The following is a 72,089-nucleotide window of genomic DNA, read 5'->3' as shown; positions in this document are numbered from 1 at the left end:
TAATAAATGATGAAAATGAAGTTTGAAAAGGACTTAGAAAAGGAAAAGGACTTTAACAAAGTATGTTGTTAATCATGTTTTAACTCATTTAAGTTATTAACTTAGTTTGGTTTTTGATGTTTGTACATTGTGATCAATTTTTCCCATTATTTTTTTAAAAATAATTGTGTAGCATTGTTATTTATTAGTGAGATTTTAGCTCATGTCGATTAAAACAACAATCATGGTTTATTTTATTTTATTATTAATGTTTTCTATATATATATATTGTATTGTAACAATAATAAATTTTGATTAGAATTGATTAAGAGTTAAAAGAATAAAATGTAAATAGTTCATTTTTAAATATTAGTAAATTTAGTAATATTGGTAAAATTAAAGTGTGTGTTCTTATCCAATTTAATATGATAATGAGTTTTTACAGAGAAAAAAATGATTAATAATTATTATGAACAATATTTTCAGTGTTAAAATCATAAAAAAATAAAAATATATACATCTTAAATTTTTTTTGGCAATAATCTTATATTTCTCACAAAACACTCCAATGATTATTATCTATTCTAAAAATATTATTTTTTAAAATTTATATTGTGTTAGGATATTATTTTATTATACATTTGATTCAATTTATATATAAGTATTGTAAATGAACTTGTGGAGTTATGAAATAATCATCATATTTTTGGCTCTCATAAGATTCATTTTATATTTTCTTTTTAATTTACTTTGATTATTGGTTATAAATTAGGATTCAATCCATCATTACACATGATTTGTCTCATTATTTTAATTAAACACTGATTGATAAATATTTTTTAAGGAAACTTATTTAAAGATTTCTTGCAATGTGAAAAATAAAGAAATTATGTGTGGCTTACATCAAAATGCAAATGTCACACTTGATTGCGTTTCAAAGGGGTTAGAAAATTTGGCTATTAGCAAAATTAATAATAGAATATGGCATCAAAGAGGTCAAAAGTTTAACTCTTTTTTAATACATGGTTGAAGTCAAGTAATAAAATAGTATGTGTTGCCAGATTGATCCACATTAGCACACATAAAAAAATCTATCCCGACAATTTTTATTATATAAATAATACGTGAGTATACATAACTCTAGTTATAACAATTTGAATAAATAAACCATTAGATATACAATCTCACTTTCGAAAATTTATAATTAATTTTCACACAACCAATCTATACAATTTTTGCCTATCAAATAAATTTTTATAAAAAAATAAATTTCATTTTAAAATTTAATTTAGATCAATATATGAGTAATATTGATAAAGACATAGACCGCAATAGTTTATTTAAATTTAAATCTAAATTAATTTTATTTAAAATTAATCAAAATAAGATTTAAATTAACGTTCCTTAGTTCTCTTCTCACCCACCACAACCAATAAAAGGATAAGAATCTCTTGCAACCATCAAATGGATTGAATGGTGAAAATGAAGTTTGAAAACGGACTAAGAAAAGGAAAGGAACTCAACAAGGTATGTTGTTAATCATGTTTTGACTCATTTAAGTTCAACTTTTTTGTTTGGTTTTTAATGTTTGTACATTGTGATCAATATTTCTCATTTTTTAGTAAAAAAAAAAAAAATCTTATTATTATTATTTTTTTAAAACTAATTGTGAAGCATTGTTATTTATTGTTGAGATTTTAGTTCATGTTGATTAAAACAACCACCCTGGTTTATCTTTATTTTTATTTTATTATTAATGTTTTCATACATTGTAGTGTAATAATAATAATAAATTTTAATTAAAATTGATTAAAAATTGTTAAGTCGGCATTATGTGACAAACCAAGAGGTGACATGGTAAAGAAAGATTACGTGGCAATGATGACTTGGCAAAAAAGGAGAAATGATTAGGATGATGATGTGGCTAAATCTTGGTGACATGTCATGTGAAGATATGAGGGCTAGAAGATAATGATGAGAGACCATGTTTAGAAGAAATTCCTCTCAGATAGAAGAGTAAGTATTATTTTAGGAATGTTTATCTATCCTTGGTAAGATCAGGGATGATAAATTATATCCTTGCTAAAACTCTTTTTATGAAAGATCTACCTTAAAGAGAGTAAGAGGAATGTTATATTGTTAGCAAGAATAAAGATCATTATGAAGATTGCATGAAACTTAGTTTGATGTGAAGCTATTTGAAGACACAAACTAAGAAAAGGCAAGGACAAACCAATGTGATTATCAAGACCATATTTAGCAACACAATTTGAAGGAAAATCTAAGAGCTAATTATGGGCGGAGCTATTCAAAGAGACAAATCACATATGAAAAATTGATTGAAGATGACTTGAGATTTGATTGAAGATTTGAAGATCCGCATGGATAATTAGAGATCATGCTTGAAGATATTGAAGGCTAAACTTGGATGAGATGAGATCAAGTTTAGTAACAATATTTCCATGAGTCAAACGAAGATCATTTGGGATGACCAAACTTGGACCAAGTTTGGAAAGAAGATCGAGAGATCTTCGATGGTCATCTTTGGTGAGATGGTTGCTTGTGTCTTAGTAGGCACGTCACTCGGGAGAGGGGACCTGCTGAAGTAACGTGAGGAAGGAAGCAGCTGCAGGCAAGAGGAGCTCGGATCAAGTCAATTGCTATAAGGCGGACTGAAGGAACCGAGAAGGGTGAAGGTCGTAGATTCGGGTGCATATGGCTAGAACTCAGTCATGTTCAGTAAGGTAGGCAAGCAACATCCAACTTTGGAAGGTGTCCAAGTTAGGAAGCCACAGAGAATTCTAAAAGAGGAAGGATCTAATGGACGTAGGTGCATCTATATAAGATATCCTGCTTGAAGATTTAGGATGAGCCACAAGGGAGAGGCCTTTTAGTGAGGGTTGAGGAGAGTGGGTATCGGATAATCTTAAGAGGGTATTTTTTGTCTTGAGAGAGTAAAGGAGAGTTGTACTTTTTATTCTATCACCTCTTTTAGTGGATTGTTTCTCCGGGTTTAGCCCCCCAGAAATAGATAAAGTTGTGCTGAACTGGGTTATTAACTAATGTGTCTTCTTTCTCTTGCTTGATTGTGTGTGTTCCTTATTCTAATGTGTGTGTTCTTTATTCTAGTGAGTTTTTGAGTGACTCTCGAATCACACTACCCACTGGAATTTTCAAAAGTTAAAAGAATTGAATGTAAATAGTTTATTTCTAAATATTGGTAAATATTAGTAAATTTTGATAAAATTAAAGTACGTGTTCCTATCCAATTTATTATAAAAATGAGTTTTCACATGGGAAAAACATAATCAATAATTATTATGATCAATAATTTTCGCTTTTAAAATAATATAAAAAAATATACATAAATCTTAGATTTCTCACAAACGACTCCAATGATTATTATCTATTCTAAAATATTATTTTTAAAATTTATATTGTGTCAGGATATCATTTTATTATACGTTTGATTCCATTTATATATAATTATCATAATTGGACTTGTGGAGTTATGAAATAATTAATCATCATATTTTTTTCTCATAAGATGCGTTTTATATGTACATATATTTAATTTACTTTATTTATTGGTTTTAAATTAGGGTTCAAATCCATCATTACTCAGGATATCTTTTTATTAATAAAGAAAGTTTGTGTGGTTTTCATCTGTAGCAAAGTCACACTTGATTTTACGTTTCAAGAAAATTTGGAAATTTTAACTGTTAATGAAATTAATAATAGGATATGACATGGAAAACAAGGTTGAAAGTTTAACTCCTTTAAATAATTGATCAAATAAAATAATAAAATAGTGTATATTAGAGTGGTAATTAATAGTAGAGTATGACATTAAAAAGTTTAGATTTCGACTCTTCCCAATATATTGTTGGAATAAAATAATAAAATACTCCTTCCATTTCTTTTTATCTGTCATAAACCCATATTTTTTTATCTGATATTTTTAAACATCAAAAAGCATTTATTATTTTTTTTTCCAACATTACCCTAACACTCAATTTCAATTCTCTTCTTCAAATTTAATATGAAAGAAATGTAAAGATATAAATTGGGGTAATTTTGAAAAGATAACTAATTTTTTATTAAATTATTTCGAAATAACCAATTTTTTTGATATGTGAGATTCGGTTATTCACGACAGATAAAAAAATGTAGGGAGTAATATGTATAAAAGTGGTTTGTCCATTTTTAAATAGAGTGTAAAAGTGATTTATTCACATTATTAAAAAATTATATAAATAATTTTTATTATATAAATAATATATGTAAATAAGTACAAATATTCTTAGTTATAACAATTTAAATAAATAAAACATTAAATATCCCATCTCACTTTTAAAAATTATAATTATTTTTTACAAAGTAACAAGCTCCGCAACATAAGAAAAGTCAAAATAACAAGTAAGTACAGTGGTGTACCAATTACGATGGCTTAATGATTTTTAGAGATTTATCATATTGGATATGCCAATATACGGGACATTAGGGTCTAGCCACATGTGCCTAAGATGATATATCAATAACCTCAACTCCACAGTGATATATTCCTCCTGTTTTGTGACTCTGGAGATGTGGAAAATATGCCTCTACTCACAGAGGACCTTGTAAAGAGTGAATTAATAGTATTGATACAATATTTCTAAGGTATATTTATATCTAAGGTATATTTATAATATGCTTATACATAATTACACAATATTATGGATTTGACCTTGCACCATTCACCACTCATGGTGACTTTCATTCTAAGTTATCTATAATTAATTTTGAAACAATCAATCTATACAGTTTTTTCCTATCATATAAATTTTTAATTAAAAAAAAAACTTCATTTTAAATTTTAAAGTAGATGAATATATGAGTAATATTGATAAAGACATGGATACAATAGTTGTATAAATCTAAATCTAAATCTAAATTAATTTTATTTTAAAATTTATCAAAATAAGATTTAAATTAACGTTTGCTTAGTCCTCTTCTCACTAACGAACAGAAGGATAAGAATCTCTTGCAATCATCAAATGGAATTTAAGCGTATTCTCAACCCATTTTGTCTCTATATGTTAAGCTTTTAGCCTTTTACTTGTAAGTATTATTATTATTATTATTATTATTATTATTATTATTTAATAAATTAATTTTTCTTTTTTTAATTATGATGTTTGGAGACTTTGGAGTCAATGCAATTGGCGATTACATAGCTGTCATTCCATCTTTTTAAAAAAGCCCCATAAACTTGCAAAATTAAACTAGTTTTATTTGATTGGAGAAGGTAATGTTTTTTAGAGAAATATAGAAGAAGTTTCTTCGGTTGAATAATTATTCCATGGTGAAAAAAAACTATTAATTTCTCAAATTAATTTTTTAAAATTATATATTTTTTATTTATGAATCCCCCATTAATAGCTCGTATCACTAAAGTTTAAATTAGCATTAGTTTAAGTTTGTAAAGTACAAAAATATATTCACTTTAATCTTTTTACTGTATAACTTTAGAATCCGAAATTAATAATAACTAAAATTTTAGAAATTATCAGAGTTTTTAATTTAATATCGGAATCAAGAAGAAGAGTTTTGCTCACTACAAACAACAAAAAAATATTTTTTAATTTATAAAATATTATTTCCTTTTGACTCAAATAATCACCTTTGAAATAGAGGTCACCTTTATCTCCTTTTTGCTTGTGCGATTTTTTTACAAAGTGCATATTATATATATATATATATAGGAAAAACTTCCCACTTCTAAATTTCAATTATGATCTTTCAACTAAAGCCACACATAACAATTCTAGGCAATTTCTCATTAGTATCCAAGATTTTTTCTTCATGTAATAAATTATTATATATAGAAACTCATGAAAGAGTGGATAAGCCACCAAGACATTCATTGATTGACTTGTGACCACAATCTAAAATTTTTAGCGTGTTTTGATGTACTATTAATTTCCAAAACTGTGAGCAAATTAAATATATATATATATATATATAAACACCTTTTGTTTGTGAACAATGAATTTGGGGAGCTGGCTAAGCACATCAAAGTTGACCATGCAAGTCAATGAATGGTATCAATGAAATGGATAAATGAGACAGCCTAGACTTAGCTCTTTGAGGTATTGTGAGGAGGTTTCCTTCCTTGACTCTTCAATCACCCTTCCTAATCATACTGTTGACCTAAGGCCTTCCCTAAAAGAAAGTTTATTATGTTTATTTTGCATCTTTTCCAATCGGAAAAGGTTTGTATATATTTGACAATATCGTCTGTAAATGCCCAATTGGTATGAAAAACTTTTAATGTTAGTTGATTCTCTAGTCTGATTAATTGACTCCCAATAATACTTTAGAGATTCCCCCAATTTAACTAGGTTACAATGATTGATACTTTATCTATAACATAATTAATATTTTTATTTATTTGTAGAGTTATTTATTCTGCTGTAGATATTCTGCGACACATCTAATATAGGAACAAATTGCCAATTTTAGAGCTTTAGAGTCATATATTGATATTAAAATTTTTATGTGAATATATTATATTTTGTTTTTGATTTTTTATTATGATGTTATTTTATACAGTAAAAATTATTTGCATACTTTATAAATAAAGAATTATTGATTACTAATAAATTATCATAAAAGGCGCATTTGTGTATAAATAACATTTTTATTAACTTGGATTATTCTATGATTAATAATCAATTTACAAGTTAGGTGAATATCTTTTCATACAAAATGGATATTTATTATTTAGTGATATATAGCTATAATTTTTTTTTCTTTTGTTAGTATATCTCATGGTGTTAATTTTTTTAATTTTATAATATATATATATATTAAATAAAAAATTTAAAATATTTTTTTAATATAGTAGACAAACCATTCACTTCCATCATTGCCAAGAGAAAAGTAATGTGAAAGTGCTAAAACCAACTATTGTTGAGCAAGTCAAGTTGGCAAAGCTTCAAACTAAGTTGGTCAAAGAGACTAAGACTCAACCACGTTTCATGCTAAAAAAACAATGTCTTAATAAGATGAAATTCTTCTCCTTTTAGCTACTTGTCTACCTCAACTTAGATACAATGTTTTTTAATTAAACCTTTTCTTCATGTATGTAACCCTCTGAATGGATTGCTCACAATAGAATTATGATAAGTTCAATTTTTTTAGAACTAGAATCAAGGGAGCCCAAATGTTGGACTTTAATTTTAAATATGCCAAACATTGACTTGCCGTGAGTTCTTCATAGATAAAGTATTTTTCATATATAAATATAATAGTTTTGGTACATACTCATACATGTAATGCTTGTTTAAATTTGTTTTTAATGACTAAAAGATTTGCAAGTGTTCCCACAATTTGCTAGTAGTGTTTTACGGTGACACTCTTTTAGACTCGGTATAACTATTTATATATATATATATATATATCAAATAATAAGATTTTTTTTTTTCAAATTTTATATTCAAAATTTTAAAATTTAATATAAGATTTTTATTTGGGCCACTTGTGCTAAACTAATTTAGGATAAGGTGCTTGGTCTTCTATCTACTTATAAAACTTTTTTAGTATTTTGTTCGATACTTGTTTAGAGTTGATAATTCATAGAAAAATCAATAGCTCAAATGCTAAAAAGATATTTAAATAAAGAATGTAGGTATATTGGTGAGTACATCATGAAACTATGTACTGATAAAATATTTTTTTTAATGAGTTAAAATAAAAAAAAAATTGTTTATAAATATATTATTTCTTTTGAATTGACAAGTTTCTCCTTGGATTGCAAACCAAAAACATAAAGAAATAAATAGAGTTTGAATATTTATAAATGATGGAGACTTCATGCTTATGGCCAATTGGCCACTATTTATTGTTCTCAACAAGGTAGTCTTCTCTTAATTTCATAATAATATTCAACCAACCCTACTATGTTATTTATTAAAAAAGATGATCATATTAAACCTTAAAGATTATTAGATTGAATATCAAGTGATTATAAGTGACGTTGTCCTAAATACATAGAAGTGACGACGATCATCCCATGTTGAGGTCCAATTAAAAATAATCAAACAAAAAAGAATTAATTAAAACATTAAAAACAATATTTTTATTTAATAATAATACCAAAAGTGATGGGAAACATCTTTATTCAATTTTAAGTACTCATTTTTATTTTACAATTAAAATAAAAAAGATATATATTAGAATAAGGGGAAATTTTTATCACATACTATTATTAAATTTGATATGATCAGTAACCACAATAATAATTAAACGATGAGATATTTGTCTCTCATACAGGAAGTTAAAGAGAAATATGTGTTTATATAGAAAGTTGATAGAAATGTGTGTGAGATAGCATGTCCAAGTTATATAAAAAAAAATTATCAGTGCTAATTAAAAAAAATATTTTTTTAAAAATTATATAATATCAAGAATATTATTTTTTTATATAATAGACTCTAAATTTTTATAAATATAAATAAATAATTAAAAATTATATATTATTTTTGTACTGTACATATATTGTATATGCAGTTTTATTTGATACTATTTATATTCATAAAAAAACACTTGTCATCTATTATATAAAAACAAATCATAATTCACATTGTTCATCATAGGGAACCTATCACGTGGAGTCTGTGTGTTAGGGTTAAGCTATACAAATATTTATGTTACTTATAAAATCCAAACAATATGAGGGAGAATTGGAAGTTTACAATGCTAATTAAGGCACACCATTTCCTAAATAAAAAATTTGAAAATTATGAAATAATCCAAATTAGTTAAATTTATTTTTTAATTATGGAATCATGGCCAACATGTCTAACCAACTCATCAACCAATGGATTGCCACCTCAACATGGTCCACCAAAGAAAGAAAGTTTTTTAAGTTTAGCATTACGTCCAACTTCTATTAACTTAAGGACAAAGAGAAGACCAAGTCAGATCCGGACCCAAATCCAGACTCAGTCCATCTAACGCGTCTTGGCCAATAAAAATTAAAAAGTCCACCTATCCAAAATACCCAAACTATCCCCCAAAACAACCCTAATCAACAGAATAGTCTTGTTTGTCCTAGCACATTAAAACCGAGTGATTATTCAAACGATGTCTACTGAATTAATGCTCCCTCCGATGTTTTTTTACTCGTCTAATTTTAGAGCTTTTCTTTGATTTTTTTACTTGTCATTTAATAAATTTATAAAATATTAAATATTATTTTTTTAGGTTTATCTTTTATATTTAATGTACTACTAGAATTTTTAATAAATTATATAAATTATATATAAAAATAATTTTCAAAAATTAATATAATTTTTTTATAAATTTTAGATTTTCAACTAATTTTAACTCTTTTTTTTAATTCATGTGAATTAGTTTAATTAAACAAATAAAAAGAACTGTACGGAGTATTTCGTACACCTTCCCATTATCAAAATCTGTGTGGATACAAACTCATGGGGATTTAATTTTTTTTATGTGAAATTCAAAGTCTCGCTCTTTTCTTTTTTTTAAAAAAAAATTTAGGATTAATATCTAACCACCTAAATCGGTGACTTTGGTAAACTGAGTGATTATTAGACATCCAAAAGAATTAAGGGAGTTGGTATATTATCACTTTATCAGATGTGTAATGCGCCATATTAGTTAGAAATGCATTATGTTCTTATAGTACACTTTATCAGATGTGTTTATATTGACATGTGATGTTTAATTAAAAAATAAATAAATAAAAACACTTGCTCATCTTGGAATTTGCTTCAAACAAGAATCCATACTACATCATTACAATTTTTTTTTAATTACTATTGCATTTATATAAAATTATTTTTAATTGTATATATAATTATTTATGTGCCATTATAAAATTAAATAATTTCTAACATTTTAATAAAATTATAGTTATTTATATAATTCTATGATAATATTAAAAATCACTTACTCATCAAGACAAATATATATACAAATTTCTCTCAATTTTTTTTATTACCCACATATTTTTTTTTAAAAGTCACAGAATGGATGTATTTTTTTTTATAAATAAAAATTTTACATTAAAATTAATTAACATAAAAAATTGTAATATACTTTTAAAAAAAATTAATTTAATGATATTGACCCATGATAAAAAAGGTCTTTTATGAAAATTTTTATTATTTCATGTTCAAAATATACCGAAAATAGTGATGTAAAAAATAAAAAAAAAATCTAACTATAAAAAGCACGTTTTCAATCCAATCTTTGTATCGGTAAATATGAGTGTCAATAAACTAGACAGTTAGTGCGCGTATTTCTAACACATGCCTAGTCCACTATACAACCTAAATTTTTCTCCTGCTCAGACCATGTCATAGTCAAATATCTCTCAATTAATCCAACCTCATAGTTAACAACAATAAAACTCAAAACCAGAACCAACAACCCAGCAAAATACTCTTTATTATTATTATTATTATTATTTTTTTAAAAAAAAAGGAAAAAATAAAAATAAAAATAAAAATAAAAATCCCACGGCTATAAATCACCCGGGAAAGGACCTCCAAGCCCCTCAAACCCATCATCATCATCATCATCTCCTCTTCCTCCTCCTCCTTAAAAACTTCCCTCAATCCATCATCTCCTAATCATGCTGGAATCATCTGCCTACTACAACAACTCCAAAAAATCCGATAACATCTGCAATCGGGTACTCTTCCAAATCCAATTCCAAAACCCCTAATTAAACTTCTCATTTCAATTCATATATTTATATTTTTCTCTAAATCATTACTTCTTCTTCTCTTTCAGGCATCAAGAACCATTGTTCGTCTCCGATGCAACGCCAAGACTCTGCTCATCCTCTTCCTCATCCTCCCCGTCCTCCTCTTCGCCGTCTTCCTCCATGGCCACAAGGTCACCGCCTTCCTCCGCCCTCTCTGGAAATCTCCACCCAAACCCTTCAACCGAATCCCTCACTACCACCACCCCAACGTCTCCATGGCCAAGCTCTGCGGCCTCCATGGCTGGCGCGTCCGAGACACTCCTCGCCGCGTTTTCGACGCCGTCCTCTTCAACAACGAGCTTGACATCCTCTCCATCCGCTGGAACGAGCTCCATCCCTATGTTTCCGAGTTCGTCCTTCTCGAATCCAACTCCACCTTCACCGGCATTGTCAAACCCTTGTTCTTCGCCCAGAACCGCGCGCGGTTTGCCTTTGCCGAGAGTCGCCTCACCTACGGCACTGTCCCTGGCCGCTTCATCAAAGGGGAGAACCCCTTTGTTGAGGAGTCTTACCAAAGAGTTGCTTTGGATCAGCTCATCCGTCTCGCCGGCATCTCCGATGATGATCTTCTTATCATGTCTGACACCGATGAGATTCCTAGCGCTCATACTATTAATCTTCTCCGGTGGTGTGATGACATTCCGGAGAAACTCCATCTTCAGCTCCGGAATTATTTGTACTCTTTTGAGTTCCATCTTGATGATCGGAGCTGGAGGGGTTCTGTTCATCGGTATAGAGCTGGGAAGACTAGGTATGCGCATTATCGTCAAGGTGATGATCTTTTGGCTGATGCTGGTTGGCATTGTAGCTTTTGCTTTAGATATATCAATGATTTTGTGTTCAAGATGAAGGCTTATAGTCATGCTGATAGAGTGAGGTTTCAGTACTTCTTGAATCCAAAGAGGATTCAGGATAAGATATGTCAGGGTGAGGATTTGTTTGATATGTTGCCTGAGGAGTATACTTTCAAGGAGCTTATTGGGAAATTGGGGTCGATTCCGCATTCTTACTCTGCTATTGATCTTCCGGGGCATTTAGTTCAGAATGTTGAAGAGTTTAAGTATCTTCTGCCCGGGAATTGTATACGGGAGAGTGGCTGATTTGAAGGATTGTTATTTGGGGGGAATTTATTGGCCTATGGAGTTACCTCCTTCGAGGCATTGAAACTTTGCGGTATGTCTCTCTACACTTGTTATTGTTGATGAACATGAGATGTTTGGAAGTTCTCACGTTTGGGGATTTGTTCGTATCCCGATGACTTGCACTGATTTTCCTATCGACTTCATTTACCGGCTGACTTGTGTAAACTCTTGATTAGATGATGCTGTTGCATCTTATTGACATTTAATTTATCCTTATAGTGACAATAAGCATTTTTAATATTAATAGAGCTTTATGTATGTTTTGAGATATTTCTAATGAACTTAGCATTTGACCATGTTGGTTGTCCTTGCAACAATTAGCTGTTGTATTCTTTTCATATTGATGTGTATACATTGTGGTTGTGAGAAGCATGTGAGCCTATATGGGAAGGAAGACATTGGACTTGTGTATCTGTGTGTGTGTTGTTAAATTGTGGGTTGGATCTTAAAATATGATTTCGGATGTTTGACAAATCATTGTATTTAATTGTGGCTGTTATAAAAAGAGTATTCTGCTTGCAAGACAGACCTTTTAATCACTTCTTGCCTCATCTACAGCAAAGTACATGTGGAGCAATCCTTTATTATGCATATTTTCCTTGAGAACTTGAGTTCGTTTATCTTCATCTAGAATGTTCTGCCCACCTTTGTGATGATAATATGCAAATTTAACTTTTGATCCTTGGGTGGGTTCCGCATGTTCATTGGAAGATTAACTTTTATGTAATGATTATGTTCTTTCAACTTGTTCATATGAATTTGTATTCTTGGAATTTAGTTAGTATTTAAAAATCCACGTAATCAAGGAATCTTTGCTAAAGACTTAAGAATGAATCACTTCGTAAGAAAAATGTGAAAAATATTATCAATACAAGTACTTTGTGGCCGGCCTTAAGAGGCAATGGCTTTTTATGAATAATTTTATTGTTAATAAGAAAGAATAGATGGACAATTGAATATTGACAGACTCCTTTGCATCATATTTTATTCCAGCTACTTTTGGATTGAGTGCCATGTTGGTAGAATATTTATTTTCTTTTAAATTATGTTTAATATTTTGCTTTGGAATGCCATAAACAATGATGTGCCATTAGACTAATGCACTGCATAAGTGGATGCAAGTAAACTGCGATAAATTCATATAATTATCTTTACTTTTGTGTCCAGCCAGTGTAAAGGGGAACAATCAGAATAAGTGGGATGTGCACTGCAGGAAAAATTATTAACTCCTACTTTTACCTTTCAGTTTTGTTGTTATATGTAGATAGTATTCTGAAATTGCAGTTTATTAATGATTGCCCTATTTTGTTTTAGATGGATGTGTTTTTTCTGCATAAAACAGAGTCTCATACTGTACATTTAGTGTAAAAGTATAGCTGAGTTTCTATAATGGGTGAGATGATCCGAAAGAGATTAGAAGGTAGTTTGAGTTACTGATTTTTTTGAAAACCAAGCAAGGATGCAGTTTGCTACACTAAGCAAGTTGCAATAGATTTGTCAAATTTGATATGGAATTGGTTTTGATCCCGTCAAGTTCTTGCATATAGTTTGCTAAACTAAGCAAGTTGTGATTGACTTGTCAAATTTGATACATTCTGTTCGGATTCTGGGTAGCTCCATGGTGTTGCTCTGTTCAATTATTCTCGAAACAACTATTTTATTGCTCCTCTCTTAATTGTGATATTCCAAACCTGCAACTTGGTACTACTACGATGGTCGGCCAACTATTTTAGTTTTCTACGTTATTGAATAAAATACTATGCTAATTGGCCTACGCAATTTAATGGGAAACTGTTGTCCTTGTTATTAGAATATGCATTACTTGCTTCTGAACTTTGTCTTTTTGCAGGAAGAGATATACCTATTTTGAAAATCCATAAATGTTAACAAAGGATGTATATTTTTGTTGTTCTTTACTACTACGCAACCATCTAGAATACAACATTAGCTGTTCTGTGTTATTGCCAATTAAAAATCCTTCACATTGTTCTTGTCCACATACTCCCCTTATTAATTTGAGGCTAACCACTGGCGGCAATGAGAATGAAAGCAACAACAGTGAAGAAAAGAAACTGTGTTTTCTAGTTAGTTGCAAAGATGTCTAGAATTAAAACCTTCTCCAGCTATTTGTTCATGGCTTCATTCATATCTATCATTGATACACTGAAAGAATATATTTTTTTCTGTAATGGTATGAAGGCAAATGCTACCTGCATTAAAAGCACAAAACTTTAGATGGATGTTCCTTATCCGATTTATTCTTTGCAGCAGATGCGAATGAGAAAAGGACAAAACTTTGTTTTTTTGTAGCCTTTCAAATGATTTTTCCGGCTTTGTGTACTGCATTTAGTCAGCAGAGAAGCAGCATCAAGGAAATGCAAGAACAGTAGGACTAGTTTGGCAAACTTTTTTTTCATCACACGTTTTAATAGAAAGATCTCTTTTCATTTATGTTCACTTCGATGAAGATGGGAATGCAGGGTAGCCGTTGAGAAAGAGGAAATGCGGCGGGGTAGCCGTTGCTGAAGATGGACTCAGGGATGTGCAAGACCGGAAGTTCCAAGATCAATGAGAATGAGGACATCCCCATTGATGAACAGAGACTTGTCTTTTCTCGGACGCAGCTTGAGAACAATCGAACTTTGGCTGATGACGAAATTCAGGTGAGTCAGTCCATTCAATATCTTGTTCTCCGACTGCCCGGTGCTGCTGTTGCTCTTGGTCTATCTCATGTTTATGCATAGATGCTTGCCTTTCATTGCATTAATATATGTTTAGCTGATTGTTTTCTCAAGTAGGTGCATACAAGGTGTTTTTATGACTAAAATAAATAATTTTGGGTTCACATAGATATTAGTTTTTATAAATTTTTGTATGTAATTTTGCTAAATTATATTTTTTTTCAGTAATTGGTTTTCTTCAACTATATTTTAGTAATTTTTTTTATTTTATGAAATTTGATAATATTCAAGTGGCTTGAGTTAGTAAAGTGTAAGTTAACTGGTTTTCGTATATTCTCACACGTTCTAAGGGGTCATCAAAACTTTTTCTTCCTTTGTTTGAAAAACACATCCAGCCAGACTCATAAATTCCTTTAATGGAATAATGAATATCTTTTTTCCTTCATTGAATTTAGCTCAATATAAATAAATATATAAATAAATCGTCTTTTAATGATAAAAAATAAATAGCTCTAACAAAGATAAAAATGTCTTATCATCGTTTTTTTTTTTGTTAATATGAAATGGAAAGAGTATAAAACTTTTACCATGGTAACCGTTGTTGACTTCTTGCAGCATAACCAGAAAACCAAGCAACTCTGAGGAGTTGAACAACAAGAATCAAGAGCCACCCTGAGATCAAGACTAAGAGGCCTTCTACTGACCACACCGGCGCTCCAAGCAAAACGGCCAATCTTAATGCCCTCCTCAACTGGAACACCCTGTAAACTTCATAAACTACAGGGACAACTAACCAAGCCGGAGATTTCCATCTCCATGTTAGCACTTCAGCTACAATTTGCACAGCCAACATTAGAAGATATGGTCCGAGCATCACTGTGAAAGAGATGAATGGCAATGGTGGCCGGAGGGTGTATGTCGACGAGGCCATCAGCATTATTAAAGGAAAGGCAAAGCCGGCCGCATTAGCAACCGTATTCCACAACTTGTTGCTCAATGGTATTTGGCTTTCAATTGCTCTCAATTGGCTCTTCGGACGGCCATAAGCATCAGACACTAGAAAGAACAAGGTAGCGCCGATGTTGAAGACGCAGTCGAGCCCAACTAGTGACAGAAACCCGGAAAGGTCCACTGCTTCAAATACAGCAGGTAAAGGTAGCCACAATGTGGGTGCCATGGCAGTCATTAGTAAAACTGAAGGCCCTATGAGTCTCATTGGCCATTTAAATAGCCGGAAAGGTTCTTCTTCCGCTTCTTGCTTGGACTTCGGAAGTTCTTCTGCAACATGCTCTTGTGCTAATTTTGGTGCTTGATCCTTTGGTGCTGTTGCTGCTGCAATATCCTCTGTTACTGTTGCACCATCTTTTTGTGCATTAATCAGAAAAGGTTCGATGATTTTGCGCCATTTAAATTTGTGTTGGTAACCATCTTTGGGTAAAAATGGTGAGGCTGGTTCCAATGGGAGTGTTGTTGTACAACATAATGACAGATTTTTGGTAGGTTTTCTTGGGAAAGGTTATGATTCTAGGTGATGAAAATCTAGAATTATAGTGTGGGCTTCTTAGCAACACATGGCTCTTCAAAGCAGGGGAAGACAAATATAAACTGGACATTGCTTGAGTGGTTGGCTAGAGAATTGCCTTTTTATTATCTGGTAGCATCAGAATTACACAATTAAGTCAATAAAAATATCACATTATGAATTAGTAGGGATCAATCATCCATTAGGGTTAGCATGCAAGAGTCAAAGACAAGTGAAGGATAGTTTGGTGTCAACTATAAAGATTAGGAGATTTTGTTCTACGAAAAGATCATATCCTCTATATATATATATATTAGAGATATCATTTTTTTTTATCAAAGCGAAAAAGCATTATTAAAGGATAAGTAGAAATTGAGGTGCATAAAGTTACATTGACTTGTTGACCTCCTATGATGCATCATAAGTGATTTAAAAGAATCCCGCTTTATATAATTTTGAAAAGAGACCGATATAGCTAGGCTACAATAGCTGTTTATTTATTTTTGTAGCTATTATCAATTAAGTTGCTGGAAGATATTTATATCTACATAAGTAATTATATGCCTAGGGATTAATTGTCACATGTTGTCTTCTAACCTAATGAGAAAGTTGAGCAAAGAAATTGCATATATCATTAAGCGTGGAGGGTACAAGAGAAGGCATGTAAAATCAATTTTTAAGACAATTTATTAAAAAAAACTAAGCTTATCTATATATCAAAGTTGAAAAGTTTATTCTAAAGAAGCAAATCAATTTGTGTGTAAATTAAACAATACCTCTCTCACTTATGTGAAGCAAAGCCAAGATGATACCTTGGAAGCCAAAAGAGTGGAAAACATATACTAGATAAACTAAAGACTTTAAGGCTGTTAATATAGGCTCTCACAAGTTTCACAAGTCAAACTCTTATTAAAACTAATGCTACTACTCAATCTAGGAATTTTTGAGCAATCCCTTTGATTAGTATCTCTTGATTATTTAAATATTTTGATTATAGTCTGAATTTGATTTTTATTCAAATTAACACAATGGCTAAAATGCAAAACATAATTTATTCTTTGCCACATCACCAGTCTCGAACAGATTTGATTCTTTTTTGGTTTTTTTTTTAAAATTTAATTTTCAGTTTATATTATTTTTGGTTTAGTTTTTTGGATACCCAAATTCAGTAAACTAAGAAAAATAAAAATTTATATAAATATTATATAAAAGTAAAAAATCTTGATAAAATAAAATAAATAAATCAATTTTGGTTTTTGTTCCCGCGCCCGCCAAAAAAAACCGAGTTAATTCAGTTTACAGAAATTTGAATTATTTTCTTTTACAGGTTTTTTGGGTTTCGGTTAACTGAGGATGCAAAATTGTTGATGTTATATATTTATATATTATATTAATACTTTTATTTATTTATTTATTTTACTAAATAGCTTGAGTCAAAGACATATGTGAGTGTGTGTTAAATGTACCACACGCTCTCATTCTATGCATGAGAAACTCACACCGTTTACACTTGTCACAAAAGACTCTATTTACTGTGTTTCAGATAGGATTTGAATATCCATCAGCTACATGAAAGAGTATATGCTTTATCATTGGATTATATTAGTATCGGTAATACTTATTAAATTAATAAACATAAGATTTTTAAAATGTGACTGTATCATACAATAACAAATATGATTTTAGGATCTACTAGAACTTTTATATCCTACTACAGATGAAAAGATAGTCCAATCTATAATGCTTATTTATATAAAATCTATATAGTTTATTTTAAAGTAGGAAAGTCTTATGTGTCATGCTTTCATTTCTCATTAAAATCATATAATATTATAACTATATTAAAATATTTATAATTATATATAATTTTGTACCAAAATTTTAAAAAACAATTATAATTTTAAAAATATTTATAATTTAAAAAAATATTGATAATTTTAAATATTGATGAAACTTTTAATATAAAAATATCATTGAAATATAAATTTTAATTAATTGAATATCATTAGAAGGGTTATATTACAATAATATAAAAATATTTGTAATTTAGTTACAATTAATTAGAAATCATTAGAGAGACTGTTTTGATAAAATTAGATCACAAAGGGAGATTGAAATGTGTGTGTGTGTATATATTATTTTTATGTAAATTGAGTCAAGTGTGAGTGCTCTACTTGGGAGCATTGTTTATATTATAGGTAGGTGAAATCAAATATAGGCTGGTGGCGTGTAAAATAGAATAATTTTTTTTTTAATGTTTAAAGATAATGTTTTTGCACCAAACCCACTTGAGTTGAGTGGTTAGTGGCGCTCACATGGATCTTTTGGGAGAAGAAAAATACGGTTATGAGTTTGAAACTCACATAGAGATAATTTCTCTATGAAAGTTTAGATATTTTATGTAAATTACAATAACCCTTAAGTGAGGGCATATGAGATATTAATTTTGTAAATATCCTTTGATTAACTAGGAGTTTGTCTTAAAAAACTTTGGTGTAATGCGATATTGAAACTTCTTGTTTTTAGTCTCAGTTAGTAGTCTTAGCTAAACAATATGATTGGATTGAATTTTAGCCATTGTACCATTCGGTAATTAATATGTGAAAAACTCTATTTATAATAATGGGAAAATAATTATCTTTAATTTGTTTAATTTATCAAAAAAATATTTGTTTCCTTCAATTTTTATTAATTTATTCATATCTTTATGATGGAATTGGGTGTTGCTTGCTAAAAGTTGAACTTGACCCGAGATCTTTTTTTATCAAACATAAATAAAAAAAACCTTTTTCTCTTGCAAAATAGTTCAATATTAAAAAATAGACAAAATGTTACCGCAACTATAAATATTTTTTGTGTTGCTCTAGCCTTTTGAATAAATTTTCATAAGCCAATGTTGGTATAGTTCATGATACGGTAAATAGAAGTTCATATAAGAGATTGATTGGGGGTTCTCATGTAGGAGGTGAGAGATCAAATCTCTTCTCACACATGTTGAATAATATAAATAGTGACTTATCCACTTTGTCAATATATATATATATATATATTTATAAAATAAATGAAATGAAACAAAAAAATGCCTTCATGAGTTTATACTTACCTATGTTTCCTATGCTATCTGAATATCTATGGCTTATAGAATTTCTTATTTATATTAATTGTTTAATTGATTTATTTGTATGTTATAATGGAGACTTATATTTTAACTCTTTATTCACTATTTGTAAAAAAGTTTTTCTCAAATGATCTCTCAATTAAGTTTCTTTGACACTTTGAGCTTGATGCCTCAATCATTGAAAATTTGGAAAGATTTTTGTTGGGATGACTTTCACTCTTGCAACTTTGTGCAAGTCTTTGCAATACTTGCGGTGAAGTTTCCTTTCAACAAGAAATTTTAAATTTGGTACCACAATAAATGATCATTATCATGGACGATCATAAAAGCAAAAGTTGAGTATATTAAACTTTGAGGATGAGAATGAAAGAAAGACTAATGGGGGCATTGAACCGTGTTGGAAGGACAACTCTTAAAACACCAACAACAAGCTCGCCATCCATGTTATATGTTATGTGTATGTTTATCACATCCCTATAATATATACATTTTTTTTACTATAATTTGAATGCAAAATTTAATAATGTCATAATATATTCTAACAAATTCTCTAGTCCATTATTCTTGTTTAGTTGGAAGATAATAACTATTTCTACTTACGGAGTGTTGTTTTTACTAAACTTAAAGCTGAAATAACGAAAATAAATTTGATATGATAATTTAATGTATTTGTTCATTAAAATTCATTCCACAATAGTGATGTAACATTTTCGCAATTGTCCCACCCCAGTGTTTTAATTTTGGGGAAAAACTAAAGTGAGACTTTAACATTCTACTTCCGCCACATAATTAAGAAAAAAAAATTATTTTCACTTGTCAATGTATTTTCTAAATTTAACTATTACTATTAATTTACGTATAAACTATATAATTATTTTGCTTATTTTTTAGTTTCAAAATATTTTTTTAAGTTATAGAATAACTTATAAATTATTAACATTTTAAAAATTTAATAAACATCAATATAAAGTAAAATATTTGAAAATATATAAAAAATAAAATAGACAAATTAAAATATTTGACACAAATAAAATACTTTAAAAATAAATGTGGGAAAAAAATACTTAGCATGAGATAAAATCTATAAATTAAGCATGAAGTGGAACCCCACTTCTATACTACCAAACACAATGAACCATTGAAGTTATATTTTCTAAATTTTCACTTCCACTGTCTTTTCCAAATGAAACTTTCATCCCAATTGAAGTGGTACTTTCAGATTTTTATCAATTTTTTGGATTAATTAAAATTGATTACTTGAATAATTAATTTATTAATAATTAATTATTACCATCCACACAAGTGAATTTTTAGTATTTAAATATATATATATTTTTTTACTAATATCATTTTAGTTCAATTTTGATCCTCCCATATAAAAATTTTTCCCTAATTAATACCGGTAAAATTTGCCGTCAACATCCTTTTATCAAAAACTCATAAATACAATACCATATTGACAATATAACTTTTAACACAAAATTCAATAAATTTAACATATTATATTAAATAAAATCCAAATAATTTGAAATTTAATAAGAGTAAGATCAATAATTGTTTACAACATACAAGACTACACAGTTCAACAGTGGTTGCTGAATACACAGTTCAACAGTTGCCTTGCAAACAAATTCTTCAACTCAAATCCCATCAATTTGACATCTATTTGATTAAATTAAAAGATCATTACAAAAATTACTTGAAAAATCCACAAGAGTAACAAAGGGTAAATTACACATGATCACAATAAAAATTTGGGTTTTTAATATTATAATCAAAATTACTCTGCACGCATGTAAAATGAAAACAGAATGTTTTCTTTGAGCGAGCACATTCAATGCTAACATGAAACTGTGAGTCAATACCACGTATCATAGTTTTTTTAATCAAAATTACTCGGAAAGTTGGTTTCTCATTCCAAACGTTAATTTTGAGGATTATTTTTAATAGAATTTTAAAAAAATTATTTTTTGAACGTGCTATTATTTATAAACATCCTCAAATTTTTATGACCTGAGAAACAAACATAGCAAACATTTTCCCCATTTTCCCACTGTTTTCATTTTCTTCATTTTCACTGTTTTCATTTTCCTCATCCGGAAAGAAGTCTAAGTCCATACTTTTCACTAGCTTGGGAAGCAAGAAACGCTGGCAACCCCGAAAATGACCCATTTACCGAAAACGAGACACAAACCGGGCTTTGGTCTGGGCCCCATGGCCCGAAGCTAAGGCTCGGGCCATTCAAGCTTCTCCGAACCTCGTTTTCCGGGCTCCCGAACCTCTAATTTTCCCGCGCTCTGATTGCTTCGCAGTGTGGACAAACAAAGAGTGAGAGACCTTCTTTAAATGCTGCTCAGCTCACTCATCATCTATATCTAGTCCTCACTTCCACAGCTCTCTCTTCCCCTTCAATGGCCAGGTAATGATCTACTTTCCCAAATCTGTAAACCCTCTTCTTGTGATTTTGATGTTTGTTTGTGTTTTGGAGTTGTTGTTGTTCTTTATTTTCCAGCATTGATTGATTTTTCTTGTGGTTTGGTTATTTGATTTCTAGCATTGGAAAAATGAGTGAAATGGTTGATTGTGGGATTGGAATCTTGGATCACTTGTGTTTTTTTATTGATTTGAGTTCATTCTTGGGAATATGATTAGCTTGAGTTTGGATTGCAGTTGGAAATGGTAGTGTCTAAGCTTTGGCATACAGTGAATATGTTTTGAGATGGAAATGGAGTGAAATGGAAGGATTACAAATGGTAGGAACAATTAATCCAGTTGTTTCTTCAACTTGGAGGTTGTTTTTGATGCAATAGGGTAATGACATTTAGGTTTTGTGGATTTAGTGAAGGCTTTTAGCTGAAAACCCTGTCACTCTTAGCATTTTGGTTTGGGATTATTACAATTTGTGCTTCATTTTGCTTATTGAGGCAGTGGCACTGTCTATCAATTTTTTATTTTCTTAATTGTTAATGATTAGATTCTAGGGTTCTTTTGCTTTTGAGATGACTCACATAATTAGCCTTGCTTTTCTTGAAGATTATTCTAAAGTAGAGATGGAGACTTCTCTATTGTGTCGAACTTAGCTTCACTTGTTCTTCTTTGTACTCATGGACGAGACATAGAGTTGCTAATTCCTATTTGGCTATTCTTTCTTAAAATTTCTAATGCTACAGAGGGAAAAATTGGTTTAAGCTTAACTTAACGTACTGCCATAATGTGCATTACACTGTTACTTAATTTTAAATTGGCTCCTTTTGTGTGGCAGACTGCATAAACATTGCCATGCTAACTGAAAAGATAATTCCTGAGATGTGTCAGAAAATTAATTATCTGTTTTCTTGTTATCGCGTTGAGTAATTCAATACAGATAGACCGAAGTTTGCATTATGTTTTAAAATGATCAGCATTGCCCATAGCACCATATCATTAGCAATAATCATAACGATTAGACAGAAATTGTCCTCTGTTTTCCACCATTATTTCATTTATTCATTCAACTCATTTTCATGTTGTGGACAGTGACTCTGATTGTTGATAGACGTTAGATTGATTTTGCCAAACTTATATCATGCATGTGCTTGTAAATTCATTTATTTAGGAAATCTTTCTTTCTCAGGGATTAGCATAGGGAGATGGGGATTGGCTGGCCATGTGTACGTTATAATGTAAATTAACACACTGATGGTGGTACTCTTCAGCACGCCGTTTGGTTTTGGTGATTTAACAAGATCAGGAACCCATCTTTTCTCAGCATAGGCTTATGTGGGAATCCTCACAACTCTTCATACCAAAATACTACAAAAAGATGATTTTTGCTGACAGAACACCCAAAGTGCAAAAAACGAGTCTGTAAGTTAGATTTGGCCCACAAATTAACTGCTGGAATGGGAAACCAACTTCAAGTGATAAACATATGACATATCAATATGATATGACCGCAGATCTGTTACTAACTTAATGAGAACTGCTTTTGTAGTTTTGCTCTGTTTGCTCTTCTACATTTCATAAGGTTTCATTGTTGATTTGATTTCCATTCCCAAATTACCTAGAACTAGTTGCCAAATGAACCCTGTTTCCTTTATGGTAATGCTTTAAACAAGAGGAGGTCATTAGAAGAGCCTGTGATAAACTCCATCATTAACTTCTCTTTCTTATCAAATTTCTTTGGACTGCCACGCTATTATATGTACTGGGTCTGCTCCATTTTCTCCTGTTTTTGCTCCCCTGAACCGGAGGTTATGCTGTGCATCATATGTTGAAAATATCATCTATTGTTTTTTTCCCACCTTGTTGATCATATTGTTTTCCCACCTTGTTGATCAATAAAAGAGTTGTATTCTCTTCGTATATTTAAAACTTATTAAGTGCTGATTGTCGTTGAACTTTAAAAAAAGATTTTAAGCATTTCTGTTGGCATTGCATCATTTGACCATCTTGTTTCTATTGTGTATGTATTTTAATATACTAGCTGATTCCAAAAATCTATAAAATCTATGCTTACTACGGTTTCTACCTTTTAATCATGATTTTTGATGTTTGGTCGAACTGAACTTTACTAAATCTTCCAGAGATTCTTGCTCTAGGACATGGCTTGTGAATAGTAGGGGCATTGCTAGGAAAGTCAAGAATGCCACTATATTTTCTGACTATCAAATCAAAGATTTTGGAGCTGAAGCAGAGCGGGAATGCCCAAACTGCAAACATATTATTGATAACAGTGATGTAAGTAGCTGGAGCTTATTAAAATTTTCTTCCTTTTATATTTTCTGGATAGTGTATGATCATCAGATTTTATGCTGTTGATAGTTCTCTGAGTTCATGTGGAATTCCTCTCTAGATCTCCTTTTAACTTGAAAATTCTTAAACTTATTTGTTCTTTTTGCCTTCATATGTGATGTAATTCTAGTAAGGTTCTCCCTTCCATCTAAACCACATGATACAACATACTCAATTTGTGTTACAATCTGTTTAAAAGCTGTTGGTTTGCGCATCTCGTAGATTTCAAACTCTAATATAAAATATGTTTCTCTCTAGCTTAAGTTTATACCTAACTTGAGCTACCAATATGTCTCCAGACCAATTGGTATTGTATCCTATATGCATGAAATTCATATAAATCACACTCTAGAACAAGATAGAAGGAGTTTACTTCACTTCCTTTTCCATTTTGAGTTTGACAAATCCATACTTTAGCATGTATAAATATAAAGCCTTCTTGGGTCTGTGAGCTTTGAGTAACATTGAAGTGTGTCTCAAGAGAGATCGGTTTGCTGGTGCTGCATGTAGTTATGAAAATTCATGAAGCATTTTTCCGATAAGCCCTCCAAATTCTTCGTATATTATTTACTTGTTTCGTGCTCTAAAACAGGGTGCTTCTTTTTAGCTGTTAAAAACTAGGATTGACTTGTTCAATGTGAAGAACTTCGGTTTTTGTGACTATAACCTGATCTGCTGCCGTACTGGAGGAACTAACATTTTAGTTTTAGTTCCAACTTTGTTCTTATGTCTATTTAGTGCTCTAAGCTTTCTCCATCTTCATTCCATTTCTTACATGGGTTCAGTTGTTTCCATCTGGATAAAATATTATGTGCAACTGATCTCGTTCCTGTAAGATGACTGGTGGGATGTGTTGCTAATTGCTGCCAAATCAATTCTATTTAAAATTACCACAACTAAATAAATATTTAATGTTTTTCTTTTAATGAATATTTTCAAATGGTTGTCTTCACATTTTGCCTTGGCAACCTCATCAAGAATAGACTTGAGCAGGACATGCATTAATTCTATCAGGATGTAGTTGGATGATGGTATTTCAAGAAAAATACAGATCACCTTCTTGCTTTTGCAGGTATCTTTAGAATGGCCAGGGCTTCCTGCTGGTGTTAAATTTGATCCATCTGATCAAGAGCTTTTAGAACATTTAGCTGGAAAAGTTGGCTTGGATAATTCAAAATCCCATATGTTTATAGATGAATTTATTCCAACTCTCGAAGAGGACCAAGGAATTTGTTATACACATCCTGAAAACCTTCCTGGTAATGTTTTAAAATTACTCTTGCTTGTATATACTATGTGATATTTATATGCTAATAATTGTTGCTCCTTTGTTCATTAGGTGTCAAAAAAGATGGAAGTAGTGCTCATTTTTTCCATCGGACATCAAATGCATATGCCACTGGCCAACGTAAACGGCGGAAGATAGATGGCCAATATGGCATTTCTCAGGAGCATGTCAGGTGGCACAAGACTGGGAAAACCAAACCTGTGCTTGAGAATGGTGTTCAAAAAGGTTGGAAGAAAATAATGGTTCTATACAAAAGTTCAAAAAGGGGTTGCAAACCAGATAAAGCTAACTGGGTGATGCATCAGTACCATCTGGGGTCTGAAGAAGAAGAGAAGGATGGTGAGCTTGTTGTTTCAAAAGTTTTATATCAACCTCAGACAAAGCCTGCTGAGAAGAATGAAACAGATATGGACAATGAAGACATGGATGTGTTGGCAATAAAAACTGGTCCAAGGACCCCTAAAACAAATACGCCAAAGCCACCAAGACCAAGAACAAATTTGCCAGATGATGAGGAGCTTGAGCATAATTTTCAGATTATTCCTGAACAGGTAGTTGTTCTACTTACACTATTAATTCTTCTCCTTGGCAATTCTTAATGATACTATGTGATCAATTCATGTATACACTAATGAATAGACACAAACAAACACACATTAGAGTGACACTTTCTGACTGATTGTTTAGCAGCTCCTTAATCAGGTTAATCTGTTTATGGTTTAAAAGATTGAGGATCAGTTGTAGTTATACAGTGAACTAATTATCTTTCTTGCGGCAATCTGCCATTGCATTGAAGTTATGTTCTAATGCTTCACTTTTGTTTTCAGCTGAAAGACAACCAAGAAACTTCCACAACAGAATCAGTGTTACCTGTTAGTCTAAATGAATGTGTCAATCCCACATGGTGTGCTGGTGAATCTCAAGCTGTTGAGGATCCTGATCCAAACATCAACGATGAGGCATTGCTATGTCATGAAGATCTTGATTCTTTTCCTGCTTTCGAAGATTCATCTCTACAATTCCAATTCCCCGACTTAGATCACAGCAAGAATGAGATACCAGGGAAGATCAATAACTCTCTCAGTGGGATCTATGATCTCGATAACATTGAAATTGACACACCCCCGGATTTTCAGCTTGCAGTAAGTCCTGCAACATGCTCATTATTCTTAATATCATTGCGATTCACTTTTAGATATATGTTACTACTAATAGTTTACTGATGATCCTTGTAATGCAGGATTTGCAATTTGGTTCTCAAGACAGCATTACTAGTTGGCTAGACCGGCTGTAGAGCGAACACCGACATGTTCCACAGTGGATATCAATATAGACCCATTTTTGAGCTTTTTTGCGGGTCAGAAGTTCTGTACTACTGCCTGGTTTGCTTGGTGAAGTAAATATAGTTGAAATACTGATCTCATTCCATCATATTCATGTTTTAATCCTCAAGTAATATATCAATGTTGTGCTTTTCTGTTGTTTTGAATGTGATCCAGTTGGATTATAATTTCTGTTCCTGCTTAGAAAGGCTGCAGACAAATCATTCATTGTGACAATTATATGCTTTTCAGGCTCTTGATTAAAGCAGGAGACAATCAGTAATTGACTTTCAAACATCCAACAAATTTCATTAATTGTTTTGCTTTGACCTTATGAACCTGAGAGATTATTTTGTCTGCCTTATTTTGTTTAATTGTTCTGTTTTAGTGTGCTTTTTGTGAACTGTTAATCTTTGGCTGTTAGTGCAAGTATTGTATCCAAATTACTTAAAAAGGGTGTCAATGTCAATGTTGTTTTGGAGCTTGATAAGAAGAGTAGAATAAAGTCAGAGAAGCCATTTATCATGTTGAATTTTCAGTGTTTCTTGGAATGCTAACAAAACTAGGTTTTAGGCCCAATATTTTAAAAGGTCTTGGAGAAGTCAATGGCCCAAAATTTCATGAATTTTTTAAAAGGCTTTGAAATCAAAAGTGTTTGGAGTATATGATACTGAATTATTTATTTATCATGAAAATATTATAAAACCATTATACTGTTACCAAAATTGGATTATTGGAATTCTCAGCCTACTTATCCTTAGAAAATTATTGTTTGTTGGACCTTGAGAATAGCACAAAATTCTTGTATCATTAAATTTAATTATTATTATTATCATAAGATATTTTTACCCAATGGTTTAATGCAGTACATCATATGAAAACAAAGATTTTTTGTTTTGTTATTGTTATTGAATCATTGATCTATCTTAAATTAACTAATTATTTTATATTTTTGTACTGCCTAGATACTTAATGCAATCTTTATACATTTGGTAATTTTTTTAGTTAATTGTCTTCATGAAAGTGATGTGATTATCTCTTGTAAGTACACCAACATTTCACAAGTACTATTGAAAATTTTTTGAATAAAATTATTTCTGACCTTCTTTATTATTATTATTTTTTTAACAATGTGAATAATTACTCTAAACACATACATGTATATTTTTTTATTATTATATTTTAATTATACATTTTGAAAAAAAAAAATCAAACTCTCAACCTTTCATTTAAGATTCAGGTGCTTCTACTTTATTGCGGTGGTTACCCAAATATTTTTATTATAATAAAAATAAAATAGAAACAGAAGTGATAAATAACTTCAAAGCACAAATAGCTGTCCTTACTTCCCCCTTCAATCTTTTTTCCTAACAAGATACAAGAAAGCATCATTTGAACCACAATGAGACCTAAAGGCAATGATAAACAGTGCTCCTTGTCTCCATTGTTACCCAACACCCATATCTCTCCCTTCTTTTCTCCCTCTCAATATCTATTCATCTTTATTATTATTATTATTATTATTTAATATCCATCTTTATCTCTCTATCTCTACAGACATCCATCCATGTCTTATGTATGTGAGATGTTGTGATTGGAGACTACAAGAGGTACACCAACCAACAAAGCCAACCATCCATGTGGAAATGTTCATCTATATTGAAATCGAATGAATGAATGAATGAATGAAAATAAAAAGGTTTGGTGATCAAACAAAGTTCAAAGACTTGGCAACAAGTTTGGGCATTATGTTTTGTGTTCTTGGTGGTGTGATAAATGTACATCATAAGAGTCAGCATTTTCCATTAATTTGTCTCCCTAATGTTTAGGTCTTGGTAGACCAATGGGGTACACTTTGCTTCTAATTCAACAGGACTCTTCTTTGATTCTTGTTAAGATTATGTGATTTAATGCCTTGGATTTCAAGGAAAGGGTGAGTTTTCATTGGGACCATTTTGTGTTGTGTTTTGTTATGTTATTAGGGAGCATCCTGATTTATGGCTTATTAATGCTTTTGGTTCTAAGTCTTCAATCAAACACGTTAAGACTTTTTTTTCTTCTGTTTTTTTTTCCACAATTAATGTATATTTGTTTTCATGATTGTAACGTGTTTTGATATTATGGTTTTTTCTTATTCATATATATATATAGAAGACAGTGTAGTACTATAAATTTATAGTTGATTAATGGTTTTGGTTCTTAGTCTTCACTTAAACAGTGTCACAAGACCTTTTATCTACTATTCTTTTATGGTTTTTTTTGTAATTTTGTAATTTTGTAATTTTGTAAATAACTCACTTAAGTTATGGTTGATCAAATGGTGCTGGTTCAAGTGTTCAATCATTAGCATGTTTTGTTAAGCATTTTTTTTAATGCGTGTTCATTTTTATGATTATAACTAATTTCAACATTGGTCTTTTTTCCTATATTTTTATGAAATTATTTATCTTTCCTCTCAAAACTTTTTTATAATCGTATATATCACGTTCAAGTATTGGATTGCATGATAGGACCTTTTCTTTTTTTCTAGTATTTTATTTTATTTATTTATATTTTTTAAAAAAAGTGATTAGTACCAAATTAAAGGACAGACATGTACAATAATTTGAATGACTTTTTAGAGATAAACTCCTTTGTCATGCAACCCTAAAGGGGAGGACTAAAGGTAGTTCTCACACGGTTCCTATTCTAGTATTTTTTTTAAATGGGCTTCTAGTAAATTTTTTATATTAAATTTTTTTTTTGGCGGTTTAACAATTCCTTCTAGTCTTTTAAATAGGAAAAAAATCCATCCAATGAAAATAAATTTCATTTTAATTATTAATCACATTTGAGGATAGACTTCCTAGTACACTACTTTATTTATTAAATACGTTGAAAAAAATCGTTGTTTCAATTGATTTTGGGCGAGTTCTTGGATTCTCTAATGGTTAAAAATAATTATTCAATTTTCAAATTACACTGTGTGAATGTTTGATATCTATACGACAATTAGTGTTGAATTATTAATTGAGTTGCATCAATAAGTTTTTTAAAGGAAAAAAAAACTTATTATTATCTAAATTTATAATGTTTCAATTTGTGTGTTTTTTTTAAAATCACTCACTTAAAAAGGTAAATAAAAGTCTATTTAAATTATTTTTTTAATATGTAACAATACTTTAATTGTGTATAATTTAAAATAAATTTTATTTGTAATTATTTATAATAAAAATATTTTTATTTTTATATGAACCAAAAAGGGACCGTACCTTAGTTTATTTACATTAAACTCTTCTATGCATGAGCGAGACAGGATTAAATATGTTTATGTGTAGTATAAAAGTGAGTGAAATTTTTAAAAAAACCAATAAACGGCTGTAACACGTTACTTGTCCACTTGTCAATAAAAAAAAAAAATTAATTTTGAAGCAAAAATAAAACACAAAAATCATGAGAAGAAGAAGAGTCCAAGTGCTAATTAAGTTGATGATGGGAAAGTGTCATACAAGGCCTCTATCTCTCACGTGCACTGTGTATCCAACTCCGGAGCTGTCTACCGTTGTGCTTCTTTAATTAATTAGTTAGTTAATTAATTAAATTAAATTAATTAATTGATGGGACCCTGATTCATTTGAATTATTCCTTGGATCATGACCATTCAGGCACGTGTGAGTGTGCATGCACGCACGCATGTCTCCCTCCTCTTAATAATGCTACTTCTCATCTATTTAATATGTTTATTATCTAATATCTATATATATATATAGATATAAATTATTATAATTATATGATTCGTTATCTTTTGATATGTTATATATGTCTGGTTGAATTTGAAGCAGCAGAGGCAAGTGCCAACCAGCTATTATTCAGATGTTATTGTCATTATTCTTCTTTCACTTTTTTTTTTTAAAATTTATTATTTGTGTTTATTTATGTGATACCTAACAAACACGGCACATAAATTCATGTTTTTTTTAATCAATCATTCTTTTATTTTATTTATTTATTTATTTCATAAAATTGATAAATCAAAATAAAAAAATTCACTGATAGCAGTGAGACTACCATCAAACTGAATGGAGTTAAAGAATAGCTACAAAGATAAGAAAAAAAAATTCAAAACAAATAAGATAAAAAAAATGAGAGGAGACCACACAATTCAGGAGGAGTGAATAGAAGTTTTAAAAAATAATAATAAAATATCGGTCTATGCCAGTTTATGCGATAATTAAATTGAGGTTATGGGTCATTTCACTAGGACCAATGAACAAGCTTAGGAAGTCATGATTCTGCTTAATAGTCGTAATAGAGTCCTTCAACTTAGGAGGGAGAAATAGCAATGAAAAATATAATTAATTTGTTAACCAAATGTTTTAGAAAATAGTCAGAATAAAGAAATCTTAGATAACCTAAAGATGGGTGGAGTCGTGGATATCAAATTTGCTAATGTGTTGAGAAATTGGTGGAGATCAAATGTGTAGCACACATGGTTTCAATATTCAAGTGGTGAATGGACAATTAAGAAAAAAATGGTTGACCATTCAACCATTTTTTTCGGCTACAATGATAGAGCACAAATGTTATTGTAGGCAACATTACAAGTTTTTTTTCCTCTCTTTTCGTCCTCATCTATTTAAAAAAAAAACACTCTATCCACCTCCATCCATTCTCTTTCATATTTTTTCTTTTTTGTGGACATTTACGGACATCTGCTAAAAACATTTAGCCATATATATATATATATATATCACTAAGAAAATAAGAGATATTGGCTTCTATCTCCTTCAATTGGTATACAACAGTGAATTTATAGGAGATTGACCTTAAGCTTGTATACCTTCGAACTCGGAGGTTGAGCGAAAGGGGTTTGAGTTTCTTCCTCCTGAAGATGTCCAGCCTTGTAACAGTGTGGGAAATATTTCCCATAGACACTCCGGTGGCTAAGTTAGTGAAGAATAAATGTTAGTCTTTTTCTTTTATATCCCTCCCCTCAGTTTAAATGAGGGAGGCTATTCATAGCTGTAGGGTTAACAATTATGTAACAAGTAAATGATTTACGTGTTTGAGATAGTGGGGTATTACGTGGTTTAATAGAAGTTTGACTTAGTCTACATCAGTTGCTCCCCCTTCTATCTTTAGGGTTATAATCTTAAAGATGGAGGTAGGTCCTTATCTGTTTCAAACTTTAAAACTTACTTTAAACCTATCCTGATAGTAGTAGTAGTAGTAGTAGTAATAATACTACTACTAATCATAATAATAATAATAATAATAATAATTTATCCTAATCTAGATAATATGGTTGGATAAAGCTCTAATATACTTGAACTATCAAATAAAATATAGTTAAATAGAGATTTATCATTTTCTTGTTGAGTTTAACTCAAATTTGAACTCTTATCTTTTTACCTATAAGGAAGCCTCCACCCTTCTTTTAGAATCACACAGCTCGGACGCTTTCTTTTGGTCTCCTCTTACTTGCCCTATTCCTCCTGAGGTCGTAAACTTCATTAACAAATAGTTTGAAGAAAGCACAGCTCTCATGTCATTAAATAAACACCTTCCTAGGATTGCATTGTAGGCCGATGACATAGACTTGATCATCATAATGTTTGCTATTCTTGTAATGTGACGTGGTTCCTCACCGAGCATGATCGGCAACTGGATTGATCCTATGATAGGGAATGATTATCCTGAGAAGCTAAATAGTGGGGATGACACATTCTTCAATCTGTCATCTGATAAATTTATCTTCTCAAAACAGTTCCAATATATAAGGTTTATAGAGCTCCCATTATCCATGAGAATTCTCTCTACTGGGAACTTCATAATAGTTGCCAAATTAACCATTGTGTCATCATGTGGTATGACTACATCTCCTTGATCTTCGAAAGTAAAAGTAATAGGTTCTTCATTCTCTTGAGATTTCATGATGTTATTAACTTCATGGGCTTACCTTGCATAAGCCTTTCTTGATGAAAAGGTCTCACCTGTAAAGGTTTTACCTCAAATGATAACATGTATTGCAGAATGAGATGGCTTGTTGTCTAAGGTGGGGGTTTTCTTCCTTCCCTTATATTCCCTTATCTTGGAGTCTCTTTGATCATTCGTTCCCTTGTTAATTATCTTCATATCTTTCTTTTTTTAAGTAAGATGGTTTCTCGTTTCTCCATGTTTCCGAGTAGACGAATTTGTTCAGCTTACCTTGCCACACTAAAGATTCAATCTCATTCACCAGATCTCTGAATCGATCAGATAAGTGTCCATGGGTTTTGTGAAACCTATCATATGCGTCTATAAACTTGCCCATTGTTTTGTTTGCCTTAGGAAGAAAGGTAAGAAGTCCAGATCCTTCTATAGTTGCAAGGATGGTAGAACATGGTTGGATCAAAGGTGTAAAGTTCTTAAATTTGAGTTTTGGAACTTATCTGGGTTCGTTTCCATTCCAAGCTTTCTCCCTTCATCATTTGTGTCATCTCTATCTTTTCTTTTCTTATCTTTATTTCCACCGTTAATGTGCCTCATGACATCCTCAAAAAGGATGAATTTATTAGCCAGATTGAACAGATCTCCAAGAGTAAGGGGTTGATATAGGGAAAGGGACTTTTAAAAATCTCTTGATCTTGTCCCTTGAAACATTCCTGATACTGCCACTGTAGTTTGAAGATCTTATACTTCTAAGGTAGCAGTACGAAATCTTTCAACATAGTCGTTCAGGCTCTTTTTCTCTTCTTGTTTAATGATCAGAAGGTATGAAGCATCCTTCTTTCTTCTAGCATTAATGAGGAATGCATCTATAAATTCCTTCCTCAATTGATCAAAGTTTAAAATTGATCCTTCCTTTAGATTATTAAACCATATACGTGCATGCTTAGTCAAAGTAAGTGGAAATGCTCTGCACATGATTGCGTCCTCCCATTCATAAAGAAGCATCACCGCCTCGTAGTTTTGCATATAGTCATAAGGGTTACCATTTCCAGAATAAGTTGTTAGGTATGGCATCTTGAATTTTTTGGGTAGGGGTTTTATCATGATTTCCTTGATGAAAGGAACCTTACTTCTCTGTGGTGCTTTCTCAGTAGGAACTAGCTTCTTCTACTCCAGAACATGTGCAATCATCTCACTACAAGAAATGTGACCAATATTTACAAAAGCAATTCATAGAAAAATATAATTTAATCATAGAGAAAATTTATTTTCTACGAAACTAACTCGTAGACCAAATCATAGAGAACACCCTGTAGGTAAAAGTCTTTTTCTATGAATTTATGTTTTCATCGCCAAAAGTAACTTTTTTCTCAACCTTTGTTTTCATAGAAAAATTCAAGGTATTTCATTGTTAAAGTAGAGAAATTGCAGAGAAAAAACATTTTGCCTATGAATAAAATTTTAGGCTATGGTTCATTTCTTCCCCGACGGTTAGTATAATCATAGATAATGAATGAAAATAGATTCCTTCACATCTCTCTTAAATGCTCTTGATTCTCCTGTGCAGGTATTTTCTATCACCTCTTGGATTTTTTTTTGCATTTTTTCCTGCTAGTGGAGGTTTAGCCCTCTCTTGGTTATGAAAATGTGGATCGCCTTGCTCTTGTTGTTCCATAGCTTGTTTTCCCCTAAGATAGAGGTTAAATAGGAGTGTTTGTTGAGGTAGGGCTTGTTGGACAAAGAGCATTAAATCACCCAACTTGCTATTATTTTCGTCGAACTATTTTTTAAGTGCTTCATATAATACCCTGAACCTTTGGATAATTACTGGAAAAATATATTCAGGGTATTACTACAGTTGCAGTAATATTTTTGTACAGAGTAATTTTGGTGAGAAACCCAAGCGGAAAGAACAAGGACTTAAATGTAAAAGTTTTTAAAAAATTTTGGGTTAAAAAATAAATGAAAAGGATGGACATGAAATGTTTATGGAAACCGAGGACTGAAAAGTAAGATGGAAGGGATCTTTTAAAAAATGTTGTGTTATAACCTGGGGACCGTTGGGTAATTTGAAAGGACCTTTTGAGAATACTATTTCATAATTCAGGGATCATTGGTGAGTTTTTCAGGGACTGTTTTGTAAGAAAATATATTTGGAGGGATTGAAAGTGAATTTCGGCTGAAAATGTAATTTAGAGGAAAAATCTAGGGTTTGAGAAATTGTTCATCTTCTCTCCATCTTTCGTGCTACAAAGAACCCTCGAGAGGAAAAAATAAAAATAAAAATGAAGAAAAAAGGAAAAAAATTGGATATTTGAGGTGGGGATGGGAGATCACGGGAGGAGAGCTCATGGGAGGGATGGTTTTAGTTGGTAAGAGCTTTTTCTGGTGTATTTTTGATGAATGAGTGTATGTATGCATGTATATATGTGTATTTGATGGATTTGATGAAGATAATGATGGATTTGAGTAGGGAAAAAAACATGTTTAATGGTTATAGATGATTGTTGCTCAATTTCGTGTTGAAAAATCATCAGATTTGTGATGAATCCAGCTTGAATGAAGGATGAGATTTTCGGCTTTTACTCGTAGCACCATCCTGAGCAATCGAGATTAGGGTTTGGTTTAGTTAATTAAGTTGATGATTATGATGATTAAGATGTTAATGATGATGGTTAGATTGGAATTGGTTGAGTTAGCCAAGTTGATTTGGTTGGATCAAACCAAGTTATAATTGATTTGGTTGAGTTGAATTGAATTGAATTGATTGAGTTGAGTTTGATTTGGTTTAACCAAGTTCATTTAATTGAATTGAAATTGGGTTTGGATGAGAATTGAATTGGTTGGGTTTGATTGAATTGATCCCAGTCGGGGTTTGATTAAATCAAGTTGGAGTGGTTGGACTGAATGGTTTGGTTGAATTGAATTAGTTGAAGTTGATTTGGGTTTGGTTTTGGATGTTGGGCTAGGGTTTTGAGCTGAACCAAGTTGGTTCAATATATTTTTGTATAAGAACTGAGTTGGTTCAAGGCTGATTGGTTTAATTAAACCTGGTTCAGTGAAATTGAGTTTGGTTCAGTGAATTTGAGCTTGGTTCAGTGGAATTGAGGATGGTCTCGAGTTGGTCCGGAATGGTCTAAAGTCCAAATTGAGTTGGGCTAAGTGCAATCTGGAGACCAATTTGATTATGCAAGGGTCGAGTTTGAACCGATTGAGTGAGTGAGCCCAATGAGAGTTGATTATTATTTTTGTATTTTCTTTTTGAGTTTAAATATGTTATTTATTTTTTTATTATATTATTCTATTAGGTGTTGTTCGGTCTTTGGGAGGGAGTTCCGTGTCTAGCAAGGAACCCAAGGACACCGGGTGAGTTTGGTAGTGGCTATTATTTTAAATAATTGATTAATTATTATTATTTTGAAATAATTGTTTAATGGCTAGTATTTTGGAAATAAATGTTTAAGTATTTCATTTTATCATGTTTAATTGCGATAAGGTCGAAATATACTTATATTTATTTTTCCCTACGATGTGCCATGATAACCGTATTGATACATCGCTTTTGTATAATTATATGTATTTGTGAATAGTGAAAAATACATGTATATGTGATTTAATTATTCAATTTCTCAGTATTTATTTTTTTGATGGTATATATGCTTTTGATTTGGAGTGATTTATGTAAAACCATGTGAGCATATTAAAGATGTTTTATCAGGCATTGTTAGTAGAATTGGTTTTCATTCCTCGATATAGGAATGGTATCATGGATCTTTACTCGGTATTATGCATGGTTATACTTTTGGCATCGGGCTTTGTGGAAAAATAATGTTTATTTCCGCGACGTGAATACTTGTCCCGAAAAGGATCCCGTGATATGATTTATATCGATGGTATTATTGTCATGTATTTACTTGATGGTTTTAATGGCGACGTGCTAAGGCCCCGACTCATCGCAGAAGTGGGTCCCCACGGGCCACCTTTTAGAGGTGGCGTGGTGGACCCGAGTATTGATTTCTACGAGGGCCGCCTCAGTGGGAGCGGAGAGCCCCTGATCGATATTCATCGGTAGCCGGGTCACCGACCGGTGAACCGATGGGTCAACGTTAAGGACATGAGTTCCTCGACGGCCTCGAACCCAGCCGCCACGGCGAAGGTTTAGAGAGTTTTCTAGACCATGTTATGTCTAGGGTGAGTGTTGGGTATCATGTTATTTTCGAATTTGAAATTTATGTTATTTTTGAATCGTGATGAGGCAAAGATTCTACAAAAATTTTGTGTTTTCCGAGAAAATCAATCGATGTTGATCTATGTTGAATTTATGTTTCAAAAGTTCTTTAAAGATAGTATTTTTGCTAAAAATTCCTGTGATTTTTGGAAAAGTTGGAAAAATTATTTGAGAAGTTGGTATTTATATACTATATATATATCGTATTTAAGTATTTGAAATTATTAAGCCACCACCGACCAACTCGAATGTGTCAGAAGTTGCGTGGAGCGGGGACCCTAGTAGATCACTGCTCGACTATAGAGCTAGTCGTTGAGTCCGGGATTGCAAAGTGGGTCCTTCTTCCTTTCTTTTATTTATTGTTGTTGTGATCTCAGTAGCGGTTGTACTCGCAAATTTGAAAGTATTTGTATTTATAGTATTTCGATTTGAACCCCGTAGTTTGTGTAAAATTGTAAATTGTGATTTGTAGGTCCCGATTTTGTTTAAAGCTAGGTAGTCGGGCTTCAGCTAAAAGGGAATTTTAACTGATGGGTGCCACATTTACCTCGGTAGAAGGGGTGGGTGTGACACTTCATATTCGCTTAAAGGAATCATTGGCATCATATCTCTTGAGGGCCCAAGTGGAATATCTACTTGTTCTTAAAAGTTCTCACTTTGAGAAATCATTTCATCTTGAGTAGTAGCCATTTGAGAGCCTGACGTCTGGGACTTCTTTGGTGGCATTTGCTTAGATTGAAGAGACTACACAAAGGTAAACTTGTGATAATGGCCTTTTGATCGTGTTCCCACAGACGGTGCCAACTGTTGCTTGCCTAGATATAATAGTGAATTTATAAGAAATTGACTTTAAGCTTGTATACCTTCGAACTTGGAGGTTGAACGAAAAGGGTTTGTGTTTTTTCCTTCTCAAGATGTCCAGACCTGTAATAGTGTGGGAAATATTCTCCACTGACATTCTGCTGGCTAAGTCAGTGAAAAATAAATGCTATTATCTTTTTTTTTATATCCCTCCCTTTGGTTTAAACTGAGAGCTGACTATTTATGGTTGTAGGGTTAACAATTACATAATAAGTAAATGCTTTACGTGTTTGAGATTGTGGGTGTGATATGAGATAGTGGGGTATTACGTAGTTTAATAAAAGTTTGACTTAGTCTATTTCAGGTTTAACTATATATTACATAAAAAATGTGGATGAGAATCTCATGCTTAATTTCATGTGGTCATTTTATTTTACATTGTTTTGAAGTCAAAAAGGCATCAATAATGTGACATTAGAGTGGCTCTCGCCTATCAAAGCACAAGGAAAAAGGGACACTCTTTTAGGCTACCTAATGTATGACTTTCACATGGACAAAACAACAATCAAGTAACTATCGCAGCTTTTCCTAATCTAACCCTATCTTTGCTCTATTCTAGATCATCTCCAACAAGCATATATATGATATTTATTATTGTACTATTTTTTTGAGAAAAAAATTATTTATTTATTTTTTATATTACTATGCTGTGTATGCACACAAATTATTTGCTTTCACTGGTTTCATAGCACATGTTTGAAATATAAATCATATATAATACATATATTACAGATTTTCTTTATATATAATTTATGAAATGGGCAATCTCTGTACTAGAAAAGTTGTCATTTTGTTATTTTGGATGAGTTCATATCACATGTTTGATATATAAATAATATATATTATAAATGATTTTTTAAAATGTATATGGTGGTGTTTGGTTGTGGTTGACATAGGTGTGTGGATCGGGAATATATATATATATATATATATTCGCATTGAAATTTAGCTATTTAAAAAAATATTTTTAATTCAAGCTAAGCTGTCTTTCACAACTTTGTTTTATTAATTATGATGTCCACGATGAACTATTCTAATTGCATTTTCATTAAGTTCATTATTTTATTCACCCTTTTAATCCAATTCAAAAGAGTGCTCAAGTTGGATAATTAGTATATGAGACTTTTTAGCACATCTAATTGGTTTCAAATTAATTAATTATAAAATGCACTCATAATTAATTAAGAACTAAATAATATGTGTACGGTATAACAAACATGTCCATAATGTATTTAATTATCACATAACAAATAAACAAATAAAACCAAAAATTGTATTAAATAATTGATATTGACAACTGCTTTACAATTTAATTCTAAGCATAGAATCTGATTTTCAAATAAACATTTAAAAACAAGAAGATGGAGTTCGTTTTAGTAATAAAGCACTGCTCTTAAAAGAGAAAAAGACTAGTTTGATTCTAATCTCTCATGCATGTCATGCTATTTTCTACTTTTTTTATGGTTTTTTTTTTTATTTCCGTTTTTTTATGTTAAGCTTTTCACTTGCATATAACTTGCAAAAATGAAATTTTCTTATGTTGCTTTCCAACAAAAATTAAATAAAAATTTTATAAAATAAATATACTATTCTTGTTTTTATTTATTTTGGGGAAAAAATCAACCTATATTTTTCTAAAATTTATTAGTTAGTCCTTATTTACAAAGTCATATAAGTTAGTAAAACCAATTTACGGGTGTATATCACCAAATATGATTTTTACAAGATTATAAAATCAATTCGTGGGGTGATATTTATTATTATTATTATTATTATTATTATTATTATTATTACGACCATTTTTCTAGAAAGATTCAGATTTAAAATCTGAGACGTTCAAGTAATAGCTAGATTTCAGATCTAACGATCAACGTTCATTTTACGAAATCTAACGTCATATCAAAACGTTAATAGTTTTTAAAAAGCTAAGAATGCATTAAAAAAAGTTTATTCTCTATTATTATTTTGATAATATAGATACACATCCCAAATTTTGAATTATACTATAGAAAATAAATTAAAATTCTCTATTTTTTAAATAAGAGTTAATCACACCATCATTTTTCTATTGCTCTAAAAAGAATTGAGGTGATTTAAGATATATATAGAGAGAGAGAACAGTATTTTGTTTTATTAAGAGAATTCTGTGAAGTAGGAGTGAGTGGTTGAGGATGAGAAGATGATATGATATTTGGAAGGTGGTGGTTGGATATTAGACATTGGAGAAGGCACCACTAGAAGAAGATGGTGACATGAAGTTGGCCCACAACAAAAGAGAAACAAGTTACACAGGCATGAAAGGGTGGACTTATGAGAGGAGTGTGGGGCTCACTAGTGTTTCTTGGCTCCCTTGGTGGGTAACATACAAAGCAAGCAACCACAACAAACTCAATAAAACAAGTCATCATCATCTTCATTACTCTATAAATATATATTTATATTTATTTATATTTGTGTCCCACCGCACGCTTCTTCTATTCAAGATTTGAAGTTGTTCCTTGTGTCCTTTTTCTGGAATTAATAGTGTAGTGTGACAGCTAGAAATGTTGGTGTATTGAATTTGGATTACGAAGAAGGATGACTTATTATTATTTTTTTAATTTAAGAAAGAGGTATAGTTTTGTCTATGATCTATTTTGTATATTTGTATCAAGTTTTTTACATAAAATATTCATATCTTATTAAGGAGATAGATTCGGATCTCAATCTATACAGAGTGAAAATATGTATTGTTGAGCTTGTGGTTGATTTTACACATATTCCAATTCTTGATACATAGTTTGTCCATATTTATTAAAATAAAAGATGTACAGTTATTTTGTGTTATGATGATTTGATTAAAGATGTATTAATTCTTGAGGGATAGAGTTGTTGTTGAACGTCATGCATTGGAGATATTTTATGTTGATCATGGTGATTATTATTGTACAGTAGATTGAACAAAATTACATGTTGTTCTTTTATGTTTTTGTTTGTTTGATTGATGGATTTTATTGTTGACATCTTGAGGTTAAATGAGGAAGGTAAGGATGTTTTGTTTGCTTGATTACATTTGCATGTCTATAGTTGGTGTATTTTATTTTATTTTTTCTAGTTGTTTTTTTTTTTTGAAACGTTTGTATTTTTTTAGGGGATACATAAACTAAATTCTCAACTATATTGTGGAAGGTAGCTGCCCCCACTAAGATTTGAAATATCTCTTATACACATAGAATTTACATATATATATATATATATATATATAGTTAATTTTTTTTATTTACCATTTGCCCTCATTAAAATTGAAAAATTAAAATATATATATTAAACATCGCCCCCACTAAATAAAAATCCTTGATTCGTCCCTCAAAGAAAGTCGATGACACTACCATCTAGTTATTGCACTACTAATTTTGTATGTTTATTTTTATAAATTATTATTATAAAATTTTTATCTAATTTCATTTATAATTTTTCACACTATATATATATATGTGTATGCATGTTATATAAACATACAAAATTAGCAATGCAATAACCATATGGTAGTGTAATTTGAAGACGCAAGGAAGCCGATAACACTACCATATAGGTTATTGCATTGCTAATTTTGTATGTTTATATATATATTATAATTTTTTTTTATCTAATTTTATTTATAATTTTTTCACACTATATATACGATGAATTGTAATTTGTGGACGTTGGCAGAACATCCACATATTACAAAAAGTTAGACGGAGAAAAACTAGAGAGAGATAGACACATAATATTACGGAGAGAGAAAACAATAATGTCATGTACAATGATCAAAACCATCTATAGGAAGGCTAGGTGAGGTGAGAGACTGTTTGTGTTTTTATATATTTTTTTGGGATACAAATGAACTTAGGTAGCTCGAGATTACACAAGTATTGTTCTGATAAACGATCCAACGATCTACAATATTCTATCACATATTTGTTATCATGCATCACACTTTTCATTATTCAAAAGAGATCACTGTTCATTATTCACTCATTGTTCACCACACTTTATTGTTTATATGATTTAAGGGAAATGCTTTGTATTGTTCTGGAACGAAATTATACTGTAAGTGAAATTACTATGTAAGTGAAAAATACTCGCATTTCTATTTCACATCATTGCTCTGGTTTCTGTAACTCGAAAAATCGCCGCATTATTTTTTAATTTGTTTGGTTTGATGTAAGTTAGAAGATATGGTCACATGTAAGTGGAGGGGGTGAGGATTACTCAATATACTTTGTATTATTATTAATTATTTAATGCATTTTAAAAATAATTTAAAACTAAAATAATTAATTTAATTTAATTTAATTTAATTTTTAAATTAAATTAAATGATTTAATAAAAAGTATTTATTACATTTAAAAAATAATAATCGAGAAACTCAAATAACTAGCTCCAGAATAATAATAAGAACTTAAATAATTAAATACTAACTCTAAATAATTAATTTAACTCTCCCCATCTACTCTTAACACTAATGTAAATTAATTAATTAATTAACTTAATAATAATTTTATTAAATTAAAAATATATAAAATTCTTTAATTTTATATAAAAATATTTTTAATTAAAATTAAATACAAATTGGTATATTTTAAATATAAATTTAATAAAAATATAAATAAGTATAAGTTTAATTATATTAACAATTGATTACATGTAAGTTTTCATTTTCTTTTAATGCATAATTTGGAGAGTGAAGAATGGTGATTTTAGCCCAAATGTTTTCTTTTGCATTTTAAACTTACGAGAAAATTTCTCATGTAAGTTGAAATCATGACAATAACTACAAAAGCTATAGCTCATTTTACGTAAAAACGCGATTTCAGCGTAAGACCAAACAGCATTTTTCATGTAGAAGCGTTCACATTCACGCTACTTACGTGCTATTGACAGGGGTAACTAACAGTACTTTATTGTACATATAATGTGGCAGCCGTTAGATTGACAATAAATAGTGATATGCAAATATTTGTAGATTTTCTCATATTAGCGATCCCCTATAAAAGATGTGTAAAGTGAGAATATGAATTAGGATGACATAATCTTTTCAAAGATGGTTTTACTTAATTAATACTGATAAAAATTAAATATTAAAAAATTTAAAAAATTAAAAACAATTAAAAATATTTTTTTTTATTTTTATTAATATTATTTTAAAAAATAATTATCAAATATATCTATTGAAATAATCAAATTGTTATAAAATGGTTGTATAGTGCCTCTCACCTTGTTTGACTAGAGAATAGTTGCTATCCCTCAACCATCCAAGGCACACTAACATGAAAAATTTCTAAAATTTTGTTCATATTTGAATGAAATAAAAAAAAATGTCAAACTCACAACCAAAATAAAGACAATGATTAGCCTAACATAGAATCTAGGGATTTAAAACAAATACTTGATAGTAAATTTCCAAAATAAAGAAATTAATTAAACGATGAAGATCATTAATGACCCCACTTTGCATGTATATAATATGCTAATGCTATCTTGCATGAACTTGTTATCAAGACAAATACACAAGTGTGACATAAATAAATAAATAAATAAATAATAAAACTTACTTGATAACAAAGTGCTTGAAGTGCAAGGCTTTGTCATTTCATTTGCGCTAGATTCAAGAGGAATATTACATGAATCATAACTACACTCATGAGGACACGGCCCACACTTCAATGAATGATGCACTCCCACTTATTTTATTTTAGCCTCAACTTCGATTGTATCTCATTCTTATAATATATTTATTTAATATTTTTTTTGCTAAAATTAATTATATGTCTATGAAAATTTCAAAACACCCTAATCAATCCATCTGACATTTGAATTTCATAAATAGTTAATTTTTGTTTTCAGTTTGCTTATTTTTTTACTTCTCACACCTCACTCCTTTAGCTATTTTTTAAATAATTTCAAAATTATCCATCAATGTTGGTGAGAAAAGTCCTGCCAAGCCTTGTCCAACTTTTTAAAAAAAGTGTACATATATCTATCACTTCAATTATTTTTTCCTATCTTTTCACTTAACTCTTGTACACGGAAATGCTACATCTTAATTGGAAGATAAAAATATTAAACGAAAAATAGAACATACTAATTAGAATACTTGTATTGTATATGGAAACTTGCAATTATAAATAGGAAAGCTAATTCGCAAGCAAAATCGTTATGATTCTAAATTAAAAATTAACTTATGATTACCATTTACTTCTCGGGATTCGCAACCACCCAAACTGTTTCCCCGCAATGAGTGGAGGGCATTTTAGTCAAAATATTCCAAACTTCATTCCGTTCGTTGATAGAAGGATTGAAAAAAAACTCATTAAAAAAGAAGGGACTTGGTGTGAATATTGAAACTTGCAAGGTTTTTTTTTGTTCATTTCCTGTTTGTTTGTTTATGTTTTTTTATTTTTTATTTTTATAAATGTGACAAGCGCAATAGTCAGATTTGTGTGCACAACTAAAAATTGATCACTGGTTGTACTCCTCACTTGGTGGTACGGAGATGGGCTCCTATACGGCGAACATTTTATGGCATCCTATAGATAGGGGGCAACCCTCATTTGTGCACAGTGTACCCTTGCCCCACTTTATTTCGGGTGGGATTTAAACACCCAACCTAAATGAGAGCTAGCCCAATGTTGGCAACATCATTTTATTTAGGGAAAAATACAAAAAAAACCTTTGTGGTTTCCAAGATTTGCAAAATAAGGAATAAGGGTTTTTTTTTCGATTATATGATGTGTGGTTTTCCAGGTTTGCAGAAAAGGGAAAAACTGTTAACAATATTAATTTTGTCATTTTTGATAGGAGTAAATTCATTCATTCATGTAAAAAACCGCTATGTGGAATTATAAACATGATTTTGTTTGATTTTTGAAATTTATTTATTTTTAAGAATTTTTGAAGAGATTAATAAACTTTATATATATATATATATATCATATAAGTTAGTTTTTAAATGAAATAACGATTTTATCCATTTGGGTTAACACCGTTAATGACTTGTTAACAGGTTTTTCCTCTTTTTATAAATCTGAAAAACCACACATCATAGAATCGGAAAAAAACCTCATTCTTTATTTTGCAAATCTCGGAAACCATAAGGGATTTTTTTTTTGTACTTTTACCTTTTATTTATTCTCTAAAGCAAATAAAAAATTTATTAAGCCATAATTAATCGCTGAGTATTAATTATACATAAAGAAGCCTAGGATGTATATGCCTTCTTTTTTTTTTATTGCTGAAATTTCTTTAAAAAAATCATTTAAAAAAAAGTAGCATTCAAGTTTTGAAATCGAGTAAATTTTTTACTAGGTCACTAATCACTAAACTTTAGCCTATTTTCACTTTGATCACCTGAACTTCAATTTATATCAATTTAATTACTCAACTTTAATTTAATTTCAGCAAGTAACAAATTAAGGATTTTAACCGCTTATTTATTACATAGTTGTTTGAAAATCGGAGTCAATTCTCCTTATAACACGCTATTAAATCTATTGGAGGCGTCTATGTTATCGGAAAAAAAGCCACATCATTTATTTGGGAGTCAAAATTCTTTTATTTACTATCCAGTGAAATCAAATTAAAGTTGAATGACTAAATTGATATAAATTGAAGTTTGATAATCAAAATAAATTTGAACCAAAGTTTAGTGACGTACTAAAAAATTTACCCATTTGAAATCAATAAATTTAGAGATTAATTTAATATTATTTTAATATTTGCATATATCTATGATTTTACATCAGCCTGCATCTCTGATCTTTGGGTATTCCTCCGTATCAACAATATATTTAATAACTAAATATTTAAAAAAACCTCAATGGAAATGTGGATCATGTCAACCCCCTTCTTTCTTCATGATCATCATAAAGGCATAGAGTACTTCTCTGGGAAATTAATAATAAATAAAAAAAATAACATATTCATTCTAGTCAATGGAACACATTAGTATGTTTTAGGGCTGATCTTAAAGGAATCTAACTTGAAGATAAAAAGAATAGATTTATTTTTAAATTAAATAGAAATAGGTATAGATTTATTTGCAAGTTTTTCAAATGAAAAAATATTTAGTTTTTCCTAAAAAGGGAATAGCTTGAATGATTGGTTTATTTTTTACTCTGTACATGTTCCTGTTTGACTTTTCTTATAACATTTTAATTTTAATGTATTACCTGTTCAACCATGAAAGCATAATTATGTAGTTATTTACTAAAAACTTATGGATTGTTATGGTTTTTATAGTTTTAGTATAATTCGTTAAGCATTTGTGTCTTTGGCAGTTATTTTTTGAAAGCTCTATTATCATTTGTCATTTTTTTTATTATTGTGTTATGTAACAATTTCTAGTGGTTTTAATGACTATTATTCTATTTATATGTTCAGTAATCCTTAGTTTTGATCATAATTTTTTGTATACGTAAAAGATTTTTTATTTTTTTGGTGGTTTATTTATTTATTTATTCTTCTTTTTTTCAAACATTAAACCTATTTTCACTAGATGAGAAACACTCTTTAAAGAATGTAATGTATAAAGCAATTTCAAGTTATGCACATATTTTCACTAGATGAGAACACTCTTTAAAGAACTTAATGTACAAAGCAATTTCAAGTTATGCACAAGATAATATTATTTGGATGATTGCGAAATGAAAATTTTTTTATTTTATTTTATAATTTAAATCTAAAATAATATATTGATATATTTTATAAGCATCATACGTAAAGAGATGCATCTAAGCCATTTAGCCGACATGTGATTCTTTGAAATGAGTAATTTTATTTAAAAAATTGATTTAATGAATTAATAATTTGATAAACGTCTCATTAAGAAAGAATAACAAAAATGAATCATTTAAACCATAGACTTTAAATTTTATGGTCATATTGCATACTGCGTATGTCTAATCTGTTAAAATGAATATGTTTTACTTACATTTGGTCCAATAAGATCTAGTTTATTGTGAGATTCAACTTTAGATTCTATACTGTAGAAGTTAATCTATATATATTTAATTATCTAAAACAACTCATTAGTCAAAATAGTTGTTTCAATTCTTTCAAAACAAACAAACAAAAATTATTTTAAACTCTTCAATTCTCTTCATTGATCAATACTAAATAAGTTTCGGGTTCTCACAACTTAACCCTAATTCTGAATCACTTCTCAATTTACTTCTCTAATCTCATAGACTATTTTTTTTAAAAAAAAAAATGGATGAATCATATATATTAAACTAGAACAAGTACAAAATCACCATTAGTCGAGTGGGAAACAAACAACAAACATAGATAAACCCACTAGTTGTGGATTAGCAACTACAAAAACACAAAAAGGAGACCGAAAAGTCTCCACAAAGCAACACCCAGAAACCCGCTAGCCTGCTGCGTGATCAAATACCTCCTAAGAAGCAGACACCCTAACAATCTCCTCCGCATGAGATCCTAGGAACTCCAAGCTTCGTCGAACAATCGTCATAGACTCCTCAACATTTTCTTTAAGACCATTGGACGCTACTGTGAACCAGGATAATAGCATACGATTAATCTTCAGAAATATAATGTGAACAAGCACCACAGAGGCATTAAAAATGAAATCATTATGAACAAGTCAAATGTTCCACACAATAGCCTTAATCACTAGGTCCCCCATAATTCTAAAAGACGGCGCCAAGAAGGATCTCCAAGCGCCCAGACCAATGTCAAAGACTCAGATAAGTTTGGCAGCTGCAGAATCCTCCCAAAAAAGGCCACGCTTGCCTAGCGATAGGACAATGTATAAACAAGTGGTCAACCGTTTCCATGTCCGAATGCATTAAACACAAGTTGCTGTAGGCAAACGGTTACAGCATCTCTTCGCTAGATTCTCCAGAGAAAGAATTATGTTCATCCATACTAGACAATTGAAGAGATTGATTTTCTTTGGGCAAGAACTATTCCAAAAGAACTTCATAATCGGGCAACGCAAACCCCCATCAATAATGAAATTATAGAAAGATTTAACTGAGAAGGCACCATTTCCAGTAAGCCTCCACCGTTTCTGATCAGGCAAATCATCAATAAATTACCAACTTACACATTAAAAAAATTAAACTTTTGTTAACCAACAGTATTTCATTGTTTTTGCAAATCAAAAACTAATTAGTCCACATTAAACATAAGGTTCCTCCCATCAATTTCTTTGCGTGCATAGTCAAAATTAAACAGTAAAAAAATAAGTAGTTGGTAAGCCATGATCCTTCCTTCCAAACTTTGGCTATAAATGCTAACAAACCAATCAATCAATGTAGCATTTAATTTCCTTTTTAATTTTGTCACAAGAACATACTATTCCCTTCATCCAAACTCTGGTTCAAATGTCTATTAAAGAACCTTTTTGCCTCTCTGGTTTTAAGGTTGAACCAACTATCCATGAGACAACCTCCATTAAACCAAGGAAAAGTAAAAAAAGCAATGTCTCATTGGATACTTGGCCATAAAGTTTAGGTTGTACAATGATGCAAGAATACAGAGAAAAGGGTCTACCAATAAGTGTTCCCTCTTTGCCTCTAAGAGAATCCCATTTACATAGCAATCATTTGCCCTATGGCACTTGCCATCTTCATCCATCCATACTTGCTCAACATTAAACTATTGAACATCAAATTCTGAGTTTTTTATTTTATTATCTTGAAATGTAGATAAATTATGGAAGAGCGAAATGAAATATTAACTTTGTGTTATCAATTTTTTTATCTTGTTTTTGTTATAAGAAATGGTAAATAACATCTGTGTTTATGAAGTTTAGTATTATTTTATTTAAAAGAATTTTTTTTTCACTTGTAGTACTCGAGGTATATTTATGTAATCTATGTTTTACATTACCTTTTCAAACTGTCCTATCTTTTTCTCATTTTTGTAATTGATTTGCTCATCATTGTTTATATATATATACATGTTCGATTTAATTTCAAAAAAACTTCTAAAACATCATTTACAATTTTTTTTTTAAATTTTGCTTTTTATTTTTACTTAGTATAGTAGATAAATCTAAACACAATCTACTGATTTTTATAAAGAAGCAAAACAATGCTGAGGTAAAATGTAATAAATAAATAAATTTAAAAAAACTTTTTGGCTTTCATTTATCTATTATTTACATCAAACAAAAGCTAAAACTAAAAAAAATCTATTTATATTTGTTCACACTCTTTTTAAATTTTTGAAAAAATATAAAATTAACAAAAATTAAGGAAGTTAAACGTAGTGGGATGATATAGTCATTAACATAAACAAGTATAATGCAAAAGCTCAAATTAGGTATTATTTATATGAAACATAAAACAATGGTTTATTTTGTAGTGGAACCATAATTTAATGGTTGTTACCCTCAAACAAGAGAGATATAATATGTGGGACCCCCATCAAAACAAAAGGCAAAGCACCCATCTCATCATTCATCCACCAAATAAGTGAAACAAGCTTTCTTCCATCTTCCTTTTAATCAAATTAGGGTTCAAGGATAAGATTGTCAAGAAAAAAAGGCAATCAAAGCTTACCATATGTCACCGTTTTATGAAAAACTCCAACCTACATTAATCTTTAACAAGTGGTAATAATTAGAATTTATAAATATAGAATATATTACTTTACTTTAATAATAATGGCACTATTTAATATACAAATTATTTTAATAACATGTTAATGGTTAAAGTTTATTTTATTATTATATTACGCAGGATTTTAACCGGATTTAAAAAATTTCGCTTGGATAAAAAAATGAATACATATTATTACCATTACATACATTATTTTTTTATATTTATAATATATTTATGTAAAAATTATATTTAATTATATTTAAATTTGTATGGAAAAAATATAGAAAACTCCACTTTTGTTATGAGAACATTATAATGGGACACAAAACAACGAGCAAAACTAAACAAAACAAAATAAGAGTGGTCCTAAATTCCACCCGTGGTAAAAATGGGGCCTAGCACAAAAGAGATACAAACTAACCGACAGAAATAATGAAAATACTAAAGAAATAATCCACAAGAGGGTAAGTAATTTATCAACGGTGTCTCCAGGGGCCTTATTTATTATTTTCATAAAAAGATTTCTTAATTTTTTTATTAACGTTGTGGAAAAAAATTAAAAAAAGTAATTTGTATTTTTTTAAAAAAATTATTAGTGGATGTATAATAATTATTATTATTTAAGAGTATATGAGGAGGTAATTTTCTCTAATTTTAATTTTTTTAAATTATGTCATAAGAGATATTATTATGGATACATTGGCGCCGTCTTTTTAGTAAATATTAGTTTTTAGTCTGAAAATTTTCACTTTCCCTTCTCTTTTTCTAGTTCAAAGATCCCATCACCTTTGGTTTTTGCATATACAAATTGATTGAGATTGAGCTTGACATTCACCTTCCATCCCCAACTTTTTCTCTTTCTCTTGCTTGCATTCGTCTGCTTCATTGACTCATCCTCTGCCTCAAAACAATTCATCATTAATTTGTCTTCTTTCTCATATTCACATCCCCTTCTCTCTGCATGCTTTATATTCATCCATTCCTATCTTTCTTCCTCACAGTTACATGGAGAAGCATGGCCAAATATAACTCCACCAAAACAATCACATCTTTCTCTATTCTTGTTCTTGTTCTTGTTCTTGATTCTTCTTGTTGTTCTTGTTTTTAAGGATTTGAAAGATGAAGTTCATGAAACTGGGGACAAGGCCAGACACTTTCTTCACAACTGAAGCCATAAGGTGATGCCATATACTTTCTCAATTCAAAGACAAACATTTCATTATAATATGATCATCAATCTTAAACAATTCTGTTGATGTTGTTGTTGTTATTGTTGCTGCTGCTGCTGCAGGTCTGTGTCTTCTGAAGTCACTACAGACCTCAAAATTCAGGTCCAAAACAGTCTCTATTTGCTACACAAGGTACAACAATATATAGAAATTGAATTCAGTCTTGAATTTAGAAACTAACTTAACTGTCAATGCATGCATGAGGCAGTTCCCGCTGCTCTCCAAATGCCAACTCTTGCAGAAACTGGTTGCGGAAACAAAGAATTCATCATCTGATATAGTGCTTCATCTTCCAGACATTCCTGGTGGCGCAGAAGCCTTTGAGCAATGTGCAAAGTTCTGCTACTCAATCACCATAACTTTGAGTGCACTAAACATTGTGTCTGTCCGTTGTGCTGCTGAGTATCTTGGCATGACCGAAGAGGTTGACAGAGGCAATCTCGTTTCGAAACTCGATGTGTTTCTCAAATCCTGCATTTTACATCGCTGGAAAGACACACTGGTGGTACTGCAAAGCACTAAACAGTATCCTGAGCTATCAGAGAAACTGAGAATCACAAGCCAATGCATTGAAGCCATTGCCTCAATGATCATTAACAAGAGGCCAACAGGCAAAGGGTGGTGGGCAGAGGACATTGCTCAATTGGGAATAGACCTTTATTGGAGGATCATGGTGGCTGTCAAGTCTTCAGGGAGTGTTCCAGATAAAGTTATAGGTGGAGCATTGAAGGTTTATGCTTGTAAATGGTTGCCCACTGTGCAAAGGAAGCAAGTGCCAGAGATTAATTCTTCATGCATGGGATCATTCCAAGAGATCACTTCAAAACACAGGTTGATTCTGGAGAGAATTGTGAGCTTGCTTCCAATGGACAAAGGGTCTGTTTCTTGTAGTTTTCTGCTGAAACTTCTCAAGTCCGGGAACATACTCAATTCTTCATCATCTTCAAAGATGGAGTTGGTGAGGAAAGTTGGCATGCAGCTTGATGAGGCAACTGTTACTGATCTTTTAATCCCTTCTCTTTCTTATAATGATGAGACTTTATATGATGTGGACTTAGTTATTAGTATTTTGGAGGAGTTTATGCTTCAAGGACAGAGTCCTAGGACTAGTCCTACAAGAGGGAAGTTTGGGGGGATTGAGAGGAGAAGGAGATCAAGGTCAGCAGAGGACATTGATTTTGAAGGTGTTCAAGAAAATAGCAGAAGATCATCTTCTGCTTCTCATGGGTCTAAATTGAGAGTGGCCAAGCTCATTGATGGTTATCTTCAAGAGATAGCGAAAGACGCTAATCTTCCAATGGAGAAGGTCATTGCTCTTGCCGAGGCTGTGCCAGACTTTGCAAGGCAGGATCATGATGATCTCTACCGTGTCATCGATACTTATCTCCGGGTATGCATTTGTTCTCTTTCAAGCTTGATTGTCTAATTAACTGAATTGAACCTATCTATGTTTAGGCGCACCAGGACTTGGACAAAAGTGAAAGAAAACGATTGTGTCGAATACTGAATTGTAAGAAACTCTCCGTCGAAGCTTGTATGCACGCCGCGCAGAACGAGTTGTTGCCATTGAGAATGGTGGTACAAGTTTTGTTTTTCGAGCAAACACGCGCGGCTATGAATGGAGGCGAGGTAACTGAGCTTCCTCAGAGTCTCAAGGCTTTGTTAGCGAAAACAAACTATGTAGATCAAGGTAATAAGAGAACAAATAAAATGCCAAACATTAGCAATGCTGAATCTTTTGATGATGATTGGAGCATGCCAGGGTTCAAAACCCCGAGATCGAAACTTGCTACGTTGAAAATGAAACTAGCTGAAGCAGACAATGATGTGGAGGAAGATGTTATGCAGTGCGACAGTTTAGGGAGGAGTGGTTCTTCCCGGTTCAAATCTATTTGCTCGATTCCTTCCAAACCTAAACGGATCCTTAGTAAATTATGGGCTATGAATCGAAGTGTAAGTGAAAGAAATTGATTCGATAAATATTTGCATATAAATATTAAAGTTATCTTGATTTGCTTCAACTGCGAAAGTGTTTTTAGTTGTTTTTTTTTTTTTTAATTTATTGCTTGATCAGTAAAATTGGTATAAATTTATTTATTATGAAATTTGATAGATTTTGATTATTAAGATTTAGTAAATAGAATGACATGTATTGAAATGGACCATTCCTACTGCTCCACTAGATTAAGGACATGTGTTCATGTATTTTAATAAAATAGAATTCTAAAGAAATGACCAAGGGACCATTTTAATAATATTAATTAATTTAAATAAAAAATGAAACACTATTAGGATTATTTTGAATTGATATTATAGATAGTTAATAAATTTTATGTTGGGTGTTTGTGCAGGTGATACTTGATTTATGGTGTCAATGTTGATAGAGATGAAAAACACAATGAGATGAGGGGTTTCTACATATTTGAGTTTTTTTAAAATAATTTTTGGATGGTGATTATTACTCTAGTGTTATTGTACCAAAATATGTGCTTATGTTTTGTTGATATTTAGTTGCAAAATTTGTTTGATTTGTATGGCTAAATAAAGACTTACATGTCAATTTTTATTGTATTTCTTATTTGCAAATGTTAACTAAAATTCTTTTTTTTTTGTCTTTATTTCTATTATATATTTTATATTTTAAAATTTTTTTGTCTCTTATATTGTCATGCAAGTGACACATAGTCGGAAATACATGGTCGGTGATGTGATGTATCACAATTCAATATCAATTAAAATAATATTTTTATTATTTTTTTGAAAATATTTTTTAGACTTAATGACTTGGAAATAATATGATATAGCACCATATACCACAACATTTATGTGCATAGATTTTTAAAATAATAAAAAAAAAATCATGATGATGGGCTGCAAAAGGTCATATGGACCTTGGCATTTTCTGATCATTTGGATTGTGCTCACTTATGATCCATCAGCGTTTCTTTTACCAGTGTTAGGACAGTACCTATTTATTTTTATTTTATTGAAAAAGATTTTTCATTTTCAATTTATTATTTTCAATTGAAAAATAATATACTGTTACTTTTATAAATCAGTTTCAATTTATTTATTTTTTTAAATTATTTTCATAATAATTCATTTTAATAATTCCAACCAATGAGATTTCATTTCCATGTTAGTTTTCGTTGTGCCCCTTGCTATTAAAATATATAATAGACTTAAAACTAAAATTTGTAAAAACTAAATTACAGATTATGGTTTTAAGAGTATGGAATGATGGGTGGAGGCACATATTAAAAAAAAAAAAGCCAACCATTATTTGGTTTAGTGGCATTAGCACCATTGCGAATTGGTTGGTGTAAGAATTTTATTGTCTAAATTCAAATCCACACAACGCAATAATGATACCTGGTCTTTAATTGTGGGTGTGAATTTGTAACCCTAACCCGTGTCACAGGATGAGGGTGCATAATTGGACATTCGATTTCAGACTGTGTGCACTTTCCTGATTGTATATGTGCTTATCGTATTTATAAAATAAATAAATAAAAATACGATATATTTTAAATTATTAAATGTATCAAAATAGGTCTTTTACCCCTACACTAATTATCCACTTGATTATATAACTTGCTTATTAGTAAATGTTAAATATCATTTTAAAAATAATATTAACCAATATATAAAACATTCTAAATAATACTATATATACTAAACATGGGATGGAATCAATATGAGGATGAGTCAAGTGCGGAAATTCATATATGGACGTTCTATGAAAGTTTCAGATAACAAAAGGGTAAAGAATGTATGAGTAGATGTTGTTAGTTTATATAATTTTATGTGTGACCGAATATCAATAAATTTTAATATCATTAAAAATTAACTTCTAAAAAAATAAAAAAATTAAAAGTTGATGGGAAAGAAGGTTCATAAATAATAAAGTTAATTTTATGCTTAGTGTATATATATTTCCATGCTATAAAATGATTTTTCAAATTCCTAAAAATTGACTAAACATGCTGTTACAAACTTGGAAATTGAATAATGTGCTTCAACAAACCCTCTAAATAATCATAACAAAAAAAAGGCCATAGATGGAGTCACAATGGATGTAATGAGAGCAGCTATCTCCATTGAAATTTGAAAAGCCCATAAGGATATATTGCATACATATTATAAATTTTTAATTTCTTTTTTTTTTTTGCAATTTATCTCTACAGCAATCACAGGTGAACTAAAGGGGTCTAGCAGAGTCGAAACCCCTCTCGACATTAGTGAGATTACCTTTTAGACAATATAAATTTAATAGTATTGATTTTTTTACATTGAAATTAATAAAAAATAAATCTCCATTGAAATTTGAAAAGCCCATAAGGATATATTGCATACATATTATAAATTTTTAATTTCTTTTTTTTTTTTGCAATTTATCTCTACAACAATCACAGGTGAAACCAAGGGGTGCTAGCAGGGGCTGAAACCCCCTCTCGACATTAGTGAGATTACCTTTTAGACAATATAAATTTAATGGTACCGATTTTTTTACATTGAAATTAATAAAAAATAAAATTTTTGGACACATGAAAGTGTGTAATATAATTGTGCTTGAGTGGTTAGTGGGTCTATAAAACATGCGATCTTGATTCTCCCCGGTTCAAATTCTTGGTGCATGAGTTGTTTTTCGCATTTCATATTTTATTTTAAAAAATTACTAGGATTTTAAAATTTATAAAAATATTTAAACAACTTATAGAGATGTAGTTAATTGTTATTAATTGAATTGTTGAAAAATCTCATATATTTGCTATGGGTAATAACAAAAAATTTAATTATATTTTATGTTTTTTAAATATATGTATTCAATTTTTTGTTATATTAGTGCATTATTTTTTATTGAAAATAATTATGTTGTTGGATTTTTCATTTTTCCCTGGTAGGCTTCAAACCCCTTACCATCAAGTCCTCGTTTCGCCCCTGTATATCACATACGTTCAGCATTGATAATGACAATAGTTCAAATTGTGGTTTATGTATATATATATATATATATATTCAAATTATTGTTATTTTTTTATTATTTTTATCCGAAATAATTGTTTTGTTAGATATTTTTTTTATTTATATTTTTTTCTTTTAGGCCCCTCTACCAACTTGTTCTATTTTCGCTATTGACTGCGATTAAAAATCATCACCACTCTCTTCTTTCAACTCTCTTAATTTGATGGACAATCTAAAAGCGTATTCACAATTTCTTGGAGAACCCCAGAATCATGATCATAGCACTCAAACTAGAATTACTCTGAATGACCATCAATGAAATTTGATTTTTGAGAAAGGCAACATGAACCAGGAACCCGGGAGACGCTAGCGTGTGGGAGCAAGACTCAACGCCGACCCATGTGCCCTCACCTTGCGTAGGACATGAGGTTCGATCTCGGGTCCTCCTCAAACAAACGCCCTATGCAAAGGACCCGATACCAATTGATCCAAAAGGCGTTGGTGAATTTGATTTTCATTAAAGTTGAAGATATTATAATGAGGGGAAAAAATATCATGTCTGTTGAAAAAAAAGAATAATAAAGGTATTGATCAGCAAAGTCAGCAAGTGAGAGGAGTCCTATGCATGGAGATTACATACACCTATGTCATAAGCTTGTGCTGCTTGGTCAATGTTGTAAAAAGCGTTAGAAGTGATTTGGTGCAGGCCCATTACTAGAGCTGAATTGGATCTAAATTCCTTTACAACAGAACCCAAGTGAAAAACCATTTACTCTTCCAAAGATGGTCTCACATCCGGAAATAGCATTGAATATTTATATATCTTTTATTTTAAAACTTATGTTTTTTTTTTCACAAAATGAGTAACTAGGTTGCTACGAAAGTATGACGTACATATTTATATATATATATATATATATATATATATGTATAGTAATGGTAATCCCCACCTTATTAGTCAACTATACAATGAGGACGACTTACATGAAGTTTCATTTGTGTACTTGCTATACTTCCCAATAACATGAGGACACATGTCCCATAGATAAATCATTATTATTATTTCTTTTTTACCTTTTCGTTAATGGCTTTTTTATTTCGAGATTCTTTATAATAAAATAACTAATTTCTCACTTGCTTTTTATCTACCCAATGACAAAGGACAACCCATATTTCATTTTTTTTTTAAAAACTCATTATTTATTGATTTTTTTTTTCAAAACTTAAATTTATAATAGTCTTTTTTTACCATAAATCCTCACAAAGACATGTATATTATAAGAAAAATTAATGATTTATTTATTTTATTGATAAGAAAAAAAAATCAAAGTCACTTGGAAAATAAAAATCTGATTGCCTGCTAAACAAAAAATTTTAATTAGTTTTTTTCTTAAAAAATAATCAAAGCATTTTACTAATGAAAAACAACATCACTAATTAAATTGGTTAAGAAAACCAAATCAAAGAATTGGATGATAAAAGATATATTATCATAATCATAACACTTTCTGATCTTCAACCAAACAAAAACCAATCATATCATAACAAAAATAGATCAAACACATTTAATCAAATCAACTCATCATGTCTGTCTTCTTATAAATTAGCTGTTGGAAAACGGAAAATCTAATATGCAAGATCATGTTTTTCATTAGGCACTACTACTCTTGAAATTCTTTATAGATCAAAGATAATAAAAAAAATAACATTTTACAGGTGCAAAATAACATCAACTTGCGATTAAAAATTTAGATGATAATTTGCAATACTAACACAATTTCCAAACCTACAAACAAAACATGTGTTTATCAAACCAGGACCAACTATATCATGACAAGTAAAATACATTAAGCCTTCAATTTCATCCATCTCATCTTGATAAGCACTCCCTTTGAGTAGAATTACTTAGTTCACTCATAATTGATTGGGGTGGGCAACTTGTTTTGTTAGCTCAGAGTTCTCACATGAAAATGAACCCTACAATAATATTCATAAAAAAACAATTATGCTCAAAGTTATAACACATATGAAAGGCGTGAAAAAAAAGTAGGCAACATAACCAAAATGCTAGTAAGAGATCATTAAGAAGAAAATCCAATAGTCAAACAAGGTAAAAGAACCAAGGAAATCAACAAGAACTAAAGCAGATAATTGCAACAACAGAGAAATTTCAGAGAATTCACTTGAGTTAAACTTGTGCAATTTTCAAATTGACAACCTTGATTTTTGTCAAAGAATAAAGATGCCTGCCATATATAAGATTGAAAACAATTTACTTTAGAAAAAATAAAAAATGGATAATAATATTTTTCACTTAAATTTATGCTATAAAAATCTAACATGTTATGGGAGTTGCATGTATCTAACAACATTCACATTGTGTGAATATGAACGTTGCTAGTTAGATGTGCTTGGCTGTGTTATACTACAAAAAAGATGTAATAAATTAGGAAGATCTAAAGCACACAAAAATTAAACAAAATTTTCTAAGATAATTATTACTTGCAAGGTAACCATTGGAACAATATTGGGATTATTATCTCTAGATAATATAATAGAAGATGAAGCACTCTTAGAGATAGCTTTTTGGTTTCTCCTTGGTTTTTCCTCTTTTCAAGGAAACTTTTTTTCTTTAATCTTTGACAGAAACTGTAGCAAAGTTTCTCTTGATACCTTTTTGCCTTACATGCATCTATAACACCTTTCGGGATCTCATTGTGCTCAATTGTTAATGCATCATTATTGCCTACACATTGAGAAGCATTCATGACCATAGAGTTTGAAGGTGCATCATTTGCATTTTTATCATATTTAGTGAAAAATTTCTCCACTTCAAGGCTCAATTCAACCATTTTTCTAGCAAAAAAGATAGATGCATCCTTTCGATTCAACTGCCCTACTTGCCACTTTAATTGCATTGCGATTTAGATCTTTGCATCAATTCGAAACAATTCGTCTAAGATCTTATTTAATAATTCTCCCATAGTCCAATACACAACCATCCCGTGCATGTTTTGTTCATCTATTTAACATATATCGAGAATGGACTACCTTTATATTCCAAATATCTAGAACTTTTAATGCAAGGCTACACGAGTAGCTGACAAACTCAAAAGACATACAAGAACAACTAATTGATTTATCCTCTGAATTAAAAGTAACCTTATGTTCTCTTTGTAGCTCATATACACAAATCTTCTATTCATACAAAGGTGGATTATCAATGTATGCTTTAACTACAGTCCCTACAGATTTCTCATATTCTTGCTGAAATAGATCATAGATGTTGGATATATATGTATCTCTAGCGTCTCTTAGAACATGAACATTCATCTTTAATGCCGGTTTAAATTGTCTCATCTCATAATTAGATTCCAACTCTTGGTATCTCATATCATCCAACAAATTTTCAAATCTGGTAAGCTAGGCTTCACATAACATTTCATGTGACTATTGAAACTTTCACATAATTGAGTGCTTCGAATACTTGTTGAAAATGCATGTCTACCATAAGCCACATCTTATTTTTTTTTTCTTTGTTCAAAGGTATCCAAACACCATTTGTTATCTTGGAGCTTGTATTTTTCAAGTTAAGAGTCCAGCGCATGAATAAAGTATTCTTCATACTCAAAATCATGCATAAAATTTTTGAATTTTGAACCAAACTTTCTTGACTTTCTAAAAGCATGACCAAGATGTTTGAAAGCATTTTGGAATAAATGCCATGAACATATTTGATGGTAAGTTTCAGAAAATACCTTGGTTATAGCCTTTAACTATGGCTGCATCTTGATCTGTGAATATAGTTGTATGTTTTTTTCCTTGCATAACCTCGAGAAAAGTTATAAATAACCATTCAAAAGAAGATGCAGTTTCATCATAGAGTAATGCTACACCAAAAACAATAGTTTCCTTGTGATGATTAACCCCGATTATTGGCGTACAAGGACGATTGGCATTGTTGATTCTATAAGTGGTATCAAAACAAACTACATCACCAAACAATGCATAATCTGTCATCATCTTTGTGTCAACCAAAAAACATTAGCAATCTGATCATCAACATCATATTGCAACAAGTAGAAAAATGATGGATTGTTTGATTTTTTTTCTTCTCAAAATAATGAATAAGGGTGTAAGCTTCTCCTTCTCGCATCTCCCTCATGCTTTTCAATTGCAAATGATTGCTAATATCTTTGAGGGTGAAACCCAATTCTCCCTGCCTCCAACTTGCTCACTCCTAAAATTAAAAATTAGCTTTTGTCGAATGCTAGAATGCTTTGAAATTTCTGCTCAGTTTCATGGGCGAGCAACAGTTAGCTTCCTTTGCGATGGTAATTTGTGTTTACTAGGAGAGGTGACTACTTCATGATTATGTTGTCCTTTAAAAAATGTAACTCTGTGTTTTCCATTTTCTTGATGCCCAATAATCATCTGAGCATTACAACCGACTCTTACATCCTTTCGAGGTTTCTTTCCTTCTCATTCAACTTTCTTATTAAAGCCTTCTTTGAAACAACAAAACTTTCGAGATAATAGTGTTGTTCCATCAAGTTTGCTTTTGTTTGCCCAACTCTTTCAAACACTAAAACGAATATAACCAGCATATGTATTATAATACATGTATGTTTTCTTCCTCTGTTTCAAACTCCATGCCCACATATGGAGTTAAATTGCTTTCAATGTCAGCTAATGCACTCTGTTTTCCATGACAATCTATTGGCTTAGATGTAGTAGGACCCAATATAGTACCATCCATATTTTATTGAAAACAAAAAAAATGTTTAGAATATTACAAATTTCTTCAAAATAGATGCTCATTTCTACAAGGATTATTTACTTGGAAAGTTGAATCTTCTTGGTTGATCTTTTAGCTTGGTTTAAGAACATAGGGCTTGGAACATGAGTTTTTGTTGAGCCGATTTTTTCCCCTTGCAAATTTAAAGCATAAAAAAAGTTATAAAAAAAATGCCATTGTTGAAGAAGAATAAGAAGAATCAGGATATAAGAATGAGAGAAGCTACAATCCGAAGGAGAGTGATGAGAAGAAAGTGAGAAATTGGCTTTTTTTATATTAGGTAGAATCTCGAGGTAAAATTCCATTAACGGAAGAAAGTTAATAGAAAGGCAAAGAAAAAAAAATGGTTTATCTATGGGACATGTGTCCTCATGTTATTGGGAACTACAACGACTACATAGATGGAACTTTCATGTAAGTCACCCCCCTATATAATTGGATTAACATTTACCAAGACATGTTAGCTGAGAAGATTCCTCACTTGGGTTAGCTGTATCAATTTTAGGACTGTTTAAGAGGCAAAATCCCAGTATTAAAAGTTTTTACTTATGTTTATTATTAGTTAGACTAAGTTAATTACATGGCCTAATGGAGAGTTGTATTCCAACAGAAAGTGCTAGGCTAATGGTGTTGCTTTGCAACTGGCCCACAGATTTAGGTCATGTATCGACCCATATGTGTATATATATACTACAGTTCCCTCCTTTGATGATTTTGTTAAAGCTGCTTCTTTTTGTTCTCAAATAAATGAACAAATAAAAAGCAAAAGTTTTATATTTAAAAATATTGATGGGAACCAACGATCTCTTGGTATATTGATACCTAGTCTCTTGTGTAGGATATTCATTTCAGAGAAGACTCCAGATCAAATCCCAAAGCCCATTCAAGGTGGGGTTCAACTCTAGTTCAAAACACCTTCATCTATTACTTTCCAATATATATTTAGATGTTTGGCATGTATTATTATGTTTTCAATGATCATGATTTAAACTTAATTAATATCTTTTTTTCATGTGCTAAATCCAATTTAAATATTAAATAAATGCTCTCTGCCGCAAAAAAAAAAAAAAAATATAGTCTTTTATATTTTTATCTTCCCTCAATTTTTTAAAAAAATTAAAAAAATTATTATTTTCTACATCAATTGGACTGATTTTTCTTTTAGAAAACCAAACCTTATTATTTTGTCTAATGTGAACAAATTACAACAAACTGTCTTTTCTTTATCAAAATTTCTATGATTCTTTAGATATATATATAAAGAGCAAATGTCATCTACGAATGTTCGTAGCCGTAAATCGTGATCGTAACAATCAATTGAACCGTCCAACCCTATTTCTGCTAGCATGAACTTTTCTAAAAAACAAAACACACCCCGAATGAACAGTTCCCTTTGTGCCTGTCTCTCTACCACATCCAGTGTAATCAACTATGGACGTCCTACAAACTTCCATGAGTTGACCTATGCTAATATATATATATTTATGATTTTTTTTCTCAAATAATTAAAGGACAATCAAAAGATTATAGTTAAAACATATTGAGAAACTAATGTTCTAATTAAAAAAACAAGGATTTTTTTTTGTCATATATAGATCTTCACATTGGAAAATTGTTACATCAAAATTGAATAATGGTGTAAAAGCTGAATATGAATCAAGTTTAAATCCTGACCATTAAAAACATAAATGACATGTATTAAACATCTAAATATATATTTACAATTCTGGGCACATTTATGACTTCCTTTAAATAGAGGCGGTTGTACTTGTGGGGAAAATATAGAAGTAGGATTTCTTTTACTCTCTGCATTCCAATAAAAAAACAAAAATAAATAAGTAGATGGTGGCTATTTTGAAACCTAAATGTATATTTGGTTTAAGTGGAAATTGCCAAAAACACCCTCTAAGTTTGCATTATTGCCAAAAACACCCCGTTAGTTTTGCACTCCCCAAAAACCCCTTCCTTTTTATTTCCATGCTTTTCAACCCCCCAAAGCATGTAACGGATGTCAACGGTGTTATTTTAAAATTTTATGGACAAAAATGCCCTTGCATGGGGAGTCGTGATTGCGACCATTTTCAGTGAGGTATGAGAGGAAGTGGGGGTGTTTTCCGTAGGGTAACCCCAAGAGAGGAATTCACTGGAGCCTTGTAGTTATTTTTTCTCAACTAGAGTCTTCGATTAAAACCATTTCGAGCTGTCTCCGAAGTTGTCTCTCACGGCATGACCTCCGTAATTCTGACTTTTTCCCTTTCCACCAGCATCTCAAAGGAGAAGTCCCCCGCGCAAGTAGTTGGCATTTCATCAGTTTGCAAACTAAGGTATTGAGTATGGTTTTATGTTAACTATTCAGTTACAAAGAAAGATTTTTCGGTTTTGTTTTGTGCTCCTGTTTTTGTTGGAAGATATTGAAGTCTGCGGTGGGATTTCTCTGCTGGGGTTTTGTTAGTCTGCTGGGAGATTTCTCGGCTAGGGTTTTGTGTTGTTTTGCGTTTTCGTCTGTATACACTATCGGAATAGTTTTTTCGATTGTTATAATTTGTGTAATATTTATAATGTACAATTCCCCTTTCATTTGATATGGTTTCAGTTTTAAAAATGAGGTTTACGTTTAACAAATGAGATGTTACGAGTTTAAATGTTGTTGTCTACAGTTTAAAGTATTGTTGTCTACATTTAATAAACTAGTTCTCCGTTTAACAAATGATATCTCCGTTTATCAGCCCGAATGTTACCGTTTAAAAATCTTATATTTCCGCTTAATGTGTTGTTATTGTCGCGAGGCTTTTGACTATGGCGATCAACCTAGTTAATGGGCGATGCTATTTGACACGGTAGTGGAGACATTAGCTGAAACGAAAGATAACATGACCCTCGACCTTTGGGAGATCATCAGAAGGACACCGTTTGCTGACGTTCATTTTGAGTGAAGCTATCTACCAAGAGGACCCTTCTTGATTCTCTATTGCAAAGAGTGCGATGGCCGTACCAATAAATTTAGGATCGGGGAAAAGCTTCTTTGAGTTTCGAGCCTCAAGATGTGGCCCTCGTTCTTGAGTCTGCGTTGTGATGGCGCACTTTGTTGTGTTTAAGAAGAATAAAAATCCGATCGGGAGGTTCGAGGGTAGGTATTTATCAAAAACCTACGAGAGCAGCGAGACTCCATCAAGAGCGCTCTTGTCCAACTTGTTCGACAGAGGGGAAGAAAAAAATTTTTTGTCAAACTCGATGGTGTACCTCATGGAGTCTGATCCTCTTCCCAAATACATCATGCTCGGTTCCGAACTGGATTGTTGATTATGTCGATGATCTACCCACCATGGGGCGATATGCATGGGAGCGCAGTGAACGCACAAGTGGGCGATGGAGGACATTCCTGGCGACGCTCGAGTCGCGAGATAGATGCTGCCCGGGAAGAAGACCAACACAGGGATATATTAAGGGGTTCTCGGTCGCGCTTTGACATATGGTTTTACGAGTGACGGGAACGGGAAAGAAAGTCCGATTCGGCGAGATCCCAGGATCTTTCGTGCTACGGTGAAAAGTAGTTCTGGGAAGCAAGCTGACCGGTAGAAACCAACTTGTCATCGCTCGAAGGAAAAGAGGTAATAAATCATGGACAATGTTTAACATAAGTCTTTGATGTTTAAACATTGTATTTAGCGTTTAAATGTGTTATTTACTGTGTAAAATTTATTATTAAAGGTTTAAACATTGTGTTTTCCGTTTAAATAAATTCGATAATGTTTAATATTTAAAAACTATGTTTAACTTTAGTTGTTATAGTTTAAACTGAATGATTTCGCTGAAATTGTTTGGTTTACATATGTTAGTTTCCTGAGCTGGTCCCGGCGAGTGCTGAAGAAGAAATATATGTTGGGGCCAACCGAGCGGAGGGATGCTATTGCTCCGGGAACCACTAACCCGGCGAGGATGAGAGGGCGACCTCTATCAGTGCGCGCTCAACCCCGTTCTCGTACTTTCGACCCACCACGCGCGACGCATTCCTCGAGCCGGGAAGCCCCTCCCACCACGCCCGGATTACGCAGCTCCCCCTACCACGACAACGGCGGTTCCCGTTGAGCGGGCCCAGACCGTGGCGACCCCTCCGACTGGCAGCACACCGGCGACATTAGGCGAAGATGTCACTCAACTCTTATGCGAGCGTGCGAGATATTGATGACCGAGTTTCCTCGGCATCGCTCGTGTTGAGGCTCGGAAGGGACGTTCACTATCGATGCTGCCGTCCCTCCAAACAAGCTGAAGCACCGGGACGAGCGAGGCACCGGAATTTGGCAGCGACGACATCATCGGGTGGCCATTCCAAGACGGCCACATTCGAAGAGACTTGCGAAAAGAGGAGAACAATCTGCCTCTGTCTCCACCGCCGTACGGACGATGAAACAATAGCAAAACCATCGGCGGTGATCGTGTCTTGAGTCATCGCCGTTGATGACATAGCCATGACGGTGGAGGACATCGTAGATGATGTGGCGTCGCCATGGTGCAAAAAGATCGTTAACTCTCTTGTTAACGAAATCCATGACTCGGTGGAACCCAGGTCTGAGAGATGCGGCGATCAAAGGCCAGACACAATCCTCGAAGAACAAGAACAAGCTAAGGATTTGTCTCCCGATGATGCTCTGCTGCGTGGCCACGGTCGAGAAGATAGTTGATTACGTTGTCGTGGCGCGTGGTGCGTGGCCGGCATGCACTGCATCAAAGCGGGGACACAATCCCACAACAACAAAAACCATGTAAGGATGTGTATGCGGGGTTGATCTTTGCTGCCGTCGTCCCGCATCAAAGCGGACCGCAATCCCACAACAAGAACAACCACGTAAGGATGTGTCCGCGGTTGATGTTGTCGCCCAGCTCGTCCCGCGATCGAAGGAAGATGCTTCGGTCTTCGAACACCTTCAAGGCACAACGACGGTGCTCCATGAAGACCCCGACCGATCAACGCAAGAGATGATCAAGGCCAATCAACAATGGGACAAGTCTTCGATTACAAGAAGAAAAATGGGTTGGTCGATCTCGAGCTTAACAAGTACGAGCGAGGAGTTGATGAGGATCTTCCTTAATTGTCGTATGGACAGGTAAGTTTAAAGTTTTCATGATAGTGTTTAAAGTTTGTTTATAGTGTTTAACTTTCTATTGATATTGTTTAAATGTTTATATGTTATCGTTTAAGTTTTCTAGTTAACGTTTAATTATTTATAATATCATTTGAACATTGATAATATCATTTAACTATTTAGAATATGGGCTAATTATATTTGTTATCGTTTAATCTCAGCACTGTCGTGTGGAAGAATGACATTTGTCGGCCTACACGAGGTCGATTTATACACTACAGCTGAGGGAAGGAGATGGTCGCGAGATGATGTGATGGGCGCTTTTTGTATGCATAATACAAAAAGTCGGCTGAGCAAAGTGCCATATCCCTACAAGAAGCGCCTCCATCATAAGACCGTTGGCATGTTTATGTCAAAGCAGGACGGCGTACATGAGACAACTAGGCTATGATCGGAGAAGTTGTCGCGACTTGCATGAAGTTCAAATTGTCATCCTCCCGATCATAATGAATGACCACTTCCATGTAAAGTCGTCCTCGACAATGAAAAATAAGAATCTGAGGCATTATTCTTCATGCGCGGGATACGAAAAAGACCCGTCGGACATGGTAAGTTCTTTAATTATTCTGACTGATGTTGTTTGTTATTTAATTCGGTATGTTAATCTCAACTCGCATATCTCGACAGTGGAATCCTGACCGACACGGTACGTCGATATGGAGTTCAGCCCGGTCGGCGTCAGCAAAGTACCCACTCATGTCGACATGGAAACCCCACGCCAAAAACAAGGAAAGTGTCGATTGCGCCGTCTATGTCATGCGATTTATCGAGCAATTACTTTGGGGTGAGAAGCTACGACTACCATGCAGACGGGACGTTCCTTACGAGATTAAAGTATGTTACCCGCATACTTAAGGAGGGAGGCGTGGGCGTCCATGAGAAAGGGGGGTCGTCTGAAGCGGGTTAAATTTTGTTTTCTCAGAAGAGGACTTGTATTCAATTCATTGTTTTCATTTTTCGTTGAACATGACTTGTACATGTCAATGTAAATTTTGTTTGATTTTTCAATTGTAAAGCATGTTAAATTCCATTCGGTTTCATTTCATTGTTTAATCTCGATTATGATTGTTTACATTTCAGTTTACTTATTTAACTTTACCATATATCGTTTAAATATCAGTTTGAAACAGTTAAAATTACAGGTTCTCTGTTTACATAACTGATAACACTGTGAAGAATAAGAGTTTAAATATATGAAAAATTGGCAGTCAATTCAAATTGTTTCTCTTTAGATGTAAAGGCTATTTACAATGCCTGAGTCGGCGACGGTTCATTACAAAAATCTACGATTGTGACGGATCCACAGTGTGATTGTTTACATTTCATTTTAATTATTTAACTTTACCATAAATTGTTTAAATATCAGTTTGAAACATTTAAAATTACAGGTTATCTGTTTAACATAACACTGTCTCTGTTTTAATAACGGATAACACTGTGAAGAATAAGAGTTTAAATATGAAAAAAATTGGCAGTCAATTCAAATTGTTTCTCTTTAGAAAGTCGACTTATTTACAATGCCTAGTCGATGACGATTCATTACAAGATCTACGATTGTGACCGGATCCATGGCGTGATCGCGATGTAACTTCAGCGGACATCAAACTCTTGCGACTCGATCCTCTTTCTTCTAGACGCCCAGCTGCCTTCGTCGCGAGGCGATCGCTAAAGCGAAAGCTCACGATTTCCGTCGAAGGCACATCATCGTCGGGTATGGGGAATATAGCTTCCTTATCGCCCGGTTGTAATTATCGGCGGTGAAGTAGCCGCTAATAAAGTCGATGAACGTTGGTGTGCATCGCATTATTGCGGAGCAAAGCATGTTTGCAAGGGATACCATAAACTTGCCACCTTCGACATGAACAAGTTCGATGGCAAGATCCACGAGTTCTCTGCTTTCGGTCGATCGCCGTAGCGATCATCGACACAACGACCAACGCGAAGATTTCGGCTATCCTCAACAATTATCTCTATCTTCGAATGTATGTCGGGCATAAGTAGGGTCTCCCATTTGTTAAAGCTTGCTCACGCGGGATTTACATAACATGCGCATCAACTTGTACCTACGAATAACGTTAAATAAAGATAGTGATGGTTAAATAATTCGTGAACCTTTTTAAACATTATTCTAAAAGGTTAAAGCGATAAGATCAATATCTAATGTCGGAGAAGTCTAATTAAAAGAAAAAATAAAAAAACATTTTAAAAGGGGTAACACGAAATGTTAAGTGTAAATCAAAAATTCATGAGACCTTATGGAGTCGACCATTTTTCGTCACCGGTGAAATGAGCGAGCTTCTTTGATCCAAGCATTGAGCGACTCGCGACATTTGAATACATCTCACCCCAACGATCACCTCTCGAACAAATAATTCGACCAATGTGACATATCCGATTTATTAATCAACGGTGATGAGCTTGGTGATGTGGCTGCGAGTTCATTCACGGTATCATCGAAATCTTTAGCCATGGATGCCCACGCAATGCGAGAGCATATCGACCGAGCACTCATCCTTCGATGCCTTCCCAAAGTCGACATTGGCTTTTCGTAAAATTGGCCTCCAAATGTCGAAGGCGGTATGCATGTGGCGAAGAAGGGAAGACTCTCGCAATTACGTTTACAAAGCCCTTCGACTGTCGACACGAAGGTAATTATCTCATGATAATCTCCTTCCTCGTATAAAGAATCGCCTAACTTAGATATGAACCAAGTCGATTGGCATCGGTCTAGTTGTTGACTATATCGAAAGGCGGCGTGGAAAAAACCATTGTTTCCATCTTTCCTGTGGCGCTGAGTAGTGTGCCCCGATATTTTCCAAGGAGGTGGGTACCATTGAGAAATAGCAGCGGCCTGCAAGCCCTCTTGAATTCCACAATACACGCACTGAAAGAAAAGAGCATGCGTCTAAAAATGATCTCCGTCTCTTTCCACGATCGCATGCTGCCTGGGGATTTGTCTCGACCACCTTATCCACATACCAAAAGCAAGCGAGTTGTGGTCGGAGATGTCACTGCCATCGAGGACCACTCGGGGCATGCTCTTTTCCCAACCAAGCCTGCTTGTATGGTATGTGGACACCATGTTCCCACAACATGTCCTTCTGAATGTCGATGACCTTGTACGAGGGCCGGTCCTTGAGCTTCACGAGATCACTCGTCGCTTACCCATTTTTTTGGGCGCTTTCGGATGTGGCCTTGAACCTATGCCACCACCGCAAGTGTGTGGCCGGGTTGATTGTCTTGATTACGAAAAGTATTTTTATTATACTCTTTTGAGCGTGAAGGCGCCAATGACAACCATTGGCAGCGCATTCCATAGTCACCCGATGTTTCTCGTTCTTTATGAATTTGAAGTCAAAATTCCGTTTGATTGCATGATTTCGAAGTACATCCCTGAAATGTTTCACACCGTCAAAACGTTGTCCAATATCCAGCGATAGCACTTGAGAATGGTCGGCGAGGGATGGAAGACATCCCACGCGTCGGGAGTCGCCATGGGATTGAGCAGGAGCACTGCAGGAATCGAATTCTGCCCTAACACTTGATCGAATGAAAAGATTAATATATTAAGTCGAGAATATAATATTTAAGGGGATAATGCCAAAATTTAAGCGTTAAATTAAATACTTAAACCGTTACCAATTAGCAGTAAGCGACTAGTACAATATGTTAGCGATGGCCGACATATTTAAACAATAATGAACCCATACAAGCTGGATCGAAATAAAGAGAAGGAACTTCTGACAAGTAGAACTCGTTTTTCATTAGGATTCCATGATGGCGCATTATGCGTCTCGACAACAAGATCAACTACGCGCATTTTGAAGATGGAGTGACGTGACACATTCGTTGGAAGTCAACATCATTTTCTATTGGACAAACCGTTTTTATATCCATACGGTGTGATAAACTTTACTCGACAAGGGAAACTTGAGACCCATTGCTCGCATATCTCAGGCTAACACCAACTCCGAAGAAGTCCGAGCAGTGAACATCGACACTCTTCCTCCCGTTGAATCTAGCAATACTGCTAAAAATTCTCCATAATATCTGGGTCGAAAACCAAATCGATGCGAACCAAATGAAATAATAACAAAAGAAGGCGAAGAAGAAGAAAAAGAAGATGTAAACAACAAAGCGGCGGTCGGATAGAGCAAACAAAAAAGTGCTGCAGTTGTATGCATGGAGGATAGACTAGGCGTGATGTGATGTGATTGAGGCGGTATTTTTTTCCCTCCATCCCAAAGGGCAAAAAGAAATATATGTCGATGTCACGAGGAAGACATATTGTCATCGCTCGAATGAAAAGTTCTCACCTCAACGTGAGTCTCTGTTTAAGCGTCGAGCTTTTTATGTTTAAACAGATACATATAATGTTTAAAATAACGGTTTACTTTTTAACTAAAGTCTATATAATATAAATGATATGTAAAACGTTTAAACATCTTTATGTATGTGATTAAACTTACCGTTGTCGTTGTTTAAAGAGTAAATCGATTATTGTATAAGCTGTTTGTATTGTTTACTAATGCCGTTCTTTTGTTATGTCTCTATTTAAATTTGAAAATACAAATCTCGATAACATTCTTATTCAATATTAACTTTATTTTGCCACTGTTTAAATTTCATTTTATCGGTTTAACATTTTTCTTATGAAGTATCAGCGTAATTACAATGAAATGTACTTAAAATACAAATCTCTGATAAAAATACATTTAATACAATACAACATTGATTTTATTATTAAATATCAGCGTAATTACAAATGACCATCACTTAAAATACAAATCTCTGATAAAAATAGAATGTAAGATAATACAAAAATTCTCTGTTTAAGCTTCGAAACTCTCCAGTTTTAGCATGCAGCGTAACCATCGCGGACGATCGTTGCTTTATAGATCAAAGTACACGGTGAATCTGGTGTCCACTAAAGTCATAGCGGTCCAAAAATCGGACCGGACACATTAAACAGTTTTCTTTATTATTGAAACCGGACGGGACAAATAACGGAGAAACCCGGGACCGATCAAAGCTGTTTTGGACCGGTCCGGGTCAGTGGGACCGTTTTGGACCAATTTGGTCCAATCCGGTTCGATCCGATTTTTATAAATTAAAAATTAAATTAATAGGTGACCATTTAATATATAGAGTTAAAAACAAACAATCGACTTCGTTAGCAATAGAAAATTTACATATATATATATAGAGAGAGAGAGAGTTTAAGGTAAAAATAACTAAACAGGGCAAATTGGTCCGGTCCGGTTTGGACCACGGTTCCAAAAAGCGGAGCCGGGACCGGACTATCTGGAACCCGGTTTCAAAACCGGATGGGCGAGTTAATAATGAAAGCCGGTTGGAAAGCCGGGACCAGTGATTCAAAAAACCCGGTTCGGTCCGGTTTATGGTTTTAACGGGTTTTTTGAACAACCCTAGTGTCATAACACTCGCTATGACAGGACCAGCATTTTTTTATTGATCGAGTTCTTTTTAAAGGATATGTGATGAACCTTCTTACGGTAATCATCCATGATCAACTTGTAGGGTGAAACTTTTTCTTTTTTTGACCCAAGGTGAAACGCACTTCCATCGTTGCTTACCCGTAGAGTAGAGCAAGAAGGCGAGCATTTCGACTTGGGCGAGAAAAAGTTTTTCACCTCTGATGTTTAGGGATGACAAGAGGAAAAACAATCATGACACATCACAGCAAAAAGTCTATGATCTAAAAAAATGTGGTTTGAATAGATCGTGAATGTCATCGAACACCAAATGTCCGACTTCGACGGGATGACCATCACCACGAAGAAGAGGAAGAGGAAGAGGGTGGTTGCGCCCGATGAGAGTATGTTCTACGAAATGGTTCTTCCTTCCCATTTATCTTTGCTGAAATCCAACGACTGCTGCTCGCTCGACTTCAGATTTTTTTATGTCGTGACGGCGGTGGAAAGCGCTTGGAGTAGCAAGGCGTGCATTAATTCGCTGGAGACTGGCTGCCACCATCAGCGTTGTATATTTTAAGCGGATAAAAAAATACGGTTTAAAGCGATAAAAAGAACAAATTTAAACATAGAAAGCCCGATATTTAAACAATAACGGATATATGTAAATCTAAAGTTCGATATTTAAACAATACTAACAAGTATATACACAATGTCTACTCGGACATGATTCGATTTCTGACGATCTGCGATTGTGGCCAGGAGCGTGGTAATGGCTACAACACAACTTGCGGACCGGGAAGGGTGGCAATGACGGCAACGCAAAAAACTCTCCCGTAATTTAATCGGAAGAGCCAAAATTGAGTCAGCCGAAATGAGAAGAAGAAAAAGAAGAACAAGAATAAGAACAAGAACAAGAAGAACAAGATATGAGCACTACAAAACTTTGTTTGAGAAAAAGCAGCGGGGAGGCGTTGGAAACCTATCGTAAAAGTTCGGACATGATGTGATTGGAGCCATTTTTCCCTCCTTTCACAAGGGCAAAAAGAATTTCATACTCGTGGACCCACTTCAACTTACCGTGAGGGGGTTAAAGGGAATGTAAAAATATAATGGAGGGTCATCAGGGGTGTCTGCAAAAAGTTGGAAGGGGTTTTTGGGAAGTTTTGAAAATAACGAGGGGTGAACAGTAATTTTCCCTTGGTTTAATTCCCTCAATAGTTACACTTTAGAGTAGAAGGGCTAAAGAGGTAAAATTGGAAAAGTAGCGTGGCTGTGTAGGAAATTACACAAATATATGTTGACTTTCAATAT

General features: G+C 32.1%; 4 protein-coding genes across 7 annotated transcripts; 3 read left to right on the top strand and 1 right to left on the bottom strand.

The window, feature by feature from the left end:
• The first annotated feature begins 10,601 nt into the window (after positions 1 to 10,601).
• Positions 10,602 to 12,318, top strand: LOC120270569. Its single transcript, XM_039277614.1, has 2 exons — positions 10,602 to 10,690; positions 10,792 to 12,318. The coding sequence occupies exons 1-2, from the start codon at positions 10,631 to 10,633 to the stop codon at positions 11,863 to 11,865; spliced, it is 1,134 nt and encodes a 377-aa protein (XP_039133548.1). The 5' UTR covers positions 10,602 to 10,630; the 3' UTR covers positions 11,866 to 12,318.
• A 2,853-nt stretch (positions 12,319 to 15,171) lies between these two features.
• LOC120270284 lies at positions 15,172 to 16,937 on the bottom strand. Its single transcript, XM_039277302.1, has 2 exons — positions 16,887 to 16,937; positions 15,172 to 16,239 (listed from the first exon to the last, which is right to left on the bottom strand). The coding sequence occupies exon 2, from the start codon at positions 15,802 to 15,804 to the stop codon at positions 15,172 to 15,174; it is 633 nt and encodes a 210-aa protein (XP_039133236.1). The 5' UTR covers positions 15,805 to 16,239; positions 16,887 to 16,937.
• A 4,642-nt stretch (positions 16,938 to 21,579) lies between these two features.
• Positions 21,580 to 27,090, top strand: LOC120269973 (SUPPRESSOR OF GAMMA RESPONSE 1-like). Of its 2 annotated transcripts, none has more exons than XM_039276966.1 (7): positions 21,580 to 21,647; positions 22,842 to 23,074; positions 23,809 to 23,947; positions 25,074 to 25,260; positions 25,341 to 25,840; positions 26,117 to 26,431; positions 26,530 to 27,090. In XM_039276966.1, exons 2-7 carry the CDS (start codon positions 22,986 to 22,988, stop codon positions 26,581 to 26,583), a joined length of 1,284 nt encoding a protein of 427 aa, XP_039132900.1. In that variant the 5' UTR covers positions 21,580 to 21,647; positions 22,842 to 22,985; the 3' UTR covers positions 26,584 to 27,090. The 2 variants fall into 2 exon arrangements, with proteins under 2 accessions (XP_039132900.1, XP_039132899.1); XM_039276965.1 differs by having other exon boundaries at positions 23,794 to 23,947; positions 26,530 to 27,089.
• A 22,980-nt stretch (positions 27,091 to 50,070) lies between these two features.
• LOC120270684 (BTB/POZ domain-containing protein At1g67900) lies at positions 50,071 to 52,830 on the top strand. 3 transcript variants are annotated; one of them, XM_039277755.1, is made up of 6 exons: positions 50,071 to 50,385; positions 50,499 to 50,568; positions 50,645 to 51,826; positions 51,892 to 52,126; positions 52,199 to 52,389; positions 52,788 to 52,830. In XM_039277755.1, the coding sequence occupies exons 1-6, from the start codon at positions 50,327 to 50,329 to the stop codon at positions 52,815 to 52,817; spliced, it is 1,767 nt and encodes a 588-aa protein (XP_039133689.1). In that variant the 5' UTR covers positions 50,071 to 50,326; the 3' UTR covers positions 52,818 to 52,830. The 3 variants fall into 3 exon arrangements, with proteins under 3 accessions (XP_039133689.1, XP_039133687.1, XP_039133688.1); XM_039277753.1 differs by having other exon boundaries at positions 51,892 to 52,389; XM_039277754.1 differs by lacking the exon at positions 52,788 to 52,830 and having other exon boundaries at positions 51,892 to 52,422.
• Positions 52,831 to 72,089: the final 19,259 nt, after the last annotated feature.

Source organism: Dioscorea cayenensis, chromosome 10 (assembly GCF_009730915.1).
Source record: "Dioscorea cayenensis subsp. rotundata cultivar TDr96_F1 chromosome 10, TDr96_F1_v2_PseudoChromosome.rev07_lg8_w22 25.fasta, whole genome shotgun sequence".
NCBI lineage: Eukaryota > Viridiplantae > Streptophyta > Magnoliopsida > Dioscoreales > Dioscoreaceae > Dioscorea > Dioscorea cayenensis.
The sequence above is the reverse complement of the archived record's forward strand: the minus strand, read 5'-3'. Positions and strand labels throughout refer to the sequence as shown.

What these genes read in the sequence shown, in the direction of transcription:
- LOC120270569 (XM_039277614.1), top strand. Translation starts at nt 10,631, where the DNA reads ATGCTGGAATCATCTGCCTACTACAACAACTCCAAAAAATCCGATAAC. An exon ending in CCGATAACATCTGCAATCGG is followed by an intron (nt 10,691 to 10,791) that starts GTACTCTTCCAA and finishes CTTCTCTTTCAG; the next exon opens with GCATCAAGAACCATTGTTCG.
- LOC120270284 (XM_039277302.1), bottom strand. Translation starts at nt 15,804, where the DNA reads ATGAGACTCATAGGGCCTTCAGTTTTACTAATGACTGCCATGGCACCC.
- LOC120270684 (XM_039277753.1), top strand. Translation starts at nt 50,327, where the DNA reads ATGAAGTTCATGAAACTGGGGACAAGGCCAGACACTTTCTTCACAACT. An exon ending in TTCACAACTGAAGCCATAAG is followed by an intron (nt 50,386 to 50,498) that starts GTGATGCCATAT and finishes CTGCTGCTGCAG; the next exon opens with GTCTGTGTCTTCTGAAGTCA. An exon ending in TCATCGATACTTATCTCCGG is followed by an intron (nt 51,827 to 51,891) that starts GTATGCATTTGT and finishes ATCTATGTTTAG; the next exon opens with GCGCACCAGGACTTGGACAA.
- LOC120269973 (XM_039276965.1), top strand. Translation starts at nt 22,986, where the DNA reads ATGTGGGAATCCTCACAACTCTTCATACCAAAATACTACAAAAAGATG. An exon ending in ACATCCTGAAAACCTTCCTG is followed by an intron (nt 25,261 to 25,340) that starts GTAATGTTTTAA and finishes TTTGTTCATTAG; the next exon opens with GTGTCAAAAAAGATGGAAGT. An exon ending in TTCAGATTATTCCTGAACAG is followed by an intron (nt 25,841 to 26,116) that starts GTAGTTGTTCTA and finishes TTTTGTTTTCAG; the next exon opens with CTGAAAGACAACCAAGAAAC.